This window comes from Cottoperca gobio, chromosome 24 (assembly GCF_900634415.1).
Source record: "Cottoperca gobio chromosome 24, fCotGob3.1, whole genome shotgun sequence".
Lineage (NCBI taxonomy): Eukaryota > Metazoa > Chordata > Actinopteri > Perciformes > Bovichtidae > Cottoperca > Cottoperca gobio.
Window position 1 is genome coordinate 5,475,417 of NC_041378.1, and position 68,922 is coordinate 5,544,338.

Genomic DNA, 68,922 nt, shown 5'->3' on the forward strand with positions numbered 1-68,922 from the left:
TTTTGGCTTTGCTCTGCTTTAATTTCAAAGCTTGGGCCTAGAGCTATGTCTGAAATCACTCCCTGTTCTCTACCCAATGCACTATATTTACTTTATGTGTATACTTACTATATTTCACTTTATTTATGTGTACATGTATACACTCTTTAGTGTCCTAAAAATACTAATGTATGCAGAAATAGGAAAGATTATGACAATTAACATTAAGTAAACTAGTGTTTGTCTAAACTTGTTGCAGATAATAAATACAATCAGTCGATATATTATACGTTATAATGTTCCTGTATTTCATGTAATGTCACATGTCTTCCCAGGTCACAGTGCAGTGGACATCACCAAGGTGGCCCGGAGGCACCGTATGTCCCCCTTCCCCCTCACCTCCATGGACAAGGCCTTCATCACTGTGCTGGAGATGACCGTCGTCCTGGGCACTGAGATCATCAACTACAGAGGTGAGGAGGACAGAAAACCCTGCAGATCTAGCAAACCTTCTTCACACCCACTTAAATGTCCTAAATGCCTTCATCTTGCCTTCTGACATCTCCGCTTCACCTTCCCATTATGTCTGCTGACATCAGCCCCTCAGCATGCTGGGGATGTTGAAGTGTCAAACCTTTCAGATCGATGTAGCAACACACACGCTCTCTAAGTTCACATGACAGCATTTAAACAGTCTCTGTCCACGACTAGACACCTCGCTGAATCAGCAGTCTGTGTCTGCATGCTACAGTGTCACTCACACAGACAGATGCACGCACACACAACTGTACTTGGACACACAACTAACAACCCTTTCCTTATGGTTCATGTTACATTTACTGCTCCTTAAGAAAGAAAAGACTATTTTAAATGGTCTCTTCATGGTGTTTTTTATTGTGTTAAACATTTACATGTATGGAACAGAGTGGGAGTCAATAAAGATGCTATAATCAATATAAATATATGTATATTATATCCTGTATGTGGAAGGGGTACAGTGATAAACCAAACAAAGAGAACAATCACTGATTCTGCATTTTAGCATTTTTCAGCTCATTGTTTTGGTTCTTATACGTATATAATAAAATATACATACATAATGTCTCTATAGTCACATGTTGCAGGTAAAACACATTCAATGTTTATTTTTATATTTCACAGGGTTACAAGGTTCAAGGTAAAACACAGGGTTGCACAATCAAATGCACGTTGTTGCTCCTTCACACTAAACACACATATACATTCATTTCAATTAAAATAGAATAAAATGAAATAAAATATAACAATATATACAGTTACGTATAGCCAATTTGACCCTGATGTAATACGTTTTATTGCATGTATTCAATGCATGTTTTATAAATGTGCATGTCTAAACAGACTTACACAGATAGAAACATGCACAGAGAAGTTAGTTTAGCCCCCGTGGGTCTAGTCAGCCTTGTGGCAAAGTGGCCTCGGCGCCAGCGGAGGGTGACACAGAGCCAAGCTGAGGGCCAGAGGGGGAAACACACACTGTTTAATTCTGAGGATGGGGTAACGAAGATTGGGTGCAATAACACCCTGCGGCGGCGGCGGCGGCGGCGGCGGCGCACATGACGTCTAGATCAATGATGGTAGAAGGGAGACTTTCTTTTCCCAGGTGTAAAGGGATGTTTCATGTTCCTGGAGAAGGGAGGGAATTGCATGATTTGCAGGAGCACAGCTGGGAGGAGGACATTGGGGAGAGGAGGAGAGGAAGATGGGACATGAGAGATGAAATATTTAGAGAGACAACAGCTGGAGCAGCTCCCCTGCTGGATTTAGAGAGAGGGGTGTGCGTGTGTGTGTGTGTGTGTGTGTGTGTGTGTGTGTGTGTGTGTGTGTGTGCGTGTGCGTGTATTGAATTTCAATCTATCTTTATGCAAGAATATGCGCACATGTCTCGTATGTTTAGCATGAGTGTGCATGTAATATTTCAGATCGTTCTAGCAGATTATTTTTGGACGAGTCACAATTCCCCTTTTGTTTAATTACCATCATGTAACTCTTTTAAAAGCCCGGGTCTACTGTAAGTGATGTTTCGCAAAGCATCTGATCAAAACACATATTTCAGCTTCGGCAACAACCTCTGTTCTATTTTTATTCACAACTCTGCTTCAACACATCGCTTTTAACAAGCTGTTTGAATAGCGGCTTGGAAGGAGTAGCGGTTGTGAAAACACCGATGAGATGCTGTCGACTTAAAAAAAAAATAATAATAATAAAAAAGATGGGAGGATCGTGCACGTCCAATAGGCTCGCGTGTCTTCCTCTACGACGAAGATGCATTATGTACAGCCGCTCGTTATGACTTTGAGTAAGCTGATGTGTGTATGCATGTGTGTGGGTGTACATGCATATTTTTGTTCATTGATATCAAAGCTTAGATCTTCATATTAACACCCACATAATCATAGCATAAAGACTCTGAGAAATGCTATATATAGTCACATAGCAGCTTACGGTATTTTTAGTGCTAGGATTTTTCTCCTCCACCCACTCTGCCTCTGTTTTTTTTAATGTCTTTCTTTCCTTCCTTCCCTCTCTCTCTCTCTCTCTCTCTCTCTCTCTCTCTCTCTCTCTCTCTCTCTCTCTCTCTCTCTCTCTCTCTCTCTCTCTCTCTCTCTGAGCTATTGTCTCTGTGCAGAGTCTCTGTTCTGCCTACACAAATGTTTCCTGAGTGTTTTAAGTTGTCTGGCTGCTTAAGAAATTTGGATAGAGACACTTGCAAGCCTCCACTTGTTGTATGTGAATCAGTAAAGCTGTGTGTGTGTGTGTGTGTGTGTGTGTGTGTGTGTGTGCTGGTCAGGTGGTGAGTCATGCGGAGAGATCCTGATGCGCGGTGTCACACTCTGTGTCTCTTTTAAAACACACACACATAGTATACACACACACCTCCGGCGCATATGCCTCTCTGTATCTCCATCTGAATCCGATGCACTGTCTCCCTCACCCTCTGCCTCTCTGTCTCTCTTTCTCTCTCCAGCTGTCGCTCTCTCCCTCCGCCACCCTTCGCCCAGCTTCTCCTCCTCTCCTCATACCCATGTTCTTCCTCTTCTCCCACAGATGGGATGGGTCGAGTCCTGGCTCAGGACGTTTATGCCAAAGACAACCTGCCACCCTTCCCTGCCTCTGTCAAGGACGGTTATGCTGTGAGAGGTAAGTACCGTACATTACGGCAGGTGATTTGAAATATGTTCCCGTCTCAGATTTGGCATTAGAGTCCGTTTTGCTAAAACAATGTGGATACGCTGTGAAACAACCGTTTAAATATTCAAACTAATATTTAGGCCTCAAAAACACACCATTAAAATCTCTCTCTTATGTACAATTTCACTTTAATAATTAACACCATAAACTAATTATAATATACGCTTTTTTTTATGTATAACCAACAATTATTGGTAGAGCCCATGTTCTGCTCCATAGGTACAATGACTGTTCCTTAAAACAATCAGATAAAGCTGAAGAACTAACCAGTGTTAGAGATGAACAGGACAGTACGCATGTGAGGGCTACTTCTACCAACGTGAACTGAGGGGAGATTAACGCTTTGCATTGTGGGACATGGAGCTGCCAGGGGGTAGTGAGTGGCAGGAGATACGGGGTTCACCTCGGCTCAGAGAGATGTGTTTCATTACTACGGCTGCACTAACCCTTAGAGCATTTTCTTTTAGGTGAAATCGAGGCAAAGTTGAATTTCTACAGTGGCTGAGAGTCCTGGGAAGTATTGAGGGCCCTGTTAACCTGGAGAGGAGGGTGGCAGCTTGCTGGCTCCAGGCGGCTGAACAACTCTTGCATGTAACATCTGCTGTTGGCTCTTGCTGATGGAGTAGGAGGAGCAGAACACCACAAGTCTCTCTGGATTTTATGCATCTTGTCCTGAGGGTTTGGCGCCTGCCGAGGCGTACATGTGCAGATTTTAGAGATTTTAGTGCCTAGACTGAGGGTGTGGAAGGAGCCAATAACCTATTGCTTTCTCCAGAGCACAGTCGTATTTTTGCTCTTTTAAAAACCTGCAACCCCCCCCCCCCCAAAACTGAATGAATTAGTCTTGGTTATGCGGCTTGATCTGAAGAGTTGTAAATGGTGAAAACGCTTCGTTTACATTGTGTCAATTTGTGAAACTTGTTTTTAACTCAGCAACAGATTTCTGTTGGTTTTCCAAGAGTGGAAGACATTTTTTTTTATAACCAATGCAGAAGCATTTAATCCTTTAGTTAAGATTACATGTTAAATGAAGGCACACATTATTATTTTTAAAGTGCAGAAGGAGAGAGTTCTGTGATCTTTGAGGCCTGCTTGCATTTATAATACTGTGTCTGTGTTTGAGATGTTTAATTAAAGAACATCAAATGTTGATGTCTCGCTCTCTCTCTCCTTCTCTTCCTGTTTGTTCTTTCTGTAGCCCACTGAAATAACATGACTCAACTAAATGACACACTCCTACACACACACACATTTTCAGCTGCACACATGTAAAATGCTATTAAATCTTTCTTTTATTTTAGCGGCTGACGGCCCGGGCGACCGCTTCATCATTGGAGAGTCCCAAGCTGGAGAGCAGGTCCGCGCCCACGTTGACACTTTAGACACACATGCTTTCTCTGGCTCACAAAAAAAGACCCTCACACACTAAAACAGTCACTGTCACGCAAACACCCACACAACCTGTGTATGAAAATAAAGTACTTCACTTTTGTCCTTCACCTCACGCCTTGACCAGCTGCAATTGCTCACCAGTGTGTTCCCTTAGCAGGTGATGAAAAGCCCTTCACCCCAAAGTGTGGCGGAAAAAAAAAGTCAAAGTGCTGCCAAACTTATGAAACAGATTAGACCTCCGAGACAAGACTAGGCTACAGAGATTTATTGACTACCTCGACCTCTCATCGTGAACAAAATCAGCACACATTCAAACACCTACTCTATTCATGCCCCCTTGTATCGCTTATTATGCCTACAAATGATATTTTACTTCATTTGTTTAATGTTTGGCTCAAATCTGTCTTTAACTGATAATGATAGGACAAAAATATAAAGTTAAAAGGATAAAGCCATGACAGCAGTTTGCTCTGTCTGTGTCTCTGTGCAGCCCACCCACACAGTGATGCCTGGACAGGTGATGAGGGTGACGACGGGTGCCCCTATCCCATGCGGGGCCGACGCTGTGGTGCAGGTGGAAGACACTGAGCTGCTCCGCGAGTCTGAAGACGTAAGTCTGACTTCTGGTCTTTTAGATGTCAGAATCGGCGTTAAGGTCAACTTTTGACTCACATTTACTTTAATACAGATACTATTTAGAGTCCACGCCAACACCATAGCAACTGAAAATGGATTCTGGTATTTTTAAATGTCACTGAGAGCAAGTTTAGCCCGGAGATGAGCAGAATCACCCAACGCATGTTGGTCTAATATAGTCCGAGGAAAACGGTGTCTGTTCACTTTGATGGATCTGACAGATGGTTTGTCTTTCAGGGCACAGAGGAGCTGGAGGTACGAATCCTGGTGCAGGCTCGCCCGGGGCAGGACATCAGGTCAGTGCATTGTTTGTTATTAAGAATCCAAAATCAGAATCACCTTTTTATTCATCAAATACCGTAATCGGTCATTACTCGGCCAACGTTTTGTTTTCTAGTCCATGTGTTTAGTGTACATCTCATAGTGAGCTGTGTCAAACTGATAACAAAGTACAGTGAGAATATTTAAAATCAAAACTCAAAAGGTTGAAAGGGTTATTGAAAGCACAGTTAATGTTTTGGTTAAACTGCTGCCATGTCACTTTGATCTTCCTTGATCTTTTATTAACATCATTACTGGTTGTTTGTTTGTGCTACACAGGGCGGTCACAATATCACATTTTCACTCTAAGATTTTCGTGGCTAAAAGAGTTTGTGCCAATGATATTATCATCATATCAATATAACTAATTATACTGCTTTTATGCTTTAACATTGTGCATTTCTTTCTCTTTCTTGGCTAATTAATTACTCAAAATCAGGTGTAGGGAGGTGGAGAGAGAGTTTGTAAGCATAACTTTACAAAATCGTACAAAAAGAAAGAAAGGGAAATGATTTAAGAGGCGCTGGATTATTCACACCATTTTATCAAATGTGTATTATTAACATGATATCAATAATTCCTTATCGTCAATATCGCGACACCCCTCGTGCTACATTCAGGGTCTTCGGTACATTTAAATGACACATTCTTCCCTTTCTCTCTTTCTTTTCCTCTAAACTTTGCCGCCCTCTTATAGGCCCATCGGTCATGACATTAAGCGTGGGGAGTGTGTGCTTGCAAAGGGCACCCACATGGGCCCCTCTGAGATTGGTCTTCTGGCCACTGTGGGAGTCACAGAGGTGGAGGTCCAGAAATTCCCTGTGGTGGCCGTCATGTCCACAGGAAATGAGGTAAGAGGCGTGAGAACAACTTGCATGTTTTCGTCTAAAAGTTTTATTTTCATTTGGGTTGTAAGCCTCGTGCACTCAACCCAACACTGTATCTGTATTTGCCAAAAAAGGTTCGGCCTCAGCTGCTAAAGGTAAAAACAACGTGCCGTCTTCTCTGACAGCATACCTCGTTCATATTTATGCACAATCAACATTGTTTGCTTTGACTGCGGACACCAGCACAACATTCAGAGCTGAATGCGCACTCAACCGTTTCATGTGTGCTTTCAGTTGTGAAGAATGTGTTTATCTGTGACCAGGTGGTTTCCTTTAAACGCTGGGATCATATTTGTGCATTTTCTGTGTGACTGATGGTGCAGTTTAAATTTCATTGGGTGTGTAACCTTCATGGAGATCCTCAGCAGACTCTAGATACCCATAACACCTTGTTCTCGGTGCTGTGCAGATGTGTCTGAGTCGTGTAAATCAGCCGTGAGTCACCTACTCCATGGCCACATTCCAAACTGAAAGTGCTATTGTCCTCATCTCCCCTCCTTTTGAGCAAGTCCGATTTAATAGAGGATTTTAGCACACTCTACCCGCAGCAATGTTAATTGGACCATCTAGATTTTGAGTACCTTCTCTGTGCTAATGCTACAGATGAAGAAACACTGGAATATCTGTCCAGAGCTGGCATTTACAACTGAAAGTATGCAGTATGTCTGCCCATAAAGCCACTGTGAACCTGCTGAATTAAATGCATGTTCATTCGTGGTGTTGCTTTCCTTTAATAAATGTAGTAATTAGCAGTGCTTGTTGACGTTTCCTCATCCTGAAGACTTCTCCTCAAAGAAACAGAAAGTTCAGATTTGCAGTTCCTATATGAAAAGTAGAAAATAAAAGACATAACGTTACTCTCCAGTTACTCGTGTATCGACAAGACCTGCAAGTAATTGATTTAGAAGTTGTTTTTGGTTTTGTTTGAATGTAGTGCTGCAACTAATGATTTTTTTCATTGTTCATTCCATATTTATATTCTATTGATTCTTTTTTTCAATTAATCGATTAGTCATTTATCACAAGTTCCCAGAGCCACGGTTGATGTCTTCAAATTGCTCGTTTTGTCTCACCAACACCTCAAAACCTATTGGAAAAGCAAGAACCAGAGAATGAATGGCGTTTTTGCTTGCTAAATAATTTGAACAATTAATTGATTGTATGGCAATTAATTTTCATGTCAATCGACTGATCGATTAATCATTTTGAGCGGTATTTAAAAAAAAAAAACGAGTAACACCGAATGATCGCCTGAAACCGCAGACTGGCAATTTCTGGCAGTCACTGTATCGTCCTATTTTTAAGAACCAGTCCATTTGGTGCCAAGAGCCGGCTAAATATAGTAATAATATGATAGAAATCAAAGGATGTTTGCCAACAAAGGTGTTAACCTCCATGTCTAGCTGAATAATTATTTCTATACCCACCCAAAGAGATAAGAATATTTCCAGAATAATGTTACAGCCAGATCTACTCACACTGACCTTAAAAAAGGACGGCTTTTGAATGTATAAGAAGTGTTTCTAACGTTTAAATTCTCCCCGTGTGTCGTGGTAGCTGCTGAACCCAGAAGACGACCTCCATCCTGGGAAGATCAGGGACAGCAATCGCTCCACCTTGCTGGCCACTATCCAGGAGCACGGTTATCCTACCATCAATCTGGGCATCGTGGGAGACAAGTACGCCGTCGTGTTTATACTGTACTTGTTCATCTTCATCTTCCTGTACTACCTACTACTATCCTACACTGTGTTTCTCTGTGCCCCGCAGCCCCGATGACCTTCTCAACGCTCTGAATGAAGGCATCAGCCGTGCTGATGTCATCATCACCTCAGGAGGAGTGTCCATGGGAGAGAAGGTATGATGGCAGTGCACACAGCCAATCAAGACATTGTCTTTTACTGACACCTTGTGGTGGAAGGGGAGAATGACAACCTTTATTTTAGAGTAAATGATTATTTAAAGAAAACAGATACTTTTTTGTCTGTTAACTTATTTATGACATTGATATAGTAACAATAATACAGAACAAATATTTATTTAATTTAATTTTTAAATAAAATTACTTAATATATAATATAATATTATTTAAAGTATTTTAAAACTATTTCAAATATATATATATATTTTCTTTTTTTAAATGTACTGCTCTTTTGTGTTGTTAAATGTTTGTAAATGTCTTTTTAGGACTACCTTAAGCAGGTGCTGGATATTGATCTTCATGCTCAGATCCATTTTGGTCGTGTATTCATGAAACCAGGGTAAGAAAATGAATTGTCATGCAACAGTACAGTTATTAAGTGCTTAACATAAAATTAAAATAGAGATTTCAGTGTAAATATCAGGTGTGACAGTACACTAAAATAAAAAAAGTATTCTGGGAAGTGATACACAATGTGAGACACTGAGGAATTGATGCAGGATTAATTATAATGGTTGAAATCAAAATAATCAACGTGTGTTTTTTTGGTTTTTTTTCAGTCTCCCAACAACATTTGCCACCTTGGACATGGACGGTGCTCGCAAACTAATCTTTGCCCTCCCAGGTAGTGTGTGAAGTTGAGAGAAAGAGTGATTCACTCCGCTGTTTCTGAAGAAGTGTTTCTCATATATTTCTCCCTCTCTTTTCTCTTGTCGCCGTCCTCTCTCTGTCCGTCCATTCGTCCTAGGAAACCCCGTGTCCGCTGTTGTCACCTGTAATCTTTTTGTCATCCCTGCCTTGAGGAAGATGCAGGGCATTTTGGACCCTAGGCCCACCATCATCAAAGCGAGGGTAGGATGCACAGGGCAACCAGGGAATCCTGACTCTCTGGCCAAGACACACAATGTCAAAGTTCATCATCAGTTGAGGCACTCGTGGTTACAGAAGTGGGGGTTTCTTTTCTGTTTAATGACCAGACACGAGGTCTCCACTGAAAGGTAGAACCAGCCGCTGTGTGCAAAAACATCCTTCCTCTTCCAATATGTGAACATCGAGATGCAGAGGGGAAACATGGGAACATAAAGTTCCAGGGTGAATCATCGCAGTCCATTGCATCTTAACTCATGATTCCATTTACTTGATGCATACTAATGACCACTGTGTTTTGCATTGACTTGGCAGAGGAAGCAATCACTGCCCACTCTGACCTGAAGGCCTGCTCCCTGTTCATGAATATTCATATTTTGTAGAGCAAGAAAAATCATAATAATATCACACACACTGTGTTCCCAAGGAGCATCAAGTGAGATGTCTGGTCGCCTGCCATCATGGGTGCTATCCAGAGAACTGTGCCACATCATTTGCTGTTATAAAGCAGTTAGAGATCAACTTGAATGCATTACTGCCACTCGGCGGTGGGACCGATGGCCCGGACGCACAGATGTAGCCAGACAGTTTCCCTCAGCTGATGGCATCAGACCCAGGTCAAATAGTACTCTGCAGAAACCTTTACCTTTGCCAATAAAGTTGGATGAGTTTCCACTGCTTTCTGTTTGCCGATTAGAAAATATATACCGTTTTTAAAAATGTGCAAAAGTATTGCACAACAGTGGAGTTTGCATCATCGGACAATATAAAGAGAATTATCTGAGAGCAATCAGTCAACTGTATCCTTTGAACAGAGAGTTACGTAGTCAGATATTGTATTCTCTCCTCTGTTTCATTATTTATTTATTATTTATTAGAACTTTCAACAGTCAAAATGTAGGTATCACAATACTGAAAAGAAATCACGCAAAAAGAGACAATTTTGTATATGTTTCTACACTATATGAAATTCCTCTGACAAACAAACACCCACGGTGAAGAAGGTAAGCTGGTGACATTCATCGTAATCATTTACAATGTTTGTTTTTTCTCTAGTTGTCTTGTGATGTGAAGTTGGACCCTCGCCCTGAATACCACCGCTGCATTCTGACATGGCATCACCAAGAGCCTCTGCCGTGGGCACAGAGCACAGGTAGTTTTTCATGTACAACAGAAGAACAGATGATCTTTAGTAAGGCAGGTGAAGGTTAAAAAAAAAAAGTTCAATATTAAGTGGTGCAAAAGAAACAAGGCACTCAATATATAAATGTATTCTTCGAGCTACGCATTGGTCAGTTATTGCTCGAAGAATACATGTATAATGCCTATATAATGAAGAAGTGCCTGTCTGCACCACCTAATATTTAGCAAGACTTCCTGGTTCCTGAAGTAAACATTATTCCATACCACAACCCTGCTTTTAACTGATGTAAACTGACTTTTAAGTATTTTAATATTAGCCCGTTTGACAGTGAAAGGCAAGACAACTGACAGGTCAAACTGCACGACTTAATCATTTTTATTATAATCAATTTCCTTCATGGATTCTGATGTTTAAATGTTTTGCCGTCTCTCTCTGCTGCAGGGAACCAGGTGAGCAGCAGGCTGATGAGCATGCGCAGTGCTAACGGGCTCCTGATGCTACCTCCGAAAACAGAGCAATACGTGGAGCTGCACAAGGGCGAGGTGGTTGACGTCATGGTCATCGGCCGGCTATGATGTCATCACAGAGGGACGGAGCGTCGGCGTCATATAGCGAGGGTTGGAATGGATGGTTCACGGTGCATGTCCACATATCATTGACTATTCTGTAATATGCAACGGCACAGCTAGTTTTTATTGATTTGGATAACGTTGAGGTATAGTCAACATCTTGATCACAACCTAGATACATATGAAAAAATTAATTTAAAAAGATTATAGTATTTCAAACAAAGAAAATATAACTTTTAATGAAAAAATCTAATTATAAAAAGAGATTTATTCTGTAATATATTATTATGATTATTCTTATTATTATTATCATTATTCTTCTTATTATCATTATTATATTAAGGCAACTTCGTTCCTTTCATTGCAATTGCTTTGTGTGTTCAATGCTAGACCTTATCTATAGCAGTAGCATTTTAATAGACAGCTGTAGGTGCCTGCCAGGACAAAAAAAGAAAATTATTATTTTCTCATCTTTAGTGGAAAAAAATAATCTGTTTTTTGAAAATGAAGAAAACATTGAGGAAGACTCCAGATTTCCCACGGTGCTCAGCTAAAAGGAAGAGGGGGCACATCAAGACCACTTCCTCTTTTGAGCGCCCATCAAGGTGACACTTCTGTTTTTCTCTCATTAGTATGCATCATAATGGCTTCACAAAGAGCTTTGCTTGTTGTTTATCTTGTGAGTCTTGTTTATGTGCGCAGTGCCAAATGCCTGGGCAGGGAAGAGGTGATGTTGGGATGGGGAGGTGGGGGGGCACACCCCAGTCTGCCCAGACCCTGAAGCTTCCTTATATTCACGGTGACCGGGTGTAAACTCTGCCCCAAACCCCCCCCCCCCCAGGGGCAGGCTTAACCTGGGAAAAATAATCTTTTATTTGATCAACTATTTAAGAATATAAAAAAAGAAAGAAAAGAAACAGCTTCTTTAAGTGCTGACAGCCTTTTTAACCAACTTCACAAAAAATGTACAGAAAAAAAATAAGAACCATATTGTACAGATATATGTGACCAGCACTCCTAAGGAAATTATTAAGCAATGAGGAGACATTGAACAACGCTGTACTATAACATTTTCTGTAATGATATGAAACTGATGAAAGAGACTAAGATAATAAAAATCCTTGATCATTATGTAAAAAAAGTTCTTGTTGGTTTTCCTTTTTTAATAAAATATATCGAAAGAAAAAATAGTGATTTTCTTCTTTGGTACTAAAGTTTCAGGTATCCTGAAGGTTAGAGAAAGTGCATGAATTATGAATGAATGAGTAATGGTCTTACCTTCCTTAACAACCATTTTCGAGCTCCATGTGGATACAGTTCCCAAATGTGAATGTGTTTAATTGCATTAATATGAAGGTTTTCTGAGATATACTCAGCAAAAGTCCTGTGAAAGTACAATTATGAGATACTTGACTTAAATATTTCCATTTTATGCAACTTTATACTTCTATTTTACTATTTTACTCTTTTCAGATTAAGGTTTTATATTAAAAGATTATAAAATACCTTTCATTTTGAACGATTAAACCAGAGGTTCCCAAACCTTTTGTGGCTTTTTACCTTTTACAAAAAAAAGAAAGTGTCTAGTTTGGGCCCTTCTCCTGTTTCAGATTGTTCTGTCTGAGTTGTTAAAAGCTCCACCAAACACATAATTCCTCTCTAAAATTCTCACATGGTTTAGTTTAAATAGCCGTTCGAGGCCCAAAGAGGTAAAAATCATCTGATATTTTACAAATGGAGATTAGCAAAAGTCCAAAAATGAATATAAATGTGTAGCAGAATTAGATTTTTCTTCTTTCATCCATCTGAGTACTTCATCCACCACTGCTTCTTAGATGAACAAAGAAAAAACAGCTGCATTTGAATGAAGTGCTGCAAAGCAAAGGGGATTTTAACTGTCTCTCTTTCTAGGAAGGTAAGTATTTAAGAATCGGGAACTGGCAGGAGATTGCCTAATGAGGAAAAGAAGGTTAAGCACAGAGGTGTCAGAAAGGATTAACCTAATAGAAAATACAGCAGGAAAAAGGCAGCTTCAGGCTTTGGTGTAGATATTTCTGAGGCTGCATGAGATTAGACAGTTTCTGTTCTGCTCTGTAAGGTAAAATGACAGTAGATCCCATTAGTTTGTGATGATTAATAGTGCTGTGACAAGAACTTAGTTGAATTCATCTATCTGAATGGGTATGTAAGGGGATCAGTGTGAAGATGGTTTTAGAAAATAACGGCAAATTCTTCATACCCTCAAGTGCAATAAGTGTACGTCTATTTATTAGAGGATACGCTGACAGAATAGCAAGAGATTAGCCGAGCATTTAATCTCTGTTATGGCTCCATGAGTTTTTAATTTTCCAAGATACTTTGAGGCTATAAAAGAAACATATAGATGACGGGATGATTAGTGATCGTTTAGGGTCTGCGTGCATACAGCTGGAATGGTCCCATCCTTTTCGGTCATGTATGAGAAAATAGCGACAGAAATGTCAAGGTCAAATCAGTGTTTTTTTGAGGATGCAGTATAAATTACAGGTACTGTAAAATGTCCTAATGTACAGTACTTAAGCAATATTTTGAGGTACATGTGCTTTTCTAGAATGTTTCCATTTTATGTAACGTTGTACTTCTAATCTACTGCAATCGATACTGCATTCAGAAGGAAATACTGTTTTTTACTATGCTATGTTTATGTCAACCATTGCAGGATCAGGGTCAACAAACAAAATGTAAATTTAAGTATTAAATAGTTATAATTAGCCCCATCAACTTAATTATAATGCTACTTACACATTCATTTATAATATAAAATCCAATAAAAGGCTCTGAAAGTGTACTTTTATTTTGTTTTTTGACAAAAAGCTAACACATAATAGATCAAAACAAAGGAGGCTCAGATTGTAGTCCCACTGAATCCATGTCATCATTTATTTCCTAATTGATATATTTGTGATATTTGTTCACAGTTTTTCTTCTGTAAATCAAACCACAAAGAAGAAGCATGAAACCCATCTACAAACACATGTCCCATCTGTTTACAGTTGTGAAGAATCATCTTAGAAGCAGCCTGACTGCAGGTATTTTGGGACATGTGGTTATTCCGTGTCTGGCCGCGGGGGGCGCTGTGGAGCCACAGTGTTGCCAGGGAGACGACTCAAAACACCAGTTTCACAGCGATGGCCACAAGTGTCCCGACTGTGCCTGGACAAAACTCACTGTAGCGGCTGAAGGCGGTCCTGTGAAGACCGAGAGAGAGACCTTATGCTTTTCCTGACGGCCCGTGTGTGAATAAAACACACATTTTCAGAGCGTTGGATTACAAAGGAGTAACTGCTTCTTACCTAAAGCTATTCAACTTGCTCTCTTTGAAGTGGTAAGTACACGCAGTCTGTCACGAGACAGCTAACTTTACCGTTAAGCTACGCAGTTAGCGGTACCAAGCTGCTAAGCTAACAGTTAAATTGGTTGCTATTGTTAATAAAAGTTCAATATTTACACAGTATAATTAACAACAACGTGTTTCTAAATCTGCTGTTGCTGCTGTGTATAAATGTGCTACATCATTGCTCTTTTGTAAAGTACCCCGAAACCGATAATTATTTATTTTAATTCCTACGGTTATTTAACGTTACCTTAAGCCAAGCCAGCAGCTGCTTCGTTGTTAAAGCACAGAACTATGACTTATGTATGAGAATGTTTTCTAGTTTCACCCTGAGGATGTAAATGCATGAAGCTAATTATAGCCAGAGAATATATCTGGTGGTGAGGGGTTAACCAACCGAAACTGTTGACTCAGAGATAAACCTTACTTTTATAATTACACATAATAATAATAGCAAATAGCTCAAACTTTAGGAGCTGTAACTGATTGACATTTATACAAATCAATACCTCACTGAGTGGATTTTAGATCTATTTACTTGTGTTAAAGAGTAGCCCAGAGTTATCACAAGGTCAGGTCATGCTGTTATGACACAAACAGGAGGATAGTCCAGGTCATAGCATGAAGATTCATTGAGGGCATGACAAAAGTGTAGTGGGATTGGTTTGTTAATAGTCTTTATTTAAGAATGGTTATATTTATATTAAGTATGCAAGAGAAGAACATGCCCCTGTCACAATAGTCTTTTAATAAGTATGTTGAAACCTGCAGGAAATATTCTAAACTCAAGGTGCAAATCTTCAGCAAATAGTTGTTTTCAACATGCATGACATAAACATTACTTCTGCAGTAGTTTTGCATATAAGTCAAGTAACGGCGCTGCTATTAAATTATTGATATTCTAGCACTATTTCACTCATAAACTCTGGATTTATTGTACATCAGAGTGAGTAGCGTGAAAGGTGGTGATTATTTTCATTAGCCTTAGTTTGTACCTATATTATTTACAAAGTATTTTATATGTTTTGCCTTCCAGTGTCACCTCAAGCTGTTCCGTTTGTGGGCTTGCTGATATGAGCTTTATTGTTACTATGTAATTTGACATCACATGACATAATTAGCTCTTTTGCAGAAATATTTCACCATCTGGCATATCAAAATCACAACAAGCTATTGCCTCGTTTGTTTATGTCTAGGTGGGGGTGTGTGCACTTCCATTCATTCTTATTCTTGTACCCAGGTCCCCTCTGTCCCTTCCCAGCATCCTTCCCAGTGCTGTTATGGCCACTGAGCTAGAGTAGGGCATGAGATCCCAGGCTTAATTAAGCCCACAGGAACAGATGGCCCGCTGGCAGTCTGCTGTTTGTCAGTCGTACTCCGCCAATCTAAACGTAGCTAAATGCTTTTGCAGGGGAGGGGTTTGGGAGCTTGTTCCAAGAGCTGGGGGATATATCTGCCAAAAGTAATTAGCTGTGGGAAGTATGTAGAAGAGGGGGAGGGCTGCCATGAGGTAGCAGGTGACATGTGTCTATGACTGACTATATGACGAGGTGGCTTTTCTGTGACAAAGCCAATGTTTATCCTTTTGGTGCTTGAGCCCCCCCCCCCCCCCTCCCCTCCCTCCCTTCACACAGAAATGTGTCTTTAAATGTTAAGTAGTAGGTAAAACATGTCAATTGTTATCTTTTTCAATGGTTTCAGGAAATATGCGAACGTTTGTGTCAAGTCTGCGTATTTAACACCTAGCAGGTTGGAGAGCCCTCCCTTAGCCCCTGCATAACAGAAGGTAATGTTGTGAAAGATGAAGACATGCTTTCCAGGTATATACTGTTTGGCCTGCACAGAACACTTTCACTCCTCACTCAATGACACACACGGAACAAACATAAACTCCGAGTGAACATCGGAAAGTCACAGAACCAAATTTGCTAATCCGCACAGAATCCTTCAAATAGATTTAATCCATCTGAGTCACAATAAAGGGAGATCGGGTAGTAACGGTTGTGTCTCAGGCATCACATTCAAATGCAATATCTTTATTTGGATCTTTATCTGTACATAGGCTAAAAATGGACATTTTGATTAAGCTGCACGTGAGGACGGGACGGTGGGGGACAGGTGTACACAAGCAAATGGCTGGATGATGCTGAACTAAACGGATTTCAGGTGACGGAGGCCAGAGAGCTTTCCATGTTAGGAGTTAGATTAGTGGTGTGATGGATCAGAGGAAGTCAATGTTGGCCCTGTTCAACAGCATTTCAACTGACATTGGTGTATCAGAGTGTGGAGCTGTAATAATAATGATGATGATGATTTTCTCTAATAGTCTTTTATATAAACAAACAATAAATAAAGAACATATTTTGGAAAATTATGCAAACCCAGATTCACCCTTCATTGCCTTTTTTTTTTAAGTATAACAAAAATTAGAAGGGCACTAAGAGAGTGCAGACCTCCTCCATAGCCAGTTCGCTTGACAAATTAAATGGGTTCTTCCTTGGCATATGCTACACCCTACCACCAGGTTTTATTCTAATCGGGCCTGTCGTTTATCTGTAATCCTGCTGACAAGCAGACATCAAACGGACTGAAAAGAAAACATGACATCCCTGGCGGACAACCAAGGCTGCCAGAGTTCTGCAGTAGTCTTTAGTATTGTCAATTAAGCTATCAATCACTCTGTCCGAGTAGCAGCCAAACTGCTGCATATCTATCTGACACTGAAACCCTTCAGCTTCTGTTTATATTGACCTAAGAATGCAATAAAAGCAACAGTCAACAAGGAAAGCACTTTTAATTTATTCAAAATGTTGTTTCTAAAAATTAAAAATCTGTTTGTATTTCAGGATGACAGATACATAAAGGACGACATCCTCCGCTGGCGTGCCATGGCCTCTGTTTTGAACAGTGCCTCGGATGACTGAAGTAGATCTCAGTAAACACTGGGGTGGTTTGAGCTGCTGCAGCAGGGATGATCACGTCCCATATGAACGGTTATGTGCAAGAGACCTCTGGTCAGGCCAAGAGCCACAGGGAGAGGGCAGTGGACTGTCCAGGGGAGGAAAGTAGCCTTGTCAAATCTCCACACTCCAGCGCCCACATGGAAAGGATTCAACACTACCAGGAGGAGCTAAGGAAAAGGAGAGAGGAGGACAGCAGGGGGAAGCACGATATCGACCCCAATGCTTCACTGAGGCTTAAGAAGCTGTCGCAGAACCCCAAGGTGGGCATTGACAATCCCACCTTTGAAGGGAAGGAAAAAGCCACCAAAGACAAATGCTCCCTGGATCCTGTAGCCGGTGAGTTGAGAGGAGGAGGTCAATGAGGGTGAGAAGGTCTTGATTGGGGTCAAAGAGGGTGGAAGGAGGAAAGAGGTTCACAAAGGAGGGGAGGAATCTATACCACAGAGAAGAATAGGGAGTTGTGACTTTTTATAAACATTTAGTGAAAACAAAGGAAGTAAAAACAAAGACTATTGAAGGTGCGGCGCAGAGGGCGGCAGTGGAGGAGGGTGATGTGATTTAGGGGCTGTCCACCACTTCCTCTAGTTAGTGTCTTGGCCCCAACTACAAAAGAGCACAATGCCAATCAGTTGCCGCAGGAAAATAACATTCCTGATTAATTATATTGATAATACAAAGGGGTATGTACAGTACATATGTCCACCCAATGACATGCATCAGACCCCTTTCCTACAAAGACAGTGATGTGTGATAAACACACGTCAGTCTGAATGTGTCTGTCTTGACTTTGTGACCCTGAACATGTGTTTCTGTAGGATACCGTTTATAGTAGTGTTATACTGTAGGATAACTACAGTAGGTATTGGTTTTGGGTAAAACTGTGGCTTTCAAATATGAAATCTGCTCCTTTCAATCTAATACATGATGAACATTGCTGTAGAGTGTAAGTTGTTGCAATAAATAAATGCATTAAAATGCGGCCATACTGTGCGCTATGATAAATCTCCAGTGTAAACACTGCAGCAACTCAAAGCCTCAAAGTCTGACTTGAATACAAATTAATATTCTGGATCAAAATTCTAGACCTCCACTGCAGCTTGATTTCTCACTGGAGGAGAAAGATCTCCTCCGCAGCTCTTAAAGAATATACAGTTTTACCCTACATGTACAACACACCGGTCAGACGGGAGTGTTTGGCAGGCACTACACCTCAGAAAACAGCAAGATAAAAATCTTCCAGGGCCACTTCACCCACAAAAGGACCATTTGTATGTCAATTACTCACCTTGAATTCGGGAGGAAATCTTTTCCCGCATGCCTCCAACTCGAACAAAGAATCAAAAGACATGGATGTCTGTTATTTTTAGAAACCATGTTTATTTTCACCTCCATATAATATTCAGACATCTTGAACCCTAATTTGCACACCCCTCTTAGCATTGTGAGTATTCCTGACCTACACGATGGAAGACTTGCCCCTGTGTTTCTCTGCATAGCCTCTGTACTGCTCCCCTCACTGTCTCTGCCTCTTTCTCAGAAGTGGCGGAGTTGCTGCAGGCTCTGAAGTGGGCGCAGTACTGCCTGACTGATGCGCAGAGCCAGCAGGATGTGGAGCTGATAATGCAGCTCCTCTCCAAGGAGGACTTCAGGAATGCCTACACCATCTTCAATTCTGTATCCCAGCAGATGACTTGTCCCACCTCCCCCCTCACAGCACAGGCAGAGGATCTCTGCCAGGAGGTACGCATAATGGTCATTTATAAACAACTCGTTAAAGCGGAGTGAAGGCACTTTGACTTTCCTGCAGTGTTAAATGTTCTGGAAAAGTAAGAGCTCAGTGGTAACTTTGCTATTCGTGTTGCATTGGTACCTGTTACTGTAGTGTACACTGCTGGACCTTACAGTTTTGTAAATGTAGATGGTTTTAGTGTCAACTGAATCAGGGAAAATAGACTAGTGAATACCACACAATCTATTCTGTGCTATCTCATGGGACTAGCATTGTTATCCACAGAGGAGGCAGTTTGTGCATACAGGAATAAAAGGCACTGAGATTGTATTCACCAGTTTGTGTTTTGGGACCACATTAAGCTTGTATTTAGAGGCAAGTACCTCTGTGGGTGAAGTATCTGCACAAACTCAATGAAGCATGAACATCTTTGCTTGAGGTTGTGATTAATTCAACAAAGCTGCCCAAAAGACGGCCATGCCAGTTTGAATAATTATGAAATGTAAACTGTCTTGTGGTTAACAAGGTGAGTGAAAAAACAAAAATGAGGGATTTGTTGGATCCGGGCCATGCATGGACATTGGCAGAAAGGAAGAAAAAATGTAATAGGGGTGAAAAGAGGGAAAGATGACTATTCCCCCCGTCCACCAATTGGTGTTTCCTCTTTTAAATAACAGTTGACTGTGCTGACTGCTGAGCGCCGGTACAGAAAGTGACAGAGAGCAAGACACCATCTCAGTATTCAGGTTTGAGCAGGTGGGAATGCGCCACACCTGACTTCCTCGTTGACAAAACACAAGCCGGTCGGTCTCCACTGAAGCAAAGCGACTGTAATTGACTTGTGTCCCTGCAGAGCCGAGCCTCTGAGCGTTGAGTGTTCAAATGCAGCCTGTCACACGGAGCTCGGTCCGCGTGAAAAGACGAAAATTGGGATATGGTTTGAATTAGGTAGAAGCTCTATACAACAATGACAGGCTACACCCACAATAGGCCCTTCGTTAGGATTAGTGTCAACTTTCGATAGGTGTAACATGAGAGAATGTAATACAGGCTTCTCAGCGCCGTCAGAGTGGTGCAGTCTGATTTTTAGCTGATGGCTAGATGTGTAATAGTCAACCTTGTTTTGACAGAACAGGCTGCGAGAGTTCATTCAGAGGACACCAAGCTGTACTGCTACATCATTTGTATTCCAGTCTTGACAGGAGTGGTTTGAGGATAGAGATGATCTGCTTTGCTTCACACACACACACGCACGCACGCACGCACACACGCACGCACACACACACACACATGCACAAAACACGTTGTCTTTCCGCGTACAGTAAATCAGTGTGTGCACCCACCCACCAGGCACAGTTCCCGAAGCGCTTAACAACGCGTAATAGTTTGAGCTGCAGTGTGTCTAAACTAAGTGGCTGTGCTGTGTGACACTAAGATTTGGCTGTTGGGTAAACTAATCTCCCAGCAGCCCTTGGTGCTGGCTGAGCGGTGCAGCACACTGCCGGAAGGAGGCCAGGATCTTGGCGGACTGAAAAAGAAACTCCAGCAGCTTACAGCAGTGTGGGCCGAAGCGCAGTGCTGCTGGGTGGGGGTGGGGGGGGGGGAGAAAGTGCGTCACCTTGTTAGTGAGCGCTTCAATTAGTGTTATGGATGAACTAAGCTCCAAACACTCGACGAAGAGGAAGAGGCAGTAAGACGGGAATAAGAGAACACTACAATGATTCAGTACATGGTCCAAGTCACACAGACAATAGCATCTTCTCTCGAAATGACAACACAAGAACAAAATGATTACAAATAGTGCCGTGTAACAGACAGGGGGAAAGAAAGGAAAGTGGAAAATCTGAAAAGCCAGAGCAGAGAGCAGAGAGCAGAGAGCAGAGAGCAGAGAGAGGAGAGGAGAGAGGAGAGAGGAGAGAGAGAGAGAGGAGAGAGCAGAGAGCAGAGAGCAGAGAGCAGAGAGCAGAGAGCAGAGAGCAGAGAGCAGAGAGCAGAGAGCAGAGAGCAGAGAGCAGAGAGCAGAGAGCAGAGAGCAGAGAGAGGAGAGCAGAGAGAGCAGAGCTAAAGCTTCCGTAGCTGCTTTCTAAGTTATGCTTGTTAAATGTGATCAAATACAACATCCACATGTAAACACGCACGATGAAAATAAATCATGTCTTGGGTTGTGTTTTTAGTTTTTTTTTGGCAAATGTAACAGCTTGTACCTGTAACAGCGTATTAAGACATGTTTAGTTTTTTTTACAATAAATGTGTAAGTTTCATTTACAAAAGATGGATTTCTGTAGGATTACTATACAGTTTATACTGTTATTATACTAGAGGCTTACTACAATAGGTATTGGTGTTGGGTCAACCTATGAAATTTGCTCTTCTCAATCTAATACACAATGAACAGAATATAAATCCTGGTGGAAAGTGTTAATGCTCAGACGAAGCAAAGGATACATAAGTAAGATGGGACGATGTAGAACATGTTGTACAATTAGAGACACAAACGCATTAGAACGAACGTTGCTAAAATAATTTTAAGCATGGGGGGGGGGTTTGGATGTTTTGTGTTTGGGATTCCCTCAGCATAAGTGGAACTGAGATATGATGTGTAAAAAGTTGACAATCTGCCCTGAGGCTTGTGCGAGTGAATGGATCATTGAGTCACCAAAATCCAAAGAGCGCATCCTCTGGGGGGCATTAATGTGTTCAGATGTCAGATGGGAGGACTTGAGACACAAGGCTTAGGGCCAGAAAATAACTAGTTTGTCCGACCGCATCAGAAATCAAATGTATTTATACCTGTTCCAAATGGCCACGCTCGCAGACGGCTACAACGCCGGCCGTCATAGAGAGGGGTGACGTCACGATTGACATTCATAGTGTTGCACTTTACATGGAAAGTCACAGAAATAGTTGTGTCAAGAAGGAAAAGAAGTGTTTGAGAGAGAAGTTTAAGCCCCTTTCTCACCTCCACACAGCTGGTCAATCAGGATGTGAAGTGTGAGTGCGTCGCATTTTTGGTTTCGGAAAGTTACAGAAATGCTAGTCGACCTTCCAACAAGCAGTTCTGACGGAGTATACGAGCAGCTTTAGATTTAAATCACAGATTTACTTGGTGGTCTTGCTTAGTTCTTGACATGACTTTGTTTCGAGCGACGTAAGAATTTAAATTTAAAATTGAATTAAGAGATTACAGATTTTAAATTTGTTACTAAACTCATTATGTGTTCTGGTCTTGACGTGGTCACCCTGTTTATAGCTCCTAGTGGCCGTTTACCTCACCACAGTCCTGTGTCTGCGTTTCTGTTCAGGTCCAGAAGATTCTCCAGTCCAGCCAACAGAGGGAGGGTTTGGAGCTTAAAGCTCTGCTCACCAATCCTCATCTCCAGGTCAGACTGCCAGTTGTGATTTATAATAATAACCAATGATATTATCATAAAGCAACACCAGTGACGCTCAGCGGAGCCTCATAGACCAACTCATTTATTTAATTAATATGCTGATAATTGGAATACTGGAAATATAATTACTGTTATACTGTACTTATTCCAATAGGGTAATTGTTTCTCGTGCACCTTCCACTGGGAGGTCAGAAGTTAGGGTTAAGTATATAATAGTCCATTATAAGTAGGTCTTAAAGGCAATTGAAGGACAGTTTCAACTTTGCCCACGGTGTGTTCATCATAAATACTAGTGAGTTAAAAGGCAGATTAAAGGGATAAAATAATTAATGTGGACTGTTGCTGTGTTATCTTACATTTAAATATATATGTGGGTATATATAATTTACACAAAAAAAAGAATTTTATATATATATATATATATATATATATATAATATATAATTAAAAATAAAATATATATAGATAGATTAAAAATAAATATATAATATATATATATATATTAAAAATAAATATATATATATAGATTAAAAATAAATATAGTATAAGTTAAAAATTCACATATATATATAAATATATATATATACAAATGTATTTTATATTTATTTATTTATTGTATATATATTATAAATAAATATAGATATTTATATTATAAAAAAACCAAATATATATTATATCTATATATATATAATAATAAATCTATATATATATATATAATATATATATAATATCTATATATATATATATATAATAAATAAATATATATTTATTTATTTATATTATAAATAAATAAATAAATATTTATTTATTTATATTATAAATAAATAAATATATATTTTTGAACAGGTTAGATGTTTGCTTTCCAGACCAAATAAATTTATCATAAAATATTTAATCTGTTATTATTAGTTATTTTAAAGTGTGCAAAGGTCACATTTTCTTCAAGGTCAACCACTTTTTTCCCAAAGATTAATCTAGTGGGTGACGCCATTATGTAAATGAGGTTGTAATGTGGACCAGCTCTCTTTGTAATGAAAAAGCATGAATGAAGCGTTCTTTGCAGCAGAGTGAATGCATATTTCTTTGAAATGAATTAAGAAAAAAGACAATGAGAAATGTAAAAGATCTCGCTGATTTATGTCATGTGTGTTTGTGTTGAAGACGGTCTGTAGTGTTGGTGTAGTTTACAATTAATCTGCAGGGATATACACAAGTTAAGTTTATATAAATGAAAGCCATATTTAACCTTAACATTTAAAGATAGAATGTGCAAAATATTGACTGAAGAATGTGCAAATGTTCACAATATAAAGAAAAAATAAATATGTGCAGAATGTGCTCCATTGTTACGCAGACAATTAGACATCACAGGTACATGCAGGTGACTTCCACAGCCGCATTATAAAAAGGCTTACGCACTTGATTTTGGTTACGTGTGCATCTCCTCGATGGCGCATCTGTTTAGCATTCGGTATGTCAACATGAAAAAGCATCAAACAGACATTTAAACATTTGCTTTGAAGTGGCTTGAACTGCCGATGCTCTGCATTTGTCAGTTTAAGCTTCAGTGATTCTTCCGCAGGAAACATTGTAGCCACATTATCCGACATCATCGTCCATTAGAGAGGCAGTAAGGTGAGAAAAGACCGCAGGTGCTGCTGCGATTTGTATGGTCGAGGGTTCTGACAGGGGAACATCGGGGGTCTGATGCTTGACCTGTGCGACTTTGTGAACTACCCGTTCTCTCATTTCCCTGTTAACCACTCCACTGAGCTGGATCCATGACGCCAGCGGGGGCCGTGTGATGTGATGAGCCCGCCTTGTGCCACAGAAAGTGGAACAGATTATGTTGGTTTCTCTGCGGGCAGCGGAGGCTCACGAGTCACCCTGTAGTCTGCACGGGTAAACAACCTCTAACCAAAAAGGAATGGACAGGTACATGTGTAAGAGGAATAGGGCCCCCTAAAGTCCACCTGTCTACTTTTAACCATTTTCTAAGACACAGTTCCCTGAGCCAAAGGTGTTTGATGATTGATGGTGGTGGATCCTGACTCCTAAATGCAGGTGGAGATTAAGACGGATTGTGTGTTCGCCAAAGCTTAGCCCGGCCTCCGCTCCCTCAGGTCCGCTCTGCTGCAGGATAGAGAAACTAATTTGGACCGACGGTTATTAATTGTGGGATACGGAACGCTTGTCACATTAAATGAAGTGAAGGAGCAATCTCTGTATTATTTCTGGCTTAGAGGAGAGTTTGCTGGGGGGGCGGGGGGGGGGGGGGGCTTCTGGTAGCAGGTGCATGTTTAAGGAAATAGATTTAGTTTTGTTTTTTAAGAGCAATCCACTTAATAAACCATGCTAAATGTATGGCCATTTTATTATATCCATGCCAACCATAGTTCTTATGAAAGACAACATCTATGCATTAACAATCAGAAGCATGAATTCATTCATTCATTCTCCTTACCTCACACTGCCTCCTCCTTTATTCCTCTGTCTGTTGCGTGTTTTGTAAAATGTCTGTGTGTCCGTACTGTTCGTCTCTATATGTGTCTCTCTGTGTGTCTCTATGTGTGTCTCTATGTGTGTCTCTATGTGTGTCTCTATGTGTGTCTCTATATGTGTCTCTATATGTGTCTCTCTGTGTGTGTTTTAATGTGGCAGGCCCTGATGCAGGCCCATGACGGTGTGGCAGGGCAGGAAATAGAGGAAGATTTGCTCCAGTACCTCGGAGAGACCGTTAAACTGGTGCGGCTGGAGAAGGCCCGCGACACTCCACTGGTGAGACGCCATCTATTTGTCTTCTTGTATGTGTATTGTGTGTAAGTCCAGTAAGACGCCTGTACTCTCAGCCTTCACTGAGCTCCAACGCTCACATTTATCTTCTGGGTGTGTCTGTGTCAGTGTACCCACAAACCAACAGGGCAGCAAAATGTCTGTCAGTGTGAGCTCCAGAGGGAAAGCATTGGCAATGACACAATGATGTTCATTGTATGAGACATATTTCTTTGTATTCAAACTGTGGCCTCACCGTCTGCTTTTAGATCTGTATATGAGAATAATCTGGATTTGAGGTGTTTAATTTGTGTGTGTGTGTGTGTGTGTGTGTGTGTGTGTGTGTGTGTGTGGCCATCAGGGTGCGACGGTACGTAACGACATGGACAGTGTGTTGGTGAGTCGTGTGGTGAAAGGTGGAGCAGCAGAGAGGAGCGGCCTTCTCAGCGAGGGAGATGAGATCCTGGAGATCAACGGGATATCTATCCGTGGGAAACATGTCAATGAAGTCCACGACTTGCTGGTGAGGACCAGAAGTTGTCCACTGGTCTTTTGATTATTTACAATAATCTGTGGGAAATGAACTCTGTTACAACTTTATTTTAATTCATGGGAAAATAGCTTTACATACAAGTGCTTAAAATGTCTTGAAAACTAATGTTATGTACATGTAATGCCATAAAAAGGAGTTAGAAGTTATTCATAAATGGGGCTCTTACTTGGACTGTCTGTTCCTCCATAGTGGGTGACATTAGAGTTTTACCCACAATGCATCTCCACTTCTGGATTCATGCAAAGTTAGTTTAGCCTCAGAAATGTCATTAGGTGGTTGTTGTTGTTGTTGTTGTTGTTGTTGTTGTTGTTGTTGGTAGTTTTTGTGGGTTTCACTTTCACTACTTTTCATCATAGATACATTCCATCACTGGATTTACTTTTGGAGAAAGACATACATTTATTTTTCCTGTGCAATGTTAATGTAATTTAACATAAATACCGTAAGGTGTTTTTGAATAGATGCACTCTTAAAATAGAATATACACCCAACCGCATAGCAATCAAACATTGCTAAGAGTTTGAGGTAAATGCAGTTCAGTTAAAAAAATCTAGTTTTATGGAAATGTGATCCCTGACATGTTGAATTCATTTCTTCTCATCTTTTCCATCAGCAACAAATGCAAGGCACTCTGACCTTCCTCCTCATCCCGAGCTCTCAGATTAAACCTGCCGCACACAGACAGACTGTGGTAAGTCTCTAATGATGTGTGTGTGTGTATGTGTGAGAACGCCAGTTTGCATGCATGCAACCCTAACCTTGAGGTTGTAAACCCTCAGATGCACGTAAGAGCTTACTTTGACTACGACCCCTCTGATGACCCCTTTGTGCCGTGTCGGGAGCTCGGCCTGTCCTTCCAGAAGGGAGACATCCTCCACGTCATCAGCCAGGACGACCCCAACTGGTGGCAAGCCTACAGGGATGGAGATGAGGACAACCAGCCTCTGGCTGGACTGGTTCCAGGTAGGGGTCAGACCAGGGATGAATATCAATTTGTAGTTTATTGCTTCACAAGAGCAGATAACTGCAAGGACAAATAGCTACCAATACATACAAATCTAGAAAAATCTTATACTGGTATAGTAAACTGTATAAGTATGTGTTTTATATGTTTGTATTCATCACTACTGTACAAACTATTGAAAACAGTGTGTATGATGTCCACTTAGGTTATGTTTTAAAATATACTAACTAGGACATTTGACACAGGACTAAGACTAAACAAAAAGCAGCTGACAAAATCAACACTGATAGCAGCGTATCGGTCATGTATAAACTACACAGGACCTGTCAGCCATTCCTAAAAGTACTTCAGAACGCATTTACGGTAAAGTACTCGAAAGTTGTCTGTGACTAATAACTTGGCACTACTATCCTGGCAGGAAGCCCCACCCACCTGGCACATCAAGCAGATTAAAACAAACACCTAAGAATTATTTGCGATTACTCTCTCGCCACGTCTGTTGCGTCTGGAAGGAAATGAGGTTAAGCAGTGGAAATGGAAAGCGGGCTCTCTTTTTGCCTCAGCAAAGTCTAGTAAGATTATGAAACAGTTCTAGGCCTCAGAAAGCTTTGGACTTGGTGATGTTCAGCTCCTGAGTGCAGTTCAAATCCATACAATTTTAAATAGATACAGGTTTTTGAAATGGAAAATACGCTGGATGTGTGTCTCTATATTAACCGTGTCGGAGAGCTGATCTGCTTATCTTTGCGTTTTTACCTTTTTCAGGGAAAAGCTTCCAGCAACAGAGAGAGACCTTGAAGAAAACCATAACAGACAGCAAGAGTCGAGAGCAGCAAGGTACGTTTCAGATGTTCAAACACACGCACCAAGTGGTGGGAAAATACAAGCTCTCACCCTGCATCCACCCTGACTCGCATTAAAAATAGAATGTGTGGCGTCTACACGGTTGTAACAAAGTGAAACGATAATAACACAAATATTTTTGACTTGTCATTTCTCCAGGTAAGCTTTGGTATGCGAAGAAAAACAAGAAACAGCGGAAGAAGAGCATGTCTCCCTTGAGCAGAAATACTGGTAAGACTCTCCAGCAGCGGCTACACCCTTAACCCACAAAACTCCATGTGTCACTTCTCATTTACCACCAGTGATGGACTGCCTCCGTCCTGGGCAGCTTCCAAGTGTCCACACATTGTCAGCGGTGTTAACCCCAAACGTTAGTCAGAGTTGACATGTCTTGCCGCTCTCGCAGCAGCTTGTCCAGACTCGGCGTGTCAAAGGTCAGATTAGAAGTGTCTTCGCGGACGGGATCAGAGACGCCAACAGGTGCCCAGCAGGTGCCTAAATGGCTTGAAGGGATGCGTGATGTAGTTGGTTAACGCATAAATACTCACACACACACACACACACACACACACACACACACACACACACTGCTTAGTGGGCTGTGATATCATGTGTAGCTGAGACGGAGGAACATGAAGCAGAACATCGTTATAAAAAAAGACAAAACTTTCATACAAAAACAGGAGTGATCATTTAATAGTGTGATATTTTTCACCTCCCACTCGCCTCAAAGGTCAAAGGTCACAGTTGCTTACAGAACCAGCAGCCCAAGAGCCAGAAAGGATTTGTTTAGTGAGTTACGGTTGTGTCATTAATCCCTCCCAACTGTCTCTTCAGACTATGATGACATCCTGACCTATGAGGAGATGTCGCTCTATCACCAGCCTGCTAATCGCAAACGCCCCGTCGCCCTGATCGGTCCGACAAACAGCGGTCACGATGAGCTGCGTCGGAGGCTTCTGTCCATCGAGCCGGAAAAGTTTGCTGTTGCCGTTCCGTGTAAGTCCACACTTTGTCAAAGCATGGAGGACATGGCAACATCAAACACGCACCAATGATTTCAGATGAGGAACATAACATGTTTTTGGGGGAATTATGCATTTCTTTAACTGTGACTGCACAATATCTCGTCAGCGAAACATTTAATAATCACGATCAAAGTTCATATGAACAGCAGGTCGAATAAACAAAGTGGCAATATACATCTATTGCTGTGAGTATAAAGAATTCTGCAAACCTTTTTTAGGTAATTTCATTTATAGTAACGATAAAAGCTTCGAGACTCTTGAAAGTTTTTGAAAAGTGCTTGAATTGTACCCTTTTTAAATAAATGTAATTGATCCATCCTTTGTTCTGCCACAGATACAACCAGAAACTCAAGGATACACGAGCGGAACGGGCGCGAGTACCATTTTGTGAGTCGGCCTGCCTTTGACACCGACTTAGCGGCAGGGAAGTTCATTGAGTCGGGGGAATACGAGAAGAACTTGTACGGCACCAGCACCGACTCCGTTCGACACATCATCAACTCTGGACGCATCTGTTTGCTCTGCCTCCACACCAGGGTGGGAGACGTAGTACTTGCTTCTGTCGGGACTGTCCCAACATTGTTTCTGTCTAACATGTTAAGAAGAAATGTCATTCCTCTGTCTTGATCTCGACCTTTTCGAATTCTGTTTTTCTGGTTGATAAAAGCGCATTACTGCTGACTGATATTGTAAACTCCATAAAGAAGGCGCCATAGTGTTTGGTTTGGGCTTTCCTTCCGTTTCATACATTCTTATGTCTGTCTTTCCTCTTGCCAGTCACTGCAGATACTCAGGTCCTCCAACCTCAAGCCCTATGTCATCTTCATCGCTCCTCCTTCTCAGGAACGACTACGCACCCTGCTGGCCACAGAGGGGAAAACACCAAAGGTACCCACAGATGCAGAACTTCACTGCACGTTGGAAATGTCATAGTTTGAACATTGTGCATGCAGCTAGTTACGCAACATACTTCAGCAAAATTAAGCATTTAAAATGTATCACAGAAAACATAGAAGTTTTATATTATAATATATATTTGTTTTTTGTATTTATACTATATATTTGTTTTATCAGGGATCAAATCGTACAAAAACAGATAGTTTACTCCTGATACCCACTGCACCAGAAATAAACAATATTGAATTAAGCAACCAATACACAGCTGTCACAGGTATCAAAGGTATTCATATCATGTCCAATACAGATGATTTATTTTAGAAGAGTCTCCACCCTTCTCTCCGTCTTCAAATGCAATGTCTGGTTTTCTGTGCGCAGCCTGAAGACCTAAAGGAGGTTATCGAAAAGGCCCGCGAGATGGAGCACGAGTTCGGCCACTTCTTTGACGCGACCATTGTGAACATGGATCCGGAACAGGCTTTCCACGAGCTGCGCAGGCTGATAGACAAGCTGGACACTGAGCCACAGTGGGTGCCCACCTCCTGGCTGTGCTAGAGGTCACGGGGTGTCACTGCCGGGGAGCTTCAGGGGAGAAGGAGTTAAACAAAAGAGCAATAATGAATGTTCCTGGAGATGGAAGAATGGAGGCTGGACAGTGTTGATTGTCACTGGATTTTCACTTGCACATTCTCCTCAGAGGCGACCTTTACCACGTGTTGCAGGGATGGACTCAAGTTTCTCTATGTTGGTGTGTGTGTGTGTGTGTGTGTGTGTGTGTCTTTTGTGGGTGATTTTTTTGTTTATTTCTGATCTCAGTTTTATGCAAAGTCATTTATCAAACCCATAGAAATGTTTCTATCCTATTCTTAATAGTTATTATTTATAATTGTAAATATATATTTTCTAGCCAAAGTGTGTGTGTGCGTGCGTGCGTGTGTGTGTGAGAGAGAGAGAGAGAGAGATATACACTCAACTGGGAGAGCGTTGTTGGTGTCACAATTATAAAATGGCTTCCAGAGACAAAGCAGTTAACCAATTCAGAAACACAGAAGTGAAACCTGCGCAGTTCTGAGGTGCGTCCTCTACATCAGTGTCGGTATTATTGTTTCTAGCTGGTTATCATTACTATCAGTACATCATGCTGCAAAGTTCTGTTTTGTACCAGTATTGTATGAAAAAAAAAAAAACCATCTTAGTGTAACTCCATCAAATACAGTATTGCTTCTTTGCAGGGTACTTATACTATCATGAGCACAACTCTGGAAAAGTTAATAAAATCAGATACATATGTGAACAAGTGATGTACGTACTGAATGCATTGATTTCACTTGTCTTGTAAACTTACGTTGGCAGTCCGACAGTAACTTAAACTAATGTGTTAAATGTAGCATTCTGGTGCAAGATGGCCGCCGGTCCTCATGTAGCTGGGTTACCTAAACACTAGGACGAAAGGCTTCCCTGCACATGTTGAAGGAAATGTGTCAGTCCCCTTTTTCTTTCCACGTGGATCTGAAAAGCTTCTATTGCAAAGAGTCTGAAAAACTGTTGCTCTAATCTTAGCAAGAAAATCCAGACACGGGTTGGATACTGCCAACATCTTTATTTTAGACGTGTGGGGGGCTTTGTTGACTTGCACACCAAGTTTTACAGCGGGGCCACTTTTTAGGGTTTTCTGGTGCAATAGTAAACATCCTCAAATGAGGTAACAACAGCATCAACCTCCACGACACAGACTCACACTTTGAAATCTACAACCACCGTAAGCTTTACAGCATGCAATGGCCCTTAACGTTGTGAGGAACCTAAAATACCGACAACGTGATCAGTCACACGGAATGCTTCTTTGATTCCACTCGCAAACCATGTGTTAACACATACATATATATATACACTCTTCTTCTTCTTCTTCTTCTTCTTTAGATTATATATTTTTTTTAAATCGTGAACTGACTCCCTTGTGGGTAAACAACCAAGTGCGACGACACTTCTGTTTCTGTACAGTGACGGAATCTGGAAACACACGGTACCTTCCAGCACCGAAACAAGAGAACAAATCATCACAGACGAGTACGCAAAAAAAACTTTCATCACTTGTATGAGAAGACAGACATGGGCCTGAGAGGCACAGAATAAATAGGATGCTGGGTGAAGTCAGAGTCGGCCTTTTAGAGCGCTTCACTCGAACAGCATGTCTTCATCCGTCTCCTCCATCAGCATGTTGGTGGGCTCTGCGATGGGACCCAGTTTAGCCAGGCGGGCCGCAATCTCCAGTTCTGTCCTTTCCCTGAGCTGCTTCTTCTTCTCTTGGATCTTCTTCAGCCTGGCAAGAGGAGGAGGAAATGTGTTCAGTGTTATAAACACAAATAGACAGTTAGAAAGCTGGGGTTTATTAGGCTGCTAGAATAAGTCTTCACCTGTAGAACTCCTCTCGTTCTCTCTCATCCAGTTCTGTGATGATGTAGGTGAGGGTGCGATCAATGCGGGGGATAATCACTGCACATTGGGATAAAGATGAGCATTATGTACAGTCTTTGTAAATCTTTGAGGAAAAAAGGCAACCATTGTATGATAAGCGTGAATTCACCATGCTCGATAGCGTTCACACGGCGGTTGGTAATCTTGATGGCTTCATCCAGAGTGACAAAAGATGTCTACAGACAGAAAGTGGGTCATATGTGTCACAATGTCTCAATCACACTCATTTCTTTAACTGACAACAAAGACAAATGTAGTAGCATTTATTTATTTTTTAAAACATTAAATTTCCAAGTAATGAGAAAGTATTATGAAAAATCTTTACTTGCATATTAGTACTCACAATGCAGGTCCCTTTCAGAGTGTTACATTATTATATATGTTTATATGTATCATTATTATTGCTGCATTAACATGTGAGCAGCATTTTGATGTTGTTGGTTGACGTGAAGCTAAATTTTAACTGTCAATTTCACTTGAGAAGTATTAAAACTAAGCTGAATGAACCGCAGTATGTTGGTAACAGCGCCCCCTACCTGCAGGGAGGCCAACTCCACCAGCAGCTCAACAGCTCTGGCGTAGTTCCTCTTCAACCTGGAGAGCTGCTCTCCTCCTCGGGCCAGACCAGTCAGCTCATAACCTGGAAGAGAGCGGGGGTGAGAACTCCTTCATTTACTATGATATATTACATTTACATTACTCACAAGAATGTAATCTAAACATGACTTACTGTCCCCGCCTTCCTGGTAGTGTTCAAAAACTGGAAGGGTGACACCTAAATAAAGAAAAACATAGAAGTTACATGTATAATAAAGCATATAAGAACATGTCCCATCAGCAGTGATTGTTATGCTAACCTGCCACGTTGTCTTTCTTGGCTCGGACCTTCACTTGGGCTTTGTTGACATTCTGGATTATAGTTGTGCTGTGGACAGAAGTACCGATGTTACAGACGCACCTGCACTAAACATAACGAAGCCACATCACTTGATCTCTCTAGCATTCTTACGTGAAGTCTCCGGCTGTAAATTTGGCTTCGGCCAAAGAGAATGCCGCCTCTCTCATCACCTCTCCCATCTTGGTCTTAGTCTGGAGGAAAAGAGACAAGAAGTCCAGCTTATTAGAAAAAACATTCCGAGTTATTAAAGAGATTAAATGCATCCTTTAAAACTGACTTCGATAATTTTGCGGAGGATCTGACGGAAGCGCATGGAGAGGGCATCAGATTTCTTCTTCAGCAGGTTGCGGCCGGTCTGCGCTCCTTTGAGCCGAGCCTTCATGATGGTCTGAACCCTGCGAGCACAAACAAAAAAGTGTAATGTTATATTTCAATCTCACCAATTACATAACAAGTATACAGGATTCAAATATTTATGGAGATTATTCTTTGATATGGGCAAAGAAAACACTTGTCATTTCAGCAGTCTGGGTATTTTCTTGTGTTTTCTGGTAAACCACAAATATCAGGATCCCTCGTCTACATCAATAGTTCTTATTAACCCCTTCAGCCCTATCAGATGGGCTAAGGTTCAGCGTCATCATATCCCTCTCATGGCTTCATGGAATTGTTTGAAAGTGTTTGACTGCAGAGAAAACACAGCTGTATGTGAATCCATACAAGACATTGTTATCTTGGTATTGTTGTTAAGGTTTGGTCTCTTTTCGGTCCGCTTTGTGGCAGAAACTTGACTTTTTCTTGGACTCGTGCAGTTTTAATTGCTTCACACGACTGAATCAAGTCGGTGTGTCTTGTGCAGTCAGATCCTACTTGGTAAATCATTGTTGCATAACATTCATTTGATAGGCGACATACTTAAGATCATTATCACATATTGGTGATCCTATTTGTGTGTTGAGTTTCCTCCAAAACTAGAAACTATTATAAATCGATGAATATTTTTGGTTGTGTTTTTTTTATTTTTATAAAAATGTCAATTTTTGTTGGTCAATATTACCATTGAAGGATGTCATCTTGGGCTCTTGGAATTTGTAAAGGGTTTTTTAAAACTATTTTTCTCCCTATTTTCTAGACTAATTGAGAAAACAATCTGCAGATTAATCGCTAAGGAAAATACACGTTAGTTGCAGCCCTAATATATATATATATATTATCAAATCATATTTTATATTTATTCAAAGCTACTCAACATTCTTCAAGGGCACAAGCACTCCTGGTTGGAAATCACTGATCTACACTCTTTCTCACGGATATTTGCAACCACAGACTGTACAGGTCAGAAACACAGCCCATCTGTGGGATTCAAACTAAAATGTACACAAAAAAAAAAGATTTTTAAAGATCTGACATGACTGAATCAACATGTTAAAATAATAAAACCTTAAGGAAACTCCACTGATCAGTAGATACTCGAGATGCACAGTTACAGTCAATACTTTTACTGTCTAGAGGTCAGTATGTTTTAGACAGCATCTCAGACTGACAGCTCACACTGGGATGATGTTAGAAACATCACATGACAAAATACTCTTCCTCTTTTAATAAGTAACCTGGCACTGATAGAGTATGTTTGAATTACACTGCAGAACAAGATCCCTTCAAGTGAGAATAACCGAATTGTCTCTGGGAGACTGGGAAATCAACAAAACAGCAATATATGATCAGACTAAGAGGGTTAGCAACTAGCTAGCAAACAAGCTGCTTACATTCTGGAGGGGAAAACGTCGAGCCTTTCTTTTCCAGACATCTTCTCGTCCTTTGGTCGATGATTGCAGTCTTCTGTTAACTTCCTGTTCCTAAGATTAACACTAAAACGTTAGGTTGTATTCTATTTCATTCAACTATACATATAACACAGAAAAAACGTTGTTTTTCGTGCAGGATTAGACGCCTGATGGTCGTGATCTTGTCCGACTCTCCGTGATGATCAGCTGGCCTCTGGTCATGTGACTAAACCGAACGCGTTCTGCGCATGCGTCCGTCGAAAAGCCATGACGATCTTTTCCGGGTCGAGAAATTAGCACACCCATGAATGTGAGCTAGCGGGCCCGAGTTGTTCATTAAAATAATCCCTGAAGGAATTATAATCGGAAATTTAAACACGTCCAGTACAGAAAATTCAACTGTATCGTTGTGTAACCACATGAAACAGGTGAGTTTTTATTTATAAAGGGGATTTTCTTTTACCGGGGAGTGGTGGGCATACGGAGCTGCTAGCTAGCTGCTAGCCTCGACATCGGTACATGTGCCGCATGCGACTTGTGAACCGGGTTATTAGCTATGAAGCTAGCGGATAGTAAAGTAACTGTTTCGTCTTTAGATTGAATTTTCATCTCTTGGTATTGAACTCCATAACTGTTACTATTAACAGTCGCTGTTCACATGGTACGATAATTTTCTGACTTGTTTCTTTGTTAGTGTCTGAAGTAAAACAGTAAAGGGCTTCTCGTTTGTCTGCATTGCATCAGCCCATTCACAGCAGAAAATGTGAAATAAAACTCCCCGTGCCGACACTGCCAGTTCATTTAATACGACTTCATCTCCCTGTAGTTATCTGGGGGGTGTTTTCCAAGCTAAACTCGGTTATGTGACCTGATAAAGTGAGAGAAAAGTCACCCAGAAACAGAATTAACAATGTGGCATTTTAATGGTTTTAGGTAAATTATTCTAGAAGTGTTTCTATTTCTAATATTTTGCCACCTCATTTATATTATTTAGGATAGACTAAATATTACCCTGAGGTTTGACAGATCTGGGGAAAACTTAATTTTCCTACTAATTGATGATGTATGTAAGTCTAGTGACAGCTAATTAATGACTTATGAGGCTCCTTTTTATTCAACATTTTACATCCAAGTGAGTGTTATTTTAGTAATAAGCTCAGAACTAGAACATGTTCCTATATCTCTCAGTGAAATCAAATCACCATGGGTGATGTCATTGTGTAATTTGCTTTATATTGCCTGTAGATCAGTGGTTCCCAACCTTTTTATGGTTTGTTGTGACCCCTTTAAAAAAAATAAAGAAATATCTACTTTGTTTTGGCCTTGGAATAATTTGTTGAGGTTTATTCATTTATTTTACAGCTTGAAGAGGTACAAGTATGAGGTATTTCACCAGAAATGAAATTGAGAACAGAAAGAAAGTTACCATCTTGTGTAACAGCACTGTTTTTGTGTTCACTTTCGTATTGCTCATCTAGATCGAAACCGAAGCAGCAGATGCTGAAGGATCCTGACTTTTAGTTTCCAGTTTAGACCTAAAATTCCCATAATGCAATGTGATTGCATTGTTTGTTACATTGCACATCAGTTTGGCTTATTTGAAGCTAATGTACGTGCAAGATTCTTGCTGTTCGGAGTTTGTATCCTCATGATTGTTTGCACTTCTTGTATTGTGTCGCTTTGGACAAATGCGTCAGCTAAATGTAATGTTAGACACCTACCTGCCACATCTTTCAAACGCCACATGATCAGTTTGTAACACAGACTTTGTGTTAGAGTGGTCAAGTCTAAACAACGACATCAGTTAGAAAGCTCCCTCCAGAATCACAGAACTATTATATTGACATTAAACTGCTGTTCTTACAGGCCGAGTAATATGTTTTGCGATATCTAAAATAGTTGCCATGATTTGGGAACACAATGTCTGCTTCAAATGTTTTACCCCCCCCCGCCTCTCTCTGCTTCTATTCTCCCAGCGATGCCGGGGCTCAGCTGTCGATTTTACCAGCACCGGTTCCCAGAGGTGGAGGATGTTGTGATGGTGAACGTGAGGTCCATCGCCGAGATGGGCGCCTACGTCAGCCTCTTGGAGTACAACAACATCGAGGGCATGATCCTCCTGAGCGAGCTGTCCCGTCGACGTATCCGCTCCATCAACAAGCTCATCCGCATAGGCCGCAATGAGTGTGTGGTCGTCATCCGAGTAGACAAAGAGAAGGGTAAGTCCAGGCGCGAGGGTACTAACCACTAGAGGTGAAGGTCATTGGTGGTGCGTTGGATCGGGGCCTTTGTGTGGCCATTTTGGCTGCCGGTGGAATAGACATAATGTACCAACCAAAACTCGTTAACCTTGGATTGCAGCGGCCATCAGTTGTATTGTTGTGATGTTCTTTGATAAAGCCTCTGCTATAAGAGTATAGATGGGGCTGTAAGTACAGATGGCACCGATCATTATCGCTCCATTATCCATCAGACTTTATTTTTTCAACTCAAATGAATAATTATTTACTCTGAAATGTCTCGGACTGTACCGCACGTAGTTTGAAGCTTCGGCAGTGGCTCAGTCAGTAGGGGCTTGGACTGTGAGCCGTAGGGTTGCTGGTTCAAGTCACCGACCAGACCTAAAAAAAAATGGAGTGTGACTGCTACTTGGAGAGGTCTCAGTTCACCTCCTGCCCTTCCCCTGCCCTTCCCCCCTCACTCCCATTGCTCCCCGGGCGCTGTCCTATGAGCTGCCCACTGCTCCTAGTACTAGACTCCTGGGTTAAAAGCAGAGAACACATTTCACTGTGTGCTGTGTGACTATTAAAAAGAGGGTTTCATCCCTCCAAATCTTAAACATTTGATATTTGTATTCAAAATGAACGTCGAATCTATTCATTCTGTATAAAGCACATCCTGTTGATTTAACATTGTTTGTACGGACATAGTCATATGTGTGTGAGTGCATACTCTTGCACTCATACGTGTATGTTGGGATGCAGCACAGGCATGGATGTATATGTGACCAAATGTATATTTCATGTATTGCACACATTTGTATGTTTCTGTTTGGAATATATTCAGGCTGTGACAATAAGTAATTACTAAGTCTGATCCAAGTCTGAGTCTTTGATTTGTAATGATGGTTCTAAAGAGATTAGCGGGCAACTTGAGAAGCTCAAACCAGAACGTGTGAAGTGAAGTGATTCATCTTCACATTTTAAAACGTTTTTCATTGTATTGATTCGATAACAAACTATATCAGCACTGATCTTGTCAGGAACTATTAGCACTTTGACATCTTTCTCCTTCTGGATTCGGTCCTGTGAGGATATTCTGAGCGCATCATCCTGTGACCGCGTCTCTTCTCTGCTTTGTCTTCAGGATACATCGATTTATCAAAAAGAAGAGTTTCACCAGAGGAGGCCGTCAAGTGTGAAGATAAATTCACCAAATCTAAAACTGTAAGTGACTGTTACATGCATGTGTTCATCGTTGTTAATAAAAAGTGATTTGTTCATACATGCTGCGACAAACGCACCGTACGTGTCTGGATTATTAAAAGCTGCACGACCCGTTAGTCTCGTATGTACTTTCAGATGTTTTAGTCCATCTGACCTTTTTGAATCGGTGTCCTCCCCGAGCTTATGCAGTCATTTGGTTTGCAGGTGTATAGCATCCTGCGGCACGTGGCAGAGGTGCTGGAATACAGTAAGGACGAGCAGCTAGAGAGCTTCTACCAGCGCACCGCCTGGGTGTTTGATGAGAAATACAAGCGGCCAGGATACGGAGCTTACGATGTCTTCAAACAGGCTGTATCGTAAGTCATCGCGTCAGGCCTGTATGTACGTTTGTATTTGATGAGGTCAAATCCAACGGTGGATCTCTTCCCTCCACTAGAGATCCTGCCATCCTGGATTGCCTGGACCTAACAGAGGAAGAGAAGAATGTGCTGATCGACAACATCAACAGGCGACTCACTCCACAGGCCGTCAAGATCAGAGCCGGTAACGATATTCTCCCACGATGACATTTGACCTTTTCTATTTATTCTAGCCTCTCAGTTGGACTTAGAAAAACGTGACATGGTGACGATGTGACCGATGACCTTCATACATGTTCATCTTTTTCTCCCCCACCCTGCAGACATCGAAGTAGCGTGCTACGGGTATGAAGGCATTGATGCCGTGAAGGCAGCTCTGAGGGCCGGGCTGGGATGCTCCACAGAGACCATGCCCATCAAGGTAATCTCTGACGCCGAACCTGAGACCGTGCACGCTTTTTATATTGGCTGTTTACATGGAGGAGTTAGCAGTTGTGACCTGCTGCTTTACTAACACACACACGTGGCCTTCTTCTTGGCAGATCAACCTGATCGCTCCCCCTCGCTACGTGATGACAACGACCACTCTGGAGCGCACAGAGGGACTGTCTGTCCTCAACCAGGCCATGGCTGCTATCAAGGAGAAGATTGAGGAGAAGAGAGGCGTCTTTAACATCCAGATGGAGGTGAGACATTTGAGATGCGTGGATTTAATTTGAGTAATTTCTACTTTCTACTCTTCTACAACTGAGAGGCAAATACTGAACTGTTGTGCTGCTCTACATTTGTCTAAAACACACGGTCGTGTTGAGTATTGAGAAATGTTCTTAATTTTCTTCTTATTTTTCAGCCTAAGGTGGTGACGGACACGGATGAGACGGAGCTCGCCCGGCAGCTGGAGAGGCTAGAGCGGGAGAACGCCGAGGTGGACGGAGACGACGACGCCGAGGAGATGGAGGCCAAAGCGGAGGACTAGAGTCGGTCCTCGCAGGGATACTGACGGGGGGGGGGGGACATCAGAGAAGAAATGTGGACAGACCTGGCCGCAGTCACTCAGTCCAACAGATGTCAACTTTCACATTGCAAACATTAACTGGTGTTAATAGTTAATTGGCAAACGTCCCGGTTTGTTCTTTAGCAAGCGTGGTTTCAGAAGATGGTAACACTAAAAGCTGTTTTCTTATGCAGACATGGAAGGGAAGTTCAATTCCAAGTTAAACATCAGTATAGTTTCTATTTTTAAGTACACCAATTTGAATAAATAATAAGTAAAACAACAAAAGCTGTTTACAAGCAGTGGCCTTCGCTTAGCTCTTGCTTAAGAGCCCAGTGTCTTCAGTAACCACGGCGCTTCGTCTCTGGCTTGGTCACTGGATGTGATTGATTTAAAGGAGAAACGCATCGGCTCGTCTGTCAACACCGGTTAGTGGTGACTCCATGTGCTACTTCTCTTCCAGTTGAAGGGTTTTTACTGGCGAAACCTGCTCGTTTAGCTCACATGGCATCAATAAAGTTCTGGAAGTTTTGATCTTAATGTGTCTTTGTCCACTGCTATGAATGAATGAAAGGGCACCAGACCATACATGTTTACTGTTTAATCTTCCTTTGTAGTTACCATGTTGAACACTAAACATTAAGTACTACAGCACTAAGGGAGTGGTTGCAACCTGCTGTCACTCAACTGCTGGGAGAATTTAAAGGACTAACAATAAGATAATTAAATAAACTTTTAAAGCTAAACTCAAACTGCAAATATCTAAATATATAAAGTCACGTGAATAAATCTTAAATGTATCCCTACAAAAATAAGTCTTTACATTCCCTCCTATGGCATTGAAAATATTACTGTTAGTCATTTTCTCTTCTTCACAAGTCGTCACAAAGTCAGAGAAATAAGATGTAAAAGTTGCAGTTAGGTTAGAAGTCGTATCTTAAACTCAGTAAGAAAGTCTATAGTTTATCTTAATAGACGTCAGTCAGCCTGTAGCATGTAAAGCCGTAGTACAATATGCCATAAAGTTATAGTAAACTTTACTAGTACATTAAAATAATTATTGACAGATGGTCTAATGATCGATGGAGCGGGCTCAACATCCGCTCATGGCTCCCTGTGGGAGTGGAGACGAGGCGTGTGCGCTCAGCTCCACAATAAATTGACATGTAAAACAGTAATCTGCATATTTCTGTCTGCGTAGTATTCGTGGTAAAGCTACACAATGATTTAATTCTACCTGCTTAAGCGTACAACATCTTGGGACAAATATATATATTGAAAACACGCTACATAACGTAATACCTCCAAAAATGGCGATTGAGTTTTATATTTGCTGTTTATTAAGAACTATTTATTACATTTTGTCAAACCTAACTGTTCTCCATGACTAACAATCTAAATAGTGATTTGTGAAATAAACTAATGGCCGTGACAAATCAATGGTGGTTCACAAACTGTTATAAAAAAATCAATTTTATTCAAATGTTCACCAATACAAAAACAAATGGAGAGCATCTTCACAACTTGAAATCATTTTTTTCCCCGTTCTTCGCTCACTTTCCTGTAGTGGTTATGACGTGTGTGCTTTTACAGCTGCAGGGATGTCCCCATCCCAGATATATTCTGTGGGTTCAAATGACTCGGTGCTTTTTGAGATGGTCGGAGAACATGCCAACACATTTATCAGGAATGTGATCAGGAAAAATAAATCTTAATAGAAATAAATTGATAAATAACTCTGTAAAAATATCACATCCTTATTGTAGTTATTTATACTCTAAAGCCCAATTTAACCAACTTTAACCAACATTGCATTTAACTGCAAACCAGATTTTACACCCTAAAAGAAATTTGACTGCTCATAACGATCCTGCAGACGAGTGTGTTGGCATGTATACAAATAAAATTATAGGACCAATAGACATTATCTGGCAACGCAACAATGGTCCGACCTGTCAGCAGTTTCCTCAGAATTATTTCACCATAATCAAATAATGACGTACTGTATTTACACAAAAGCACACCGACACGGTCAGCACCTGCAAACAGAGAGAGGGGGGGGGGGGGGGGGAACCCAGAATGACCTGAACAACTGGTGCAAATGTGAGAACGAGCAGAATCTGCAGTTACAGTCTGTACTGTATGGACACGTCGCTTTGTTTGGGGTGACAATTGCGCTACACTATTGTACACAATGTATGAATTAAAAAAACAAAACAAAAAAACGGTTGATCTTCATTCAGTGGTTTTGCTCATTTCGCCAGTCCGATCTTCTTCGCTTCGGTTTCATAAATGAGTAACCTCCACATCTTCACGATAAAGACTTCCGCTTCTTCATCAAGAACCTACACAGCAGGAGACAGAAGGAACGAGTTACACACGGGACCGTCGCTGCATCTTCAATATCAATATCTAATAAGGAATAAAAAAAATACAGCAAAAATAAAGACGATAGTAAACATTTTAGAAGACATCCATTTTCACACACACACACACACACACACACACACACACACACACACACACACACACCCGACTGCTACTTGACATTAACATATTCAACATGAACATTAAAATTTAAAAAGAAGGCAGCAAACAGTGTGAGGGGCTCCCTCATCCGTTACTCACCATAGCAACATCATCCAAGATACTCTGTGGCATACTGTGAGCCATCACCTGGGGAAGACAAAAACATCAGGATCACTCCACGTTTCACTTCCCCTCCAAGTGTGTGACTGAAGTCAACTGCACTGACGTCACATGATAAATACCTTGGTGCAGACAAAGTCCACTAACGTCGCCTCTTCCTCTCCAATATACTCGATAATCTTCTTATTGATCCAGGGCCGAACACGTCGTTCCATTAACGTCTAAACAGAACAAGAGAAGAAGACAGGTTTTGTTTCACAAGCGGTGAGTAACCACTCAGGTGAATACTCTCATCATGGTCTTTATTAAACCACGTCACTGTGCAGCTTCTCCTAAAGTCCTCACTTTGTAAAAGACAACAAGCCTCATTCACCAAATGTTCTTATGAAGACGTTTACCTCCGCAGCTTTCACAGAGTCTCTGATGTTTTCTTATTTAGGATTTGTTCTTAGGTAAGAACAGAGTCGACGTACACTGGAGAGCAAACTGACTGCAATAATATTTAGATCATTTATAGTATTCTATCATTTTAAAGAAGCAACATAGGAAGATATATGTGAATGAAGCCCGATGTTCTTTGTTAACGACACATTCTCCTTCTCTCCTCACCGTGTCGACCATGGACCAGTCCAGCGGGTAGGAGAACAGCTCAGGCTTTGCTGTGGGAATCTTTTCTATCAGGGTCTTGATGTGTTTACGTTTCTCCTCGGTGTTGGGCCCCTTTATGCTGGAGAGCCCGGCCCCGTCCACCCCGAGGCTCTTGTCATCGTCGTAATCCAGGGGCACCAGCTTCCTCTTGCGAGGTTGTTCGTCAGTCTCTTCATCATCAAACTTGTCGAAGACGCTGTCCACGGGCAGCTTCTTTCGCTTACCTGCATTGGGTTGACTGGGGCTTCCTGAGGCACCTGCAGAGGACAAGGAGCTTCATGAGTTACATTCGGACAGTCTGTGACATGTGTTGCTAAATCTGCCTCGTCTTCCTCTTCAGTTAGTGATTTCCTACATTATCCAAACTCAATTTAAATCTTTGTGCTCCACCAGCTTATGATAAAAGATATACCGGCTGTGTGCGAGCGCTGTGCCGTGTGCCTGTCCACGTGACAGTGAGGGCACATTTCTTTTAGACTTACCCAGTTTGAGACTGAGGCCGATCTTTGGCCGGTGCTCCTCCTGCGGGAGAGCCTCCGGGGGCGAGTTCTCGTGGGGGATGATGATGCCGCAGGGCGACTCGTCCCCGGGTGTGTTGGGGGACGCGTTGCCACTGGCCGACGACACTGAGGGCGCTGCTGTGATCGGCCGCATCGTGGGCTTCAAGCACGGTTTTGCATCAGGGTTATCTTCGTCATTTTCATAATCATCTTCCTCCCCCACCTCGCCCTCGTCGTCTGAGGGGGCGGGCCGTGCGCAGGGTTCTGGTCTTTCCTGTTCATGTCGGCGGTCCCGCTGGTCTCGTGAACTCTTGTGGCGTTCACGTTCCTCTTCGGGCTCGGGCTCTGGGATGATGGGAGGTCGTCTCAGACGCTCCTCCTCTTCCTCCTCCATCTGGTCCAATAAGAGGCAGAAGATTAACACACAATCAGTATTTTACAGAAAAGAAGGTCAACAGACAATGAAAGCTTGACAGCACAGATGTGCAGAGATGCAGAGAGACTCGGATGATAAAGTGACCTTCACAAACACAACACAGCATGCTCACTCACTACACACACACAAAGGAAAACACACACACACATAATTATTAAGGACAAGCATACCCTGCGTAGCTCTGCGTCTGGGTCTGGATGTCCCTCGTCTAACAGCCTCTGTCTGATCTCCTCCAGCTCCTCCTTCTCTCTCTTCCTGTCACGCTCGTCCGCCTCCATCTCCTTCTCTCGGTCTCTGAGACGCTTCTGCAGCGCACTGCCCCTAGGGGTCACATCAGAAATAACAGCCTTCAGAACAATAGCCATAGCTGCAGTATTGCTTCTGCTACTACAAGTCAGATCTGGGTCACACGGCATCTGCTGAGACTTTTCACCGTTGCCACATGTTTAGGCGCCAAATGGCTCAGATCGGTCATTAGTCGGCACATGTTTTATTAAAAGTCAACCGTTCTGACATTTTTCAGAATCACACATCTGCAAATGCAAGGTATTTAAGGCTGCATTTCAGATGTAAATCATATTTACAGTGGCACGTGTGCTTTTTTATTATTTATTGACATTCTACTTCGCCTAGGTAACTTATTTTTCCACGTTGCTCACCTGTAGTACTTGGGGTCGTCTCTGTCATCATCATAGTCTTCAAGAAACTCTTTCAACCGTTTGCCCTCTTTCACCTGAAGACATACAAGACCACGCTATTTCTTCAGGATAATAAATCCACTCATATTTTATTGTCTAAAGCTGCATCTTGGCAACACCATAACATCTGCACATTATCATAAACGATGTGTAATTAACGAAGATAAAACAGGGTAATATTCTGGTTTGTTAAATGAGGACAATGCGTATCCACAGTGATACAGTTGGACACCTCTACGATATCATCAGTGGTCATTCCATGTGGTCTCACCATTTCTCGTCTGCGCTCATCTTCCCTCTCGGCCTCCTTGGCGTAATCCCGCGCCTTCTTCCTCTCCCTGAGCTCCCAGTTTTTTAGTCGCTGTCGTCACAACAGTAACAGGTAAGCCACAATAGAATACAATCATGTACCATCACATCAACGGAAAGGCGTCATACACACGTTGTTATTTTAAAGAAGTGCTCTGGCGTAAAAAATAAAACTCAAATTTTATTTTTTATATATTAGACGTTTAGAAATGTAGGATCGAGGACGAGCCTAGGTAACCTTCCAGCCTTCCCTACCTCCTGATAGGCTGCTTCCTTATCTCGGAGTTTCCTCTCCAGCTTCCTGCGTTCATACGCCTCCTCTTCATCTTCTTGGTCTCGTTTCTTGTCTCTGTCTCGGTCTCGACTGACCTCCCTGCAAAAACAAAAAAAAGTTAAGTATATATTATCCTCGAATTTTAAACTGGAGCCAATATACATAAGAGTTAAGTTGGAGGAGACACGGGAAGATGCATGGTCTATATACGCCCACATGGTCCTGAGAAGAGGTTTAATCAATCATGTGTGTGTGTGTGTGTGTGTGTGTGTGTGTGTGTGTGTGTGTGTGTGTGTGTGTGTGTGTGTGTGTGTGTAGGGGCTATGAACAGCTTAGAGGTTTAAACATAAACCTCTATATACTCTACAACTTTGGACTAATTGTCAATTCAAACACTTCAGACTTGCTGTTAATCAGTTCTTCTCTCAGCTCTGATGTACTTGATTGAAATCAGTGACATGGTTTCTTCCTTCACCTGGATCGGCTGCGTTCGGGGCTCCTGTCGCGGTTTCTCTCCGGCTCCCATTCTCTCTCGCGCTCTCGCTCTCGTTCTCTTTCTCTGGGCCTACGGTCGCGGTCTTTGTCTCGGTCTCTCTCCCGCTCTCGCTCCTTTTCCCTCTCCCTTTCCCTCTCTCGTTCCTTCTCCCTCTCGCGCTCCCGTCGCTCTCTTTCCCGCTCTCGCTCTTTTTCACGATCCCTCCGGTCCCGCTCAAACTCCAGCCGCTCCTTCTCCCTCTTGTCCTTCTCTTCTTCTAGTTTCTGCAGAGCAAAACACAGACTGGTTCAGCCGATGCCACACAAGATCCAGTGAGTCTTTGCAGTCAATGTTCTACTGTGCGCAGATCAAGCGGTTTCCAGACTTTGAAAAGGTTTCAAACAGGAACATGCCCTATATGCTAGTCAGTGCAAAGCTTGTAAGGAATCCTAACTGGGAAAACCTGGAAGGATCAAAAAGCTCTCCCTCACAGAGAGACAGCTTCATCATTCATCTAAAGCAATAGTGTGCTTTGCTGCTTCAAACTTCCAGTATAAACTACAGTTTAGCAAGAATGGAACTGGAAACCACTTTAATGGTCAAAAGGATCTGTGGAACGTGTTCAACTTGAAGCATTCATAACGAAAAAGGCGCTGCAAAAGACAATGCTTTTTCTCTCCTTAAGATTCCTCCGCTCAGAACAAGGAAAACAAAAACAGAAAAACAGGCGTCAGTCGTTTGGTGAACTAGTTGTTTGTGACTTACAGGTGTTGAACTATGGATTCAGCCCTTCGCTGCCCCTACAAGCCTTTAAAGTTAGGCCTGGGAGGAAAGCAGGTAACATGGTATACAAGGGAAAAACGTTATGGGATTCTGTCTTGCTTAAGCATCATTATCATCAAGAACAACCTTTACTTCAATGGGTAATCAAGAAATGAACATAATGAACATCAGTTACATTTCTGCCAAGATAAATGAAATTGTAGAAGCGGTCTTACCCCTGCAGAAGTCTTCAGCAGATCGTCACGACTTATTACAATCAAACACACACACACGCATCCAAATTTATGGGCATTACACACAAGGCTTTGAGTGTAATGTGTTTATAGTTAAAAACACAATCTGACACGGAATGAGAGTACTGAATACAAAGAAACTAAATACTAAGATCGGAGTACATCCATTACCTTAAGGGCACTTATTATACAGAGTAATGTAGAGTAAGTGCAACAGTAAAGTTACTACACCAGTCATACGCAGCCACAGGCAGTCAGCTGGTCTTCAGCAAGAAACACAGACTAATCTAAAAGCCTTGGGTGTAATGCATCTCAAGAGAAGGAAACTTATGACACAAGAAAGTAGATGTGAGACATTAGCAATTATTTTAGAACTTTATCAGCTCAGGTTAAGTATTGTTACTTATGTGCCTTGACTCAAGCAAAAATCATGTCAGATGTTCCATTTTGCATTCGTTTTGTGTCTTTTTACTTACCTCTGTAGAGTGTCTACCAGGGCGTGTTACATAAATACTTGACCCAAAATTATTTTATTATTATTTTAGCTATCAGCAGCTAACAGTCTTTAATTGTATGCATTATTGTCTGTAGTAGTGTATTTTTACAGCAGCTAATTTAGCTTTTCTTTTCCCGATATTCTTAAAAGCCAGAGCAATACAACGGAAAAGAGGAAAAATAAGCAGTACTGGTATTTGTCTTCAAAATATGTTTTTGTTTCCGATACAACATTGTCAACTCCTGGCGGTGTTTAAGTTGTTGCTTTCTCTTAGACAAAGCAAACATGGACTGTGTACTTGAGTACAAAGTACAGTTTAGAAATAGATACAAGAACTCACTGATCTATTTTGCGGAAAAGAAGAGAAAAAGGCAGAGAGTAAGACACAGAGGAGGAGCAGAGAAGTCACACAATACCACACACAGAGAGCACGTACCTCGTCAGTCTTCAGATCAGCGTGCTGCTGTGGAGAGGGCGCCCCCCCACACTAGCATTATAAAAGCTACAGCCAAAGTCACTGCAGTGGTTATTGACAAGAGTCCTTGTGCTTCAACATGAACACTATTAAGACAGACCATCATTTACGGAGGACTCGCACAGGTTCACCGACTCAAGCTTTCGGGGCAGCACAAATAATGTCACAAAATGAAGGTCAAAAGGCCGGGAGGAGCTTTTGTGTTCTCAAATGTTTTGCTCAATAAAGAGCAACATAAGCCCTGACCAACACACACAAAAGTGCAGTACAGTTGCCCCTATGCAAGTCCTCAAGAGGGGGACGCCCAGTATATGTATATAGTAAATAAAGGCTGATACTTACATCCTATCCTCGCAACTTTTTCCAAAGCTCTGAGATTCATCTTGCTTTAGTCACCATATGATCACTATCATAATGGTGGGGTTTAATGAATAGATTAGCTTTTAAGTAACTTTACATCGTCTCCATGCATTTTTGTGTGATGAATGAAGAATGGATCTATAATAGTCACACCTATAGTTTCACTACTTTGGTCACAGGTGTCAAATCAAGCCTGAGAAAGGTGACAAAAACACTAGCTGTCTGCCTACTTGTGGTGTTTGAACAATGAACATGAAACATTTTATATAATGTGGGGCAAATTAAGATGTTTGGTGGTATAAATTTTAAGCACTGCCAATTTGTAGCGAAGTATGCATGTTAATGAGATCAAGAAAAGCTTGGTAAATGTGTCGACTAAATGTGCAAGCTCTAGGAGTGAACTGTGTGAGCAGCTGCTGTCCAAAACCTGTAATTTCAACTACAAGATCAAAGGAGCCACTTTACCTTGTGAGTGTCTCGAAATTTACTAATTTCTCTGGAAATCAGGTCCCTCTTGTCGTCCTCCATATCAATAGTGTTAAGGTCGTCCTAAAGAAAAAAGAACGGCAATGAAAGTCAGTTAACACTTTCACATTTTAAGTTTCAAGAGGAAGTCAGAAAAAGAATAAAGTTGGTATACCTCTTCTTTTTTCTCCTTTTTTCTCTTTCGCCGCTGGGAGTCCTCATCCTGTGAAGGCGCGTTGAGTTCGGCAGCATATTCCCGCATCAATCCATCGATAGCACCTTTGATAATCTGATCCTTCTTCTTTGTCTCCTCATCTAGAACATCTTCCTCATCCTCTGCTGCATCTTCAGGGATCATATTCTGCCAGTACAGAAAACATCCTAGTTCAGTTTCATTGCAATAAATTATCTTTGTATTATTTTATTATTCTTAACCAATCTGAGATGAAGGCAGCGATTCAGAGATCTGGGACAAGGCTAAATCAATTCCTGAGGCAATGAATGCAGGCACACTGATAGAACTAATGACCAGTAATTCCCTAAAACTGAATTTTACCCCATTTACAGTCTTTTTCTTGGCCTTCCACTCGTCCAGCTGAGCTTTAGTCTTGGCATCCACCTTCACCAACAGACTTTTGTCTCCAATCTGCAGGTCATGAAGCAGCCGCAGTGATCGCAATGTGGACTCTGGCTCCTTGTACTCACAAAACCCAAAAGCTGCAACAGATAATTTAATGGAAATAGACATGACGACAAGTAAATCTTAGTTGATGGGACAACAAATACAAATTAATGGAGTCATTTCAGGTTAGTTTTACGTGAATCATCTTGTGAATTTAGAGCTGATCACACAAGTTAGCCATGAATCAAAGTATTTCCTGACCTAATGAAGCTTGATGTGTGTATTGTGAATTACCTTGAAGCTTGCCAGAGGCTCCTTGGACTCTCTTCCAGCTTAGAACAATTCCACATTTCTGTAACACAAGCGCAAAAGGTTAGAAGAGTTCACTACTCAGGTAGAGTTAAATATATGTACAAAATAAGTAAAAATGTCAAAGCATAGAATTCATTTTCATAATCAAAATCCATGACATTAATATATGTGGCATCAGTTTTGCAAAAAGAGTATTTGATATTTGATTTGTGTTGTGATCTGTAAGATAACTACATCGATTAGAAACTAAACATGGAAGTGGATCCTTGAAAAAAGAATAATAGAATAAAATGGATGCAATTTCGATGCCAAGAAGACAATTATTTTTGGAATACATAAATATTCCACAACTGTGCGACATGAGTAAATGTCATATTTGCAAATCCTGTCCTGTTACTTACCGCGAGCAGCTGTCTGATCAGCATGTCTGAAGCTTTCTCTGATATGTTCCCCACAAACACTGTAGTAGTGGGGCCGCTGTTCTCATTGTTGTCTTTGAGTCGAAGTATTTCCTTTTTATGGATTGGAGGTTTACTGATCACTTGCACAGAAGGCATCATTACTGTAGAAGGGGTCATGATGCCCAAGTGAACTGGGATCATTGGAGCTCCTGCAACAGCCAAAGAAACCATACACATCAACTAGAGACAAAGCAGTCTGTATTAAATAATTTGCTCAAAAAGGTAGCTGCTTCATATAGAGTATTGTAACTTCCAACACTGGCTGCTAGTGTTCCTTCAATAAACAGTACGTTTATATAAGTATATGGTGGGACGGGTGTTTGCTTACCTGTGGCGAAGCCAGCAAACTGAGGGGGCATCCCAGGAGGGGGCAACAGCGGCCGGTTTAAATGAGGGGGGAAGGACATTCTGGGTGTGAGCTGGACCAACCTGATGAAGGAACAATGATGCCCATTAGCAATCTATCTAACAATGTGTTCACACTTGGTTGAAGTCCTCCAAACAATGTAAATTCAACAGTGTAAATACAGTTCAAACATGTGCGTGTTAATTTATTGCTTTAAGTTGAAAGGACACTGTAGAAAAAACACTGCCATGCTGTATCGGGGGTTTGAAAAACAAATCGGACATCGATTTTTGACTTGCTATCCAACTGTAACGCTACTAGTAGTAACGTTACTTGAAGTTAGCTTTGCTCAGTGGAGTATCGTTCGCTAACTTAATATTATTAAGCCCCACATTTGGTGTATTATTACTTTATTTTATTGTGCCACATTATGTTGTAGCTAAATAACTCAAACCCAATTTAAGATCCAAGACAACTAACAGTTTAGCTAGTTAGCTAAAGCTAGCAATAAGCACGCTACCGTACCCGGCACAACTAAATTAGGCTAAGCTAACATTAGCCCTAGCTGGTGTTACCTAAAAAGAAAAACTCACTTCCAATATATGTTCAAAATTAAAGTGTAAATGTCCATATATACATACCCAGAATTAGGTGGCGTACAGAGGGATAGAAACAGCTTTCTGAAGGTTATTAATTATGAAAATCTTTTGTTACGTCCCGAATGTTGGATTAGCACGCTGGCTAGTCACGGGCCTTCAAAAACATCTACGCAGGCGCTGTACGTACCAGACTACAAGCGCGCTTGTTTTGGATATCGGGACGTCCCCGCAGGACGGAACAGGAAAATACTACTCATACAGTCCATGCACATTGTACTGGTAGAGATACCACTACTAGTAGCAGTACTACTAATAGTAATAATAATAAACATTTATTTTTCTCATTGTTTTACAAACTGGTTAAACTTCTGTGTAAATATAAATTAATAGAATATAAATTAATTTAATACAACAAGATTTTAATTAATTATTATGCACAACAATTATAGAGAAGCAGGCTTAGGCAATGGAAATATTGGGTCCAGGCTCCCACACACACACACACTATATATATATATATATATATATATATATATATATATATATATATATATATATATACACTATAAACTATACACGTTTTTATTCATCTGCAACACTGTATACGAATATATATTACTTTATATTCTATTTAGTTATGTCTTAGATTATAATTTGCTTTTACTTGCGTGATTTTGTTTTTTTAATACATAGTTATAGGGAGCCTGGGACCCAATATTTCCATTGCCTATGCCTGCTTCTCTGTAATTGTTGTGCATATGGTAATAATGAATTAAAATCTTGCTAGTATGAAATTTGTTACCTAGTAATCAAGCTTTCAGTTTCACTTAAAAACTTTAAAACCATCATTAGGAACAGCTAATAAACATCCACTAGCTCATAAATAACCAAGTGTCATCTGAGTGCATGGATGCATTATATTACCTATTGATTTATGAATGGATTGAGTGAATGTTCGAGGCGTTCAGTAGCCTAATATATTTTAACCTTAACATGATAACGTTGAATACCGGTTGTATTACCCTTCCTAAGCATTTTAATATATCCGTAAGACATTTTAGTTTAAATGTATGTACAATTACATAATCAGTCCACGTAGCGCTGTGATGTATTTATTCGTATATTATTACGCTAAAGAATGTTAAAGCGGTTGGTTACCATGGTGTTTTTGTTGTAGGTACCGTGACAGCAGCTATACCGCGAGGGCTGCAGTTGACAAACCGTGACGTCACTTTAGGCGGGTTTTTCGTGGAAAGTGCTAGAAGAAACGAAGCACAACCCTCCTGGTTTTAAATATCCTTCCATCAGATTAAAAAGACCCTCACTCTTTGCTATTAAATAAATGATGTACATGTGATTTTGATTGCAAATATATATTAGGTCGGTGCAGATATTTATGCATCGATAGTATAGGGTAGCATCTATGGAGCCTAGTCTATCAACTAAAATGTTGTCTGTCTCCAATCTATTTATTCTAGAACTATCCTTTTGGCATAAACTACCACAGGGTGGCAGCAATGATGCACTGTGCACAGGGTTTGACTTTGTTAGTTATATTGCAGTATTTCCAAACATGCAAAGAGTACTTTTAGCACCAGGTTTGGGTACACTTTGTCTACCTTGACATAATACACATCCAGACTCAAATTAATACTTTAAATATCAACGGCTGCACATCTCCTGCTTTTAGGGATTTGTCAACATACAATACATTGACGTCTTTCAAGATTGTTCAATAGCCTGATTAAATAAACAATATTATGTATTCACTACCTATTTATACACCCATGTCAACACTCCCGTTGATTTTAAACCAGAATATAATAAGTCGTGTTTGTCAGTTTTCTACCAAGACTGGTTTTTCTAGTGCTAGATGGTGCACCGCGGAGGGATACATCCGCACACTGAAACGATTGTGTATAAAGATTCCGGTCTATTAAAAGGAAGTCCCTTTCCATTTCCCTGCGTCAGAGAGCAGAAGGGACTACATATTGGTGGCATTTTATTCACGATAAGTCAACGGAATAAACAAGGTATGTACATGAGTGTTTTGCTTACATATTGAACACATTATTCTCTTTTATGTGTGTTTTGCTAACCCATCATCACTGAACTATGGCTGGACGTAACCACGATGCAAGCTCATGAGTCACGACGATAACCTTAGCTTCATAACGTGGGCTACAGCTAGCATTTTAATGTTGACCCAGTCTGTTCACAATAGTTGTATAATGTTAAACCCTTACACTGTAAGCTTTCAGTGTACTGATGGACAATTTGCGGTACTGAGCTGTGTATATAAATGCGGCACTGTGCCGCACTGTTAGGCCTGGCTTGGGTTGCACTAAAGCAGGTGTGAAGATGACATCGTTGTGTTCGTTTATTTAACTGAACCATGATAATAAAACCCACTCATTACACCAGATTAAACCTTTCGTAATTTCATAGCCTATCCCTTTTTTTCCTCCAACATCAAAACGTTTAGTAAGTATTTTAGTTATCACGGTTTCTCACGTTGCGTTAACGTTAGCCTGTTAACGTCCATTTGACGAAGGTAACCTATAGGAAATCTGATTTAACGCTAGTTTGCCTGTACGTTTCCTCTGCGTTATGCTGTACGCTACCCTTTTAATGACACCATATTGTTTTGGCTTTTTCTTCGGTCCATGGACAGCTCTTATAGTAACGGCAGGTTCGGTCGTCGTCACCCAAACGCTGTTAACGTTACATTTTAGTAACGTTTTAATTACAAGCGGTCGTATAGCTCTGCACTTTTTAACGATATCCTTATTTTCGTCTGAAGCCGTACCTAAGCACGTGTTTGCGGAATCCATTGTCTATCAGTCGACGCCATGTTGGCTAATGGCTACTTCCGCCGATTTGTAGCAACCCTCTGGCAGCGGTCCCACATTTACGAAACCGGCTTGTGGACATGATTAAATTATTATTCCGTTTTAGTGAGAAAATGTAGGGCTTTTGAAGTGGAAGGAATCGTTTTCAAACCTGTTTCCAAGGCCTTTTAAACTAGAGGCAGCTTGCTCAATAACATGATTTAATTTTTTGTGCAGATGCCTGAAGAAATGCACCAAGAGGAGGAGGCTGAGACCTTTGCCTTTCAGGCAGAGATTGCTCAGCTGATGTCCCTGATCATCAACACCTTTTATTCCAACAAAGAGATCTTCCTTAGGGAGTTGATCTCTAACGCCTCTGATGTAAGTCTGCAGTACCTTGGCATTGTTTTTCTGACACTACACATTAATTTGGCTTGTTACTTGAATGTTATGTCATAATTATGATTCTAAAATGTTTAGGATCTCACAAATTTTCAGAATGTTAACTAAAGTCTTGATGTATTGTCAATGTATCTTTTACAGGCTTTGGACAAAATTCGCTATGAAAGCTTGACTGACCCAACCAAGCTGGATGACGGCAAGGATCTGAAAATTGAAATCATCCCCAACAAAGCAGACCGCACCCTGACCCTCACTGACACTGGAATCGGCATGACCAAAGCCGACCTGATTAACAACCTGGGTACCATCGCCAAGTCTGGCACCAAGGCCTTCATGGAGGCCCTGCAGGTACTACAGTGAAACATAATCCAGATTGGTGGAACATTGGGGGATGGCACAGGACAAGAACACTTTCATGTAACCTTATTGATTTTTAAACTGCAACACAGTGATAATGGTAGGGATGTCCCATCAATGTTTTATTTGGTCTGATCTGATTCTTCCATTTGCCTAAATGTTGCTTAGTTATGCATCTGGAACATTGAAACGACAGCTGTAGCCTTCTAAATTTAGGTTTGCCTCCCCATTTTCACGATTGCTTTATTCAAATACTTGAAAGTCCTGGTTGTAAACTTCCCCGTTGTGGGACTAATGGAGGATTTCTGATTCTGAAAATGACTAAGTTGATAAGAGTGTTTTATTTGCCAGATCTTAAGTTATAACTTTCTGTGATCCCTCTAGGCTGGAGCTGACATTTCCATGATCGGTCAGTTTGGTGTGGGTTTCTACTCTGCCTACCTGACTGCCGAGAGGGTCGTTGTAATCACCAAACACAATGACGATGAGCAGTACATCTGGGAGTCCTCTGCCGGAGGCTCCTTCACAGTCAAGGTTGACACAGGTATGTGTCCTGGCATAGTTACAGAATCAAAGATGGCAACATTTGGCCTTTACATATGATTATGAGGTGCTGGTGCAATAATCACAACTGGTATATTGTTTGCATTATTCAGCTAGCTGCTGCCACTAGTCGGCGAAGCCTGAAAATTGGCCATGACCTAATTCCTGAAGTTAACTTTTGGTATTCAGTGATGGCGACAAAAGGTTATTTACAGTACGAATCAACAATACTTGCTCTTTTTGTGCTCATAGCTGTACATTTCTGTTCATAGGTGAGCCCATGGGCCGTGGAACAAAGATTATCCTGCACCTGAAGGAGGACCAGACAGAGTACATTGAGGAGAAGAGGATCAAGGAAATTGTCAAGAAGCACTCTCAGTTCATTGGCTACCCCATCACCCTGTTTGTAAGTATTGAATTTTGACCTTTTTATTTTGTTGGCACAAGTTAAAACTTTGCATATCAGGTAAAGTTGACACTTTATTATTGATTTGCAGGTGGAGAAGGAGCGTGAGAAGGAGATCAGTGACGACGAGGCAGAGGAGGAAAAGGCAGAGAAGGACGAGAAAGAGGAGAAGGAAGAGAAAGAAGAGGGTGAGGACAAGCCAAAGATTGAGGACGTGGGCTCAGACGATGAGGAGGACTCCAAAGACAAGGACAAGAAGAAGAAAAAGAAGATCAAGGAGAAGTACATCGACGAGGAGGAGCTGAACAAGACCAAGCCCATCTGGACCAGGAACCCCGATGACATCACAAACGAGGAGTATGGAGAGTTCTACAAGAGTCTCACCAACGACTGGGAGGATCACCTGGCTGTCAAGGTAAACAGTGCAATACTATCGGCTGTTTATTGGTTCATATGTGCCAGCCAGCACATTGGCTGAAAGTAAAACTATGGTAAATTATTTTCTTTTCAGCATTTCTCAGTGGAGGGCCAGCTCGAGTTCCGCGCCCTGCTTTTCATTCCCCGACGTGCACCTTTTGACCTCTTTGAGAACAAGAAGAAGAAGAATAACATCAAGCTCTACGTCAGGCGAGTCTTTATCATGGACAACTGTGAAGAGCTCATTCCAGAGTACCTGAGTAAGTTGGCATTAAAGTGAACTGACTTACACCTGCAGAAGCTGTTTTGGCAAAAAAAAAAAAAAAAATGCTCATTGTTCCAATGTTTTGTGTTAATCTCCAGACTTTGTCCGTGGTGTGGTCGACTCCGAGGATCTGCCTTTGAACATCTCCAGAGAAATGCTGCAGCAGAGCAAGATCCTAAAGGTCATTCGCAAGAACATCGTCAAGAAGTGCCTGGAGCTCTTTGCTGAGCTGGCTGAGGACAAGGAGAACTACAAGAAGTTCTACGAAGGTTTCTCAAAGAACATCAAGGTATTAAAGTAAACATTTTTAGCGCTGCATTGATTAAAAAATAATAATGAACAGTCATTTATATATATTTTAGTCTTTCTTACTGCACTCCTTATGTCTTCAGTGCGTCTCCATGGATTCATAAGGTTTACCTTTCTTTTAATCTAGCTTTCTAAAGCAGTTGCATAGCTGTAACCTCAGGCAGCTGTGCATTGCCTAGTTAGTGTGCATAACTCGTGTGTATGCTACACTTAGTGCTGTGCCTCTGTGCAGTAGAATAGTCTCATAGAGCTGTAGATCAGTTGTCGGCTACATGATTAGTAACTTGTACCTTAAAGTGTTGCATTATGATCGCATTCATTTGGAAGAGATGGAATTCGTGTTTGCAAGCAAGCAATAAACAGATTGCGTATTATTTAGTCAATTCATCTTGCATTGCGACAATGGTTTTTGAATGAGCATGTAATCATAACTTTGTTGTCCGTCTGTAGCTGGGCATCCATGAAGACTCTCAAAACCGCAAGAAGCTTTCTGAGCTGCTGCTCTACCACAGCTCCCAGTCTGGAGATGAGACCACCTCCCTCACAGAGTACCTGACTCGCATGAAGGAGAACCAGAAGTCAATCTACTACATTACTGGTGAGTTTCTCCTCAAAAGAATTGTGTAGTAGCTTATAAAAGATTCAAAAATTAGGTAGTATATATGGAAATGGGAAATTTCAGGATAATCCTGATCGTCATTTACTGACTCCTTTTTTATATATTTTTTTATATAGGTGAAAGCAAGGATCAGGTGGCTAACTCCGCCTTCGTCGAGCGCGTCCGCAAGCGTGGCTTTGAGGTCCTGTATATGACGGAGCCCATTGACGAGTACTGTGTCCAGCAGTTGAAGGAGTTTGACGGCAAAAGCCTGGTCTCAGTCACCAAGGAGGGTCTGGAGCTGCCAGAGGATGAGGAGGAGAAGAAGAAGATGGAAGAGGATAAGGCGAAGTTTGAGAACCTCTGCAAGCTCATGAAAGAGATCCTTGACAAGAAAGTGGAGAAGGTTAGTAATCTTAACCAAGATTCATGTTGACCTTAATTTAGAACTGCAACGATTAGTCGTCCATAAACTATTTGATATAATCGTTATAAAGGTCCCATATTGTAAACAGTGAGAGTTTCTGGTCTAACTTTATTTTAAAGCAGGTCTAAGTGCTATAACTGTATTGAAACACTCAATGCAGAGAAATGCACACAGCCCTTCAGAAAACCTATTTTTTTTACACGAGAACTAAACATTTTTCACTTTTGTGACAATCTAAAATTATTATTAATTGCAGCCCTACCTAAATTTCCCTTCATACTGTTGGATTTAGGTTCTTATGAATTCATAACTGCAGCTGATGGTGTTTTGTTTGGCAACAGGTGCTCTAACTGGTCCTTACTTTGTATTCTGGTGAGTTTTTATACAGCTGCAAGGAGGCCCCTCAAGTCCGTTGTGTGTCCTGAATGAGTTTTGACTAGTGATGGGTTCCAAATTTGTACCTAATATGAACGTTTTTTTAAAAAAGTACTTTTCAGAGTGTGATCTAACAAATGCCTGTTTTATGTTCCCAGTTTGGTTTTAACAGAATGTGAAACTTGAATTTTGACATGAGCTGAAATTGTAACAAATTCATCTTGAAATATTCAGTCTACATATACTAGACCTTAAGATTTGGTGGACTTTGCAATGCTGGTGTGTTGAGCATTTATTCTAACATGACTGTTCTGCATGCTTTATTAACTTTACTTTTAGAATAGGTCAGCCTGCTGTTCAGACACTATGCATGTTTTTGGTTTTTTTAAAGTCTTAATGTCCGCTGTCTCTACCAGGTGACCGTGTCCAACAGACTGGTGTCTTCACCCTGCTGCATTGTGACGAGCACTTACGGCTGGACGGCCAACATGGAGAGAATCATGAAGGCCCAGGCGCTCAGGGACAACTCCACCATGGGCTACATGATGGCCAAGAAACACCTGGAGATCAACCCTGACCACCCCATCGTTGAGACTCTCCGACAGAAGGCAGATGCTGACAAGAACGACAAGGCTGTGAAGGACCTTGTCATCCTGCTGTTTGAAACCGCCCTGCTGTCCTCAGGCTTCTCCCTGGACGACCCACAGACCCACTCCAACCGCATCTACAGAATGATCAAACTCGGCCTGGGTAAGGAAACGCAGCAGCTTCATAGTAGTTGTTGCTACATGCCTGTTACTTGACATGATCTAACAAAACATTCTCGTACCTGTAGGTATCGATGACGACGATGTCCCCATTGAGGAGACCACCTCTACAGCCATCCCTGATGAGATTCCTCCCCTAGAAGGTGACGGTGAAGATGACGCTTCACGCATGGAAGAAGTTGATTAAACAAATCCTCCCCTCTCCCCAAGATTTCTAACACTTTAGCCTCACTTTTCAATTGTTCATCCTTTAAAACTGCAGTAAATGCAAAACAAATAGTCATTCATGTTGTGTGGTGGACCAGTCTTGCTCTTGCGTCCGGTGCATTACTCTGCAAGACCTTAAGAAAAGCGGTTTCAGTTTTTGCTGTAATAAGTTCATGGTGACAACACGTATGTTTTAAACGAGTTCCCTGTTGCACTGAGTTTTAAATGTCGGAGCGGTAATGTGTGAACATGGGAATGGTACATTCCATATCAGATCAGGTCTGGTGCCGGGTTTGGGTTCTGCTCATGTGCAACACTGCACGCTGCATGGAGAGAGGACTGTAAGATTCCTTTGCCTGAGTCCAGGCTTGTCTGTATTCCAAGTCTTGTTTTGCAAAAAATTAAAGATGTAATGCCTATATTTTTGTCTTGGTGGTATTTATGACTGAGATGATTGCATCTCACTGTACATAATTGTGACTTGTACTACACACAACTTGATATTTTGAAAGTGGGAGCAGATTTGTTTTGAACTTGTTCAATGTGACCAGTAGGTGGGGACATGCACCATACAACTAGTATCAAACATACCTTTTTTTTTTTTTTTTGAGAAATTCTATGAACGTTAAAGTAAGCAGTCTGGCGTTGTGTTCACACTAGAACAAGTATATTTAAACTACAATTACTTATTGCATACTCTACACGTGTTGGTAAAGAACTAAATGTATTATGGCCTGTAAAATTGTTAACGTTTAATTAAATGTCCTGGTCACATTTGTTTAAATTGTTTCAAGTGGTGTACTCTGTTCATTCTCGAGACACCAAAGCTGTCTGAGCAAAATAAGTCCGTCACTTTTACAAATGCCAAAATCAACATTAGCCTCAAAGGCCTTCACATTGTACTGCTGGTTTGTGTACTGGAAGTTATTTGAAATTACCTTTTTATTCCTATGAAAGTCTTACTGTTAAATGTTTGGTCCATCATTAGGACCTACAAGTGGGCAGGCTGTGCTGTAATACGCTGACAGGTTAAACCTTTAACCCTCACCTAACATACTGTTACTTTCTTTGAATCTTACTCTTGCCCAAACAAATAGGAGAATGCTCACCTGCCTAACTGGGCCTTATACTGCATTGTGTCCCCACTGGCTTGATTAAACTGAAATTAGATTTAAATTGCATTACGTTTGACCTCAGAAATTGATGTCATGTTATACAAAAACTTATTTAATCAAATGCCTGTTCATTCACATGTGTTAGAGATTTTAACTTCCATAATAAGGCAAAACAAATGTGATGCCAGCAGCATGTGACTAAAGCTATTATAGCAATGAGTAAAAATGTCTCATGGACAGAATCGCCGTGTACAATACAGCCATCAAACTAACCTTGAAAGAGTGAGGCTGAACTCTTTGGGGGAAATGTAAAGTAGGTAGTTTTCCTGAAAGTCATGTGTGTTTCGTACAGTCTGAGGGGGCGGCAGCAGTTCTGCTCTCAGCAGTGAAAACAGTGAAGTGTGGGTGTCTGTCCCCCCTGAACACACACACACACACACTCGCTCCAGTCAAAGTGATAGTGGGGGACTTCACCTGTGTCATTCAGAAACATGCTGAAAATGACTTTTTTTTGGACACCTAACGCCTCCTTAATTTGAGCAGAGTCTACAAATCATTTGCATCTAACTAATTATATCCATGTACAAGTACTCGCATGAAAACAAATGTAAAAATTATGTATTTTACATTGTAAATCTTGACAATTTACATAATTGAATGTTGGTTGGATATAGGATGGTGAGGTCTGAAAAGCAGAAGTTTACACAGTATAAGTGTCAGAATATTTATGATCCTTCGAAAACCAGATTCAAATTTCATACTTTGACATATTTGGAGCAACTTTGTGGTGTTTGTGGTGGTAGTCTGCTCGTGGAACATTTCCTGGTTAGGTTCATTATGCGCAGGTTTCCGTCATGAAGCTGAAAGGTGCATGTGTTCTGACTAACCCTTGTTAACAAAAGGACTTCCTGTGGAAACATTTGACTCCTGTGTGTAAATCTGCTTTCAACCCACAAATGCTGAGTGCATTAATTGGGGTGGGAGGGTTCCTGGTGTGTAACATTTGCTTTCAGTGTGACAGATCTTGTGACCTTTGCACCCTCTTCTCATTGCGTGGCTTAAGGAATCGGCTTAAAATGTGTCCTACTTAAAAAGAGTTGTGGTTTGGTCACACAGACTTGTGTTTTTGTTTCGCACATTACATGGTGAATTTAGCGAATAGACACCTAAGAGTGTTTGTGCGTCAGCGACGATAACCGAGAAGTGCAGTTTTTGTATCCCAGATCTGCAGATCACATGAGATAATAAAAAGGTGGAGCTTGGTATATGCTGCGATCACACCATCTTGCAGGCCTGTGTGCAAACGAGGCATAATTTAGTTTCCATGACATATACAATGCAAGATGTCAGAAAAAAACCTAATTACTACTTATTATGAATGGAACAACATCAGGCATAGTGTTACTTCTCTTGTTTGACAGAACTTGGTATATACAAGAGACAGAAACAGGATTATAACACCCACACTGAGAAGGGAGGAAGCGATAAATAAACTAGTATTGTGAAATATAAAATGCCACAAAAACGCTAACCTTTATGACGAGGTGACAGTCACACATGGTCACAGTGTTTGTGTTCCACATGTACAGTAAAGGAGTGCGTGGTGGCGCCTAAAGGTTAGAGAGGCCGCCTTGTGGTCCGAATGCTGCTGGTTTAGATCCCCAAAAACAATTTAAAAGGAGAAGTTCAACATTTGGAGGAAATAAGCTTATTCAGTTTCCTGCCGATGAGTTAGATGACATTGATACCAAACATGTTGATGGTGTAAATATGAAGCTACCACTAGCAGCTGGCTAACTTAGCACAAAGACTGGAAACGGGGAAAATGGCTCTGTCTGAAGGAAATGGCTCAATCTGTTGGGAAATAGTAAAAACATTGTGAAAGCCAGGGCTCTGAATTGAAAGCCTGATATCATAGAATCCATGTTTTTATGCTGTAATGGACATGAGATAACATTTGTTGGTTTTAATGGGGACATTTTTGTCCTTAAGGGTCTGAGTGTCTGTATTTTAGCAATACAGTTTATTATAGGAGTTGAGGTTGAATTTCCACATTTGGAAAAAGAAAAGAACAACCTCACACTCTTAGCAAAATGTATGCCGTATGCATTAACACAGTTAAAATTGTAGAAAAATTAAAAAGCCAAAAATGTCCCCAGTGAGGCTAAAGGGTTACATCTTCTCTTCACGTCTAACTCTCGGCAAGAAAGCCCCGTACTAACCAAAATGTCGAACTTTTACTGCCTTTGACAAAGCCATGAATCCCCTTCCAGTCCTGCTGCTCTGTGAGGTATGAACAGAACACAAGTACAAGTGTTTCGGGAAGCTCCAGCGTCATGGCAGGCATTGTCAAAACAGTCAGATCCTCATGCTGGCTAATAAAAGTTACAATAAAAACACTCATTCATTCCTGCAGTCAGAGCGAGAGCCCAGAGTGACTGGTTGTCGGAGGCTGAAACCAGAGGTCTCTCAGCCCCACAGATCTTTTGTTTGTCATTGGTCTTATTGAATAGAGGACTGGAGACGCTGACATTTTGACGCACTACTCCAAACCTGATGGTGTAGGACGTTGTGAAATGAGATGTGCAGGGAAATTCCCTCATCGAGCAGCTGGGCGATTGATAAACCAGGGGGAAAAGGTTTTCACACACTTCACAGTCAAACATGGTCTTCAGTTTGACATTCAGTGAATCATAACAGTGGTCTGGTTTATGAATCAGTGTTGAAAACAAAGATCAGCGCTGTTTCAAAAATAACATACGCATATATCTTTTCTTGATAAGACTGGAAGGAATATCATGGAAAACTACTAAAAACCTATTTGCAGATGACACACAACTCTATGTAGCTCTTCATATTGTTGACAGGAGCCTCCTTTACTCCCTTGAAAATGGCAAGAAATATATATTATATAATATATATATAATATTTATAAATATATTATATATATATATTATATATATATATATTATATATATATATATATATATATATATATATATATATAATATATATATATAATATATAATATATATCAAATCAAATTAAAATCAAATCATATTTATTTGTATAGCCCAATATCACAAATTTTACATTTGTCTCAGTGTGCTTTACAGACTGTACAGGTTACGACACCCTCTGTCCTTAGACCCTCACATCGCACAAGGAAAAACTTCCTAAAAGAAACCCCGTAATTAAAGGGGGACAAATGGAAGAAACCTCAGGGAGAGCAACTGAGGAGGGATCCCTCTCCCAGGACGGACAGACGTGCAATAGATGTCGTGTGTACAGGATAAACAACATAGTACAAATACAACATTTGACAGAAATTATGTTGTGTTGAAAAAAGAGAAAGTTTGGATGAATCCAGGAAAATGTCAATAAGGCTTCCCTGGTGTCCAGCAGGACCAGGACAGCAGGCGCAGCCACGATTCATGATCCTGACGTAAACTTTATCAGTGGCAACCTGCCACATGAGACACAGACACTCCGGGGGATGATGCCCCAGATGATGAGTTAGTAACATACATTTACATAAATTGCATACAGATGGAGGGAGGGGAGGGGAAGCGAGGAGAGCAGGGCAGGTGTCCCCCAGGCAGTTTCTAGCCTATAGCAGCATAACTAGGGGCTGATTTAAAAGGGCAAACCTGAGCCCGCCCTCAAACTATAAGCTTTATCAAAAGTAAAGTCTTTAGCCTACTCTTAAATGTGAGAGTGTGTCGGGCCTTCCCGAAAACAAACTGGAAGCTTCGTTCCACGGGAGAGGAGCTTGATAGCTGAAGGCTTCTGGTTCCCATGGTACTTCTTAGAGGACTCTAGAACTAAAAGTAACCCTGCAGTGTGGGAAGCGCAATGGCGCTAGTGGTTTAATGAATATGGGGTGTGTGCGTGTGTGGGGTATATATATAGAAGATATATAAGAAGAGGGGAAGAGAAGAGAGAGAGAGAGAGAGAGCGAGAGAGAGAGAGAGAGGAAGCGAGAAGAGAAGAGAGACAGAAGAGAAGAGCGAGAGAGAGAAGAGAGAGAGAGAGTAAGAACGAGAGAAGAAGAGAGATGGAGCAAGAGCTCTCATCCCTCTCCTCTCTCTCTCTCTCTCTCTCTCCCTCCTCTCTCTCTCCTCTCCTCTCTCTCTCCCTCCTCTTTGTCTCTCCCTCTCTCTCCTCTCCTCTCGCTCTCTCCCTCTCTCTCTCTCCTCTCTCTCTCTCTCCTCCTCTCTCTCTCTCCTCTCCTCTCCTCTCTCCTCTCCTCTCTCCTCTCTCTCTCTCCTCTCCTTCTTCTCCTCCTCTCTCCTCTCTCTCTCTCTCCCTCCCTATCTCCCTCTCCTCTCTCTCTCTCTCTCTCTCCTTTCTCTCCTCCTCTCTCTCTTCTTCTCTCTCCTCTCTCTCTCTCTCTTCTCTCTATCTATCTCTCCTCTATCTCTCTCTCCTCTCTCTATATATATCTCTTTTTCTTCCATATACTTTATCTGACGTTACTCTTACAGCCACTCCTCGAACACTCTTTGGCCTTATTTTTGAAACTATGTATACTTCGGCAAAATCTTTGAAGTAATATATTTGTTATTTTACTAGCTTCTTTATAGATGTGTTATAAAGTTCAACTTTTGGCAATAGAAAATGTAATTTCTTTCATATACAGTGATTTATTCCTAAAGGCGCTACATAAATAAGGTTAATGTATTACCTGCAAAGCAAACAGTACTGACTGTGAGGCACAAGCAATGTGACACATTAAAACTTCTTCACTTCAAAGTGTTAAGTTAATTTAATATGTTTTATTATTAATCCAGTTACCAGAGGAAATAGTAGAATGATAAAAACAACGTACCAGTAACATTTCATTCTGTATGCATTCAGTTCTGCAAACTCCTCCCTGGGCCTAACATTATCTTCACATCCTTATGACGGCAATGAGCATCATCATCATCATCATCATCATCATTCTTCCAAACATTCATGTAACGGTGAAAACACTTGAAGCAGTCCTTTTACAAAAGTACACAACAGACAAGTTGGAAATAAACAATGACTAAGAGATATATTTACAAGACTTATTAGCCCAAAGTTAAAACATTAAGTAAAATATGTGTTGAGACAACAACAAAAAAAAGAAAATCTTAGAATAATGCCATGCAAAAAAAGTACCCACAGCAGCATCTGGGTCACTGATTTAGGGGTAAAATTATACAATTTGTAAGTAGTGTGTTCTTTATTACGCAAACTGATGTTTACCATCCTCCATTACAGCTGGTAGCCTCTGCAACATGTTAATATACCTTAGATTAAACAGTTATGTGTGCACCATGTTTTCAGGCTATGTTTACAGCTTTAGATAAAATCTCACATTAAGACACATAAAAGGCCCCGGCTCTCCAACATGGAGGACTGTGAGATAAGCATCTGGCTATTGTGACTGAAAGATAACTCAACAGATAGAAAGTCTTGTTGTTACAGAAGGTGAAAGTCTTGTTCAAATATTTGTGATAAAGTAAAAAGAAAAAGGACCAGAGTGTAGGATTTAGGGGCATCTAGCATTGAGGTTGCCACCAACTGAATACCCCTCGGCCCACCCCTCCCATTTCCATAGAACCTACAGCGGCCTTCTGGTGCACCAAAATCAAGCTGCTACTTCAACTTAAAAACACAAAATGCCCTCTCTAGAGTCATTCTGTGGTTTGTCCATTCTGAGCTACTGTAGAAACATGGCGTGCTCCGTGGAAGAGGACACGCTGCCTATGTAGATACGAAGAGCACCTTCTACGAAAACGCAACAATTCTTAGTTTCGGGTGATTACACACCAATGAAAACACAACAATGAGTATTGTATTCTATTTCTGCCAGTAGATCCCACTAAATCCCACACACTGTTCCTTTAAATTAAGTGGCAATGTAACCAACGCTTGAAAATTATTGATTAGCCATACAGCTCATACATTTTTCAGGGTCACAGTAACCTGTAATTGGCTGCACATGCCACGTACGGCGGTTTAGGAAAAATATTCTAATGTCTAACTGTGAAAGAGCTGAAGAGGCAGTTTGCAAAGTTCATGGTTTGGGACTCGTGTATAAGACAATCTTACAGGCACTCAAAACCTCTGTGACTGCTGACCTGACAAATCACATGGACCCCTCTGGGGCTTCTTGGTGTAAGAGTCAAAACTGCAAAATCCCTTTCTGTACCATTGCTAAGAAAAAAATAATAATAATAAAAAGGAAAAGAACAGTCAAAAAATAAAAACCCAATAGATACACACAAATAGACAAAAAGCACCACAGAAAACGTGGTCTTAGTTCCCAGTTACGCGAGAGCTACACCTTCTGTCCGAGCAGCGGCACTGGCCGCCGGCCTGACTTCATGCGGCTACGCGCATACACCCGTAAGAAAAGTGCTAAGAAAACTACCCCAACACCAAATCCACCTATTAAGGTGACTGCGTGACCGTAGAGGAAACAAGAGAGGAGAATGGCGATGGCCTGTCGCAGGGTCATAATGATGGTGAAGACTGCAGCGCCAAACTGGCTGATGGTGTGGAAGATGAAGAGCTGGCCGCATGCCGAGCACACGGACAGCAACACGGCGTGGAAGGCAAACTCCGAGTGGCGTGTCATGAAGGCCACCGAGTCGAAGAAGGCCCCCTGCTCCAGCAGCGAGCCGACAGTGAAGAGGCAGGAGAACAGGTTTACCCCGAACATCATCTGCACTGACGACATCTTGTACTTGAACAGGTTGTCCTGCCAGTTGGAGGTGAAGCTGTCGAAGACGATGTAGCCGATGAGGATGACGATCCCGCTGAAGGTGGTGACGGTGGACGGGTGCTTGCTGGGTGTGCTGGACAGCAGGAACATGCTGACGCCCACTGAGATCAGCACGGCGGTTAAGTACTCCCAGTATTCATAGCTCTTGTGGGAGACGATCTTACCCATGAGCATGACAGGAATGACCTTGGAGGCCTTGGCCAGGACTTGAGTGGGGAAGCTGATGTACTTGAGGGCTTCGTACTGGCACCAGCTGCTCATGATGTTGGAGAGCGAGGCGAAGGAGTACTTGTACATGGGCGCTCCGTGGCGAGTCTGCTTGAACAGGACGCACCACAGGCCCGACACGGTCAGAGCCAGGATGCGGTTCATGAAGACCAAGAACTGAGAGTCCTTGAACTTCTCGCCCTCCTCTTCTGGAGTCGTGGCGCCGTATGAACGCGTCATCACCCTCTCCTGCAGGACTCCCCACGTCAGATACGATACCTAAGAAAATTAACTTCATGTTATATTATATCTCAGCATAAGCAATTATGTTAAAAAGTTGAGCACTGGATTGTTTAACATTTGGGCTTACACGTTTGTGTAACATAAAACAGGGGATGTCATTGTCATTATGTACTTGAAGCATACAGCAGGTTTGTCCTGATACAATACCCATGTGTACGAGGAGAGTTATCTTTAATCCTCTCAATCCTGGCTGTGAAGCGATACCTTCCGAACCCAACTACACCCTTTTTAACAACGTTTCTTCATCCTGGTAGTCGCATGCTGGTTTATTGTGGGTGTGTGGTTCCCTGGCAACAAACCGACATGCAAGTACCAGGACGTATCCCTCTGACATAGGCAAGGAAACACCGTCCAAGGAAACACCGTCCAAGGAAACACCGTCCAAGGAAACACAGTCCAAGGAAACACAGTCCAAGGAAACACAGTCCAAGGAAACACAGTCCAAGGAAACACACGGATGGAATTTTGTACTCTAATGACCAAAACTTACATAAAGATACCCGTTTGATTTGGCTAACTTAGAGTTACTGTTGTCTGGCTGGAGTCTGGTGGCTTTGAGGCGAGCATATGAATTGTGTTTTGTACGTTAATAGATTATAATAATTGTCCAAATCCCCGTTGATTTGATTTATTATACATTAACTTCAAAGCATGTTATAGCATCACGCCGGACCAAAGGCAAAAAATGAGGTGTGATGCTTCCATTACTGCTGATTGAAGCTGGAGCCGATGAAGACTTGGGACTACTGCGGAGTCATCGTCCCGGGAGTGAATGCCAATTTTAACCTGGGCAGGTGGCGTCTGCTAAACTCTCCGTAGAGCTGAGGGCGTCTACAGAGTTAAGTGATAATCCTCTGTGGGTTTGTCCCTACAAGAGACACCTTTAACATTACATGTAGTCCTTTGGAAATAAATATTGATTTGATTATATATACAGTTTTAAGATCCAATCCTTTGATGTAGAACTTGATTTTAAACATGGCGAAGACTGACCTGCACCTCCCTCTATACAAACTTCACTGAGAATTGCAAGTGTGCAGACAGCAAACCAAACATTAAACAACCCTCCCTAGAGCTGCGCAAACAGAAAACACATTATACGTCATTATAGGGATTAGACCGCATATAATAATAGGTATTCAATAACTGTATTATCAAGGAGGATCCCCACCTGAAGTCCAACAGCACAAAAGATTAATTTGACGACCTGTCTGGCTGACGAGCCCGAATCTACCTCGTTCCTGGGTGCAACCGACACATCATCCAACAAACCTGTTTTGGCCTCACTGCCAAACACGCAGGTCTTTATGATGGGGAAGCAAATCCCACTACCTGAAAGAAAAGAAAACATTAAACAAAAACAAGGAATAAACTTGTAATTAAGGTGAATCAGGAAGTTTGTGTTCTTTAATTGGCGTACGTCTTCAAATTAGGTGTCAGTATCTCACAAGTCCAAACCTTTTTCTAAGTAATTGGTGCGCTTGAAGTAGCTAATGAGGAAGTAGCCAGGGATGATGATGGTGGAGTATCCCAGTATGTTGATGAGGAAGCGGAAGAGCCAGACATCTTGCCAGTCTTCCAGTAGTGACGACTCGCCGGCAGCCACAGTGGAAGGGAAAAGAAGCAACACAAGTGCAGGCCAAACCCTATGGGGGGGGGGGGGGGGGTAACACAATGTTGTGTATTAGCCCACATTGTGAAGTATATTAACAAAAAAACATCTTCGTATTTAGAAAACTCAATACATACATTACATTACTACCTACCATAACAATGCTGATGATAAATATCAACTGCGTAAAGATATGAATATTTAAATATTTACTACTTTCTTAAGCTCATCTGAACTTATAATAAAAGCATGAACTAAGTAAGCAATACAAAAGGTTTATGTTTATTGGTGCAGCAGCTACAAAAACACAGGATCCTAAACTTGCCATAACGCAACTTTATAGATTACATTTTTCATGAGACCCTTCCTGTCTGGAAAATGTCTTTCTAACTTTCCCCAGTTTGTACTGCAGGCGTCCTGTTAAAGATTCTCCAAGTCTTCAAGCTGTACCCGTCTAGCCGACA

The 68,922-nt window shown here is 41.3% G+C and overlaps 7 protein-coding genes across 16 annotated transcripts in view; 4 read left to right on the forward strand and 3 right to left on the reverse strand.

Moving 5' to 3' along the window:
* The window catches only part of gphnb (gephyrin b), a 69,211-nt gene extending 57,224 nt beyond the window's left edge, over positions 1-11,987 (forward strand). For 2 of the 5 annotated variants that reach the window (XM_029463010.1, XM_029463011.1), the window contains 13 exons: positions 315-452; positions 3,067-3,159; positions 4,512-4,567; positions 5,093-5,212; positions 5,476-5,534; positions 6,257-6,410; positions 8,004-8,125; positions 8,217-8,304; positions 8,634-8,707; positions 8,928-8,992; positions 9,116-9,219; positions 10,291-10,387; positions 10,820-11,987. In XM_029463010.1, coding sequence (XP_029318870.1) covers positions 315-452; positions 3,067-3,159; positions 4,512-4,567; positions 5,093-5,212; positions 5,476-5,534; positions 6,257-6,410; positions 8,004-8,125; positions 8,217-8,304; positions 8,634-8,707; positions 8,928-8,992; positions 9,116-9,219; positions 10,291-10,387; positions 10,820-10,953 — 1,304 coding nt within the window. In that variant the 3' untranslated portion in view covers positions 10,954-11,987. Of the gene's footprint in view, positions 1-314; positions 453-3,066; positions 3,160-4,511; positions 4,568-5,092; positions 5,213-5,475; positions 5,535-6,256; positions 6,411-6,520; positions 6,542-8,003; positions 8,126-8,216; positions 8,305-8,633; positions 8,708-8,927; positions 8,996-9,115; positions 9,220-10,290; positions 10,388-10,819 lie in introns of all 5 variants that reach the window. The other 3 variants (XM_029463006.1, XM_029463007.1, XM_029463008.1) reach the window with 3 other exon arrangements.
* Positions 11,988-14,106: 2,119 nt separating this feature from the next.
* On the forward strand, positions 14,107-30,647 carry pals1b (protein associated with LIN7 1, MAGUK p55 family member b). 4 transcript variants are annotated; one of them, XM_029425525.1, is made up of 14 exons: positions 14,107-14,311; positions 17,167-17,619; positions 18,821-19,023; positions 22,315-22,392; positions 25,065-25,181; positions 25,537-25,698; positions 26,342-26,419; positions 26,508-26,691; positions 27,458-27,529; positions 27,695-27,766; positions 28,373-28,534; positions 28,898-29,100; positions 29,341-29,451; positions 29,839-30,647. In XM_029425525.1, exons 2-14 carry the CDS (start codon positions 17,292-17,294, stop codon positions 30,013-30,015), a joined length of 1,947 nt encoding a protein of 648 aa, XP_029281385.1. In that variant the 5' UTR covers positions 14,107-14,311; positions 17,167-17,291; the 3' UTR covers positions 30,016-30,647. The 4 variants fall into 4 exon arrangements, with proteins under 4 accessions (XP_029281385.1, XP_029281387.1, XP_029281388.1 ...); XM_029425527.1 differs by having other exon boundaries at positions 25,077-25,181; XM_029425526.1 differs by lacking the exon at positions 14,107-14,311 and adding an exon at positions 16,165-16,486.
* Positions 30,648-31,040: 393 nt separating this feature from the next.
* atp6v1d (ATPase H+ transporting V1 subunit D) lies at positions 31,041-34,853 on the reverse strand. The gene is made up of 9 exons (XM_029425531.1): positions 34,600-34,853; positions 33,111-33,228; positions 32,945-33,024; positions 32,793-32,860; positions 32,666-32,710; positions 32,472-32,575; positions 32,045-32,111; positions 31,875-31,953; positions 31,041-31,780 (listed from the first exon to the last, which is right to left on the reverse strand). Exons 1-9 carry the CDS (start codon positions 34,638-34,640, stop codon positions 31,636-31,638), a joined length of 747 nt encoding a protein of 248 aa, XP_029281391.1. The 5' UTR covers positions 34,641-34,853; the 3' UTR covers positions 31,041-31,635.
* Positions 34,854-34,865: 12 nt separating this feature from the next.
* Positions 34,866-39,956, forward strand: eif2s1b (eukaryotic translation initiation factor 2, subunit 1 alpha b). Its single transcript, XM_029425530.1, has 8 exons — positions 34,866-35,045; positions 36,594-36,836; positions 37,984-38,063; positions 38,268-38,419; positions 38,500-38,606; positions 38,746-38,843; positions 38,965-39,108; positions 39,273-39,956. Exons 2-8 carry the CDS (start codon positions 36,596-36,598, stop codon positions 39,396-39,398), a joined length of 948 nt encoding a protein of 315 aa, XP_029281390.1. The 5' UTR covers positions 34,866-35,045; positions 36,594-36,595; the 3' UTR covers positions 39,399-39,956.
* A 915-nt stretch (positions 39,957-40,871) lies between these two features.
* rbm25b (RNA binding motif protein 25b) lies at positions 40,872-50,812 on the reverse strand. 2 transcript variants are annotated; one of them, XM_029425524.1, is made up of 17 exons: positions 50,600-50,812; positions 49,941-50,041; positions 49,553-49,761; positions 49,134-49,191; positions 48,783-48,934; positions 48,393-48,578; positions 48,218-48,301; positions 45,406-45,689; positions 44,912-45,029; positions 44,619-44,708; positions 44,309-44,382; positions 43,820-43,970; positions 43,196-43,607; positions 42,675-42,970; positions 42,188-42,286; positions 42,045-42,092; positions 40,872-41,761 (listed from the first exon to the last, which is right to left on the reverse strand). In XM_029425524.1, the coding sequence occupies exons 2-17, from the start codon at positions 50,017-50,019 to the stop codon at positions 41,669-41,671; spliced, it is 2,433 nt and encodes an 810-aa protein (XP_029281384.1). In that variant the 5' UTR covers positions 50,020-50,041; positions 50,600-50,812; the 3' UTR covers positions 40,872-41,668. The 2 variants fall into 2 exon arrangements, with proteins under 2 accessions (XP_029281384.1, XP_029281382.1); XM_029425522.1 differs by having other exon boundaries at positions 48,774-48,934; positions 50,600-50,808.
* Positions 50,813-52,436: 1,624 nt separating this feature from the next.
* hsp90ab1 (heat shock protein 90, alpha (cytosolic), class B member 1) lies at positions 52,437-58,882 on the forward strand. Of its 2 annotated transcripts, XM_029462649.1 has the most exons (12): positions 52,438-52,590; positions 53,626-53,769; positions 53,932-54,138; positions 54,532-54,691; positions 54,963-55,096; positions 55,188-55,511; positions 55,608-55,773; positions 55,877-56,067; positions 56,538-56,685; positions 56,823-57,091; positions 57,904-58,237; positions 58,323-58,882. In XM_029462649.1, the coding sequence occupies exons 2-12, from the start codon at positions 53,626-53,628 to the stop codon at positions 58,439-58,441; spliced, it is 2,196 nt and encodes a 731-aa protein (XP_029318509.1). In that variant the 5' UTR covers positions 52,438-52,590; the 3' UTR covers positions 58,442-58,882. The 2 variants fall into 2 exon arrangements, with proteins under 2 accessions (XP_029318510.1, XP_029318509.1); XM_029462650.1 differs by lacking the exons at positions 57,904-58,237; positions 58,323-58,882 and adding an exon at positions 57,454-57,477 and having other exon boundaries at positions 52,437-52,590.
* A 5,443-nt stretch (positions 58,883-64,325) lies between these two features.
* Positions 64,326-68,922, reverse strand: part of slc35b2 (solute carrier family 35 member B2) — a 6,318-nt gene continuing 1,721 nt past the window's right edge. The window contains exons 2-4 of the mRNA XM_029425737.1: positions 68,305-68,492; positions 68,018-68,178; positions 64,326-66,822 (exon numbers count right to left, since the gene is read on the reverse strand). Coding sequence (XP_029281597.1) covers positions 65,890-66,822; positions 68,018-68,178; positions 68,305-68,492 — 1,282 coding nt within the window. The 3' untranslated portion in view covers positions 64,326-65,889. The remainder of the gene's footprint in view (positions 66,823-68,017; positions 68,179-68,304; positions 68,493-68,922) is intronic.

Excerpts from the sequence above, each read along its gene's own strand:
- eif2s1b (XM_029425530.1), top strand. The coding sequence starts at position 36,596 with ATGCCGGGGCTCAGCTGTCGATTTTACCAGCACCGGTTCCCAGAGGTG. Across the intron at positions 38,064-38,267 it reads AATTCACCAAATCTAAAACT|GTGTATAGCATCCTGCGGCA; the intron begins GTAAGTGACTGT and ends TTTGGTTTGCAG. Across the intron at positions 38,844-38,964 it reads CAGAGACCATGCCCATCAAG|ATCAACCTGATCGCTCCCCC; the intron begins GTAATCTCTGAC and ends TCTTCTTGGCAG.
- rbm25b (XM_029425522.1), bottom strand. The coding sequence starts at position 50,019 with ATGTCCTTCCCCCCTCATTTAAACCGGCCGCTGTTGCCCCCTCCTGGG. Across the intron at positions 49,192-49,552 it reads TGATCAGACAGCTGCTCGCG|AAATGTGGAATTGTTCTAAG; the intron begins GTAAGTAACAGG and ends CTTGTGTTACAG. Across the intron at positions 43,608-43,819 it reads CAGACGCAGAGCTACGCAGG|ATGGAGGAGGAAGAGGAGGA; the intron begins GTATGCTTGTCC and ends TTATTGGACCAG.
- hsp90ab1 (XM_029462649.1), top strand. The coding sequence starts at position 53,626 with ATGCCTGAAGAAATGCACCAAGAGGAGGAGGCTGAGACCTTTGCCTTT. Across the intron at positions 55,512-55,607 it reads AGGATCACCTGGCTGTCAAG|CATTTCTCAGTGGAGGGCCA; the intron begins GTAAACAGTGCA and ends TTTTCTTTTCAG. Across the intron at positions 56,686-56,822 it reads GTCAATCTACTACATTACTG|GTGAAAGCAAGGATCAGGTG; the intron begins GTGAGTTTCTCC and ends TTTTTTATATAG.
- atp6v1d (XM_029425531.1), bottom strand. The coding sequence starts at position 34,640 with ATGTCTGGAAAAGAAAGGCTCGACGTTTTCCCCTCCAGAAT. Across the intron at positions 32,861-32,944 it reads TTTACAGCCGGAGACTTCAC|CACAACTATAATCCAGAATG; the intron begins GTAAGAATGCTA and ends TTCTGTCCACAG. Across the intron at positions 32,711-32,792 it reads CAAGAAAGACAACGTGGCAG|GTGTCACCCTTCCAGTTTTT; the intron begins GTTAGCATAACA and ends TTCTTTATTTAG.
- pals1b (XM_029425525.1), top strand. The coding sequence starts at position 17,292 with ATGATCACGTCCCATATGAACGGTTATGTGCAAGAGACCTCTGGTCAG. Across the intron at positions 25,699-26,341 it reads ATGAAGTCCACGACTTGCTG|CAACAAATGCAAGGCACTCT; the intron begins GTGAGGACCAGA and ends CTTTTCCATCAG. Across the intron at positions 29,101-29,340 it reads TGCTCTGCCTCCACACCAGG|TCACTGCAGATACTCAGGTC; the intron begins GTGGGAGACGTA and ends TCCTCTTGCCAG.